This window comes from Mixophyes fleayi, chromosome 1, assembly GCF_038048845.1.
Source record: "Mixophyes fleayi isolate aMixFle1 chromosome 1, aMixFle1.hap1, whole genome shotgun sequence".
NCBI classification, from domain to species: domain Eukaryota; kingdom Metazoa; phylum Chordata; class Amphibia; order Anura; family Limnodynastidae; genus Mixophyes; species Mixophyes fleayi.
In genome coordinates this window covers 134539124-134611212 of record NC_134402.1, presented here as the reverse complement: position 1 = coordinate 134611212, position 72089 = coordinate 134539124, and positions in this window count along the sequence as shown.

Genomic DNA, 72089 nt, shown 5'->3' with positions numbered 1-72089 from the left:
CATTGCATAAAATGTGCATCTTCTTTCTTTGCCAATTATAAGGCAACACTGCAAAACTCTATTGTAGATTTCTATAGCAGTTGGAAACTGTAAAAAAAAATGTATTTTTTTCTCTCTGTCGTTAGCAATTAAACACATATTAGCAGTATGTTATGTACAGAAGCGTTAGATTATCTTCTAACACAGGAGCAGCGTGCTATTGAATTACCACGTAATACCTGTTTATATAAGCTGCATACTTCAGATAAGTATTCGGTGGAGGAAAAAGGTCATCATATTGAAATCAGATGCGGCTGTGCTCATAATTTCTTCCCGCACTTCTGTCCTGTTTTCCGAGGGCTAGAAATACGGCTGCTTTTCCACCTTTAGTTGACATGATCCAGTTAAATTATCTAACCATTCGAGATACTTTCATGAAAACATCAATGATTACTTATGATTACTTGACTTCACAGCAAATAAATCTAATCCAAGGAACAGTTGTACAGTAGAGAGCTGATACATGGTTACTTCTCAAAGACACCTAATCCAGCCTAACCTGCTGCTCACAAGATAAAGTCGGCTTCTTCAAGGCATGTTACTGATAGTGTTAGGGGAATTTGGCATGGTAAAAAGTTATAGTATAAAGTGTCAAATGGTAAAGGATTCATGCTTTCAATCTATTCCTTTGTTTCACTGCAAAAAAATTATTTGTATCCTCAATATTTAATTTATTCAGAATAGTGTATAGGCTTTTTTTTTGTAACATGTTATAACAATATTTTTTAAATGCAATTTTTTCATGACACTACTCTACGATTACACCCTTAGTTAAACAGCTCCAATTGGCTAGTTGTCTCAAGCATAGAGGTAACAAGTGTGCATGTTTCATTTGGCGGGTGTTAAAGGGCCCAAAAGCAAAGGTTTAGGTTAATATTTGATTGAGGAGTGACCTCAATGAGTCAAATGAGTCTCCCCTACTATATGCACTAATATTTTCAGTGTAAACCGAATCTAATAGCAGCTGATATGCCAGTTACTATTAGATCCAGTTTATTCAGATTTTATTAGTGGTAAGATGTCATGAAAAAGCGATCTGCAGTGAATTGCATGGGCAGCACGGTGGCTAAGTGGTTAGCACTTCTGCTTCACAGCACTGGGTTCATGAGTTCAATTCCCGACCATGGCCTTATCTGTGGGGAGTTTCTATATTCTCCCTGTGTTTGCGTGGGTTTCCTCCGGGTGCTCCGGTTTCCTCCCACACTCCAAAAACATACTGGTAGTTTAATTGGCTGCTATCAAAATTTACCCTAGTCTCTCTCTGTCTGTGTGTGTGTACGTTAGGGGATTTAGACTGTAAGCTCCAATGTGGCAGGGACTGATGTGAATGAGTCAGCTGCTGAATCAGTGGCGCTATATAAATAAATGATGATGATGATGATGAATCACATCATCACGGCTCCACCCTGCCCACTTCACAAGTAGACCAGGTGAGATCTTGGAGGGTTGTCTACTCTTCTGGGAGTACAGGAGGGCTCCCTGAAATTCATGAGTCTCTCAGACAATTTATAATGATAGTTAAGTATAATTAAAACACACAATAGTGCCACGGGTAGTAAAGGGCCTCATTTTAATGTTTTATATAAATCTTCAAACTGAAAAGTTTATTTAATGAAAGATGGGGTTGCTTATAAAGTGGTAGAAGGTTGGACTTTTGATGTGATGTTTAACTTTTGCCCAATGCACCTCTTTGGACTTCTAGTTTGCAAAGGTGTCTCCCAAGAACAGAGAGTAGTTGTGCATCTTGGGTGGACCATCTACGCACTGGTGCAAAACCAAGATATTTTGCTCTGTGCTTTCAGTATTATATATTGGAGATTGTGCCTATACATACAATATAAATATGATAATAAAAAAATTACAGGAATTTCATTGTGAAAAGGTACAACTTTATAAGGTAAAATGTATGAATAATAAAATATATAGTAATGTATTCTTATGTTAATAAAAACATATACAATATTTTTTTCAGAGCATTTTCATTACCATACATATATATTTGTGAATTTTACAAGTTACATTTTGTGCAGGAGAAACATGTAATTTGATTATTAAGTTAGATTTTTGAGATATTTTAACACATATACTCTCTGCACATGGCATGCAGAATCGTAGAATAATCTACAAGAGGAAATAGACTATTACCTAGATGTGAGCTATCAAATTTAGTATTCTTGATTTGATTGCCTTGAATATCGTCTTGACCAATGAGTCACTTCCCGTATGTTCTGGCAGTCCTCACATGCTCACTGAGCACTTCTCTCTCTTCCATCAGTTAAAACTCTCCTGCCATACCCTTTTAATGGCCACAGTGTATCCGACCTGATTATACAAGCTGGTGATCTATTGCGGAAGTGCGGGAAAGGCATTGTAGTGATGCCATCAGGAGGGGCTGCAGTGGATTACCAATTAAAAGTGGCACACATTTTAGATATTTGAAGGAAGACAGTTATTACAAAGGTAATAACTCAAATACAGATTTTAATATTTTGCACATAAAAAAATGGAACACTACAGGGTCATTTGTGATGAATAAGCTATGAACATGTTTTTATTCTTTTTCTTAATATCATTATTATCCATTATTTATAAGGCTCCACAAGATTTCCACAGTGCCGTACAGAATGCAAACAGTAGACCATACAGGGAAAAACAGTAGAGAAAAATAAACGAATAATACTAAGACTCCAAAAGCTTAGCTTTGGATCAGCCAAGTCTACATACTATTCTCATCGGACTTCTAGCTGTGTCAGTGGTTCACCTTCATCTGCTGTGTGTTTCGTGTGGGATCCAAGTGTTCTAATTACCATCTAGTGTTGAACTGTTATATTGTCTATTTCGCATGCTGTTGCCATTGGTTACCAACTGAAGTACATCTGTGATTACGATTGTATTTTATTATTACTGCTGTTGTATCTTCTATCAATATATCCAGTTGCAACACTACTATCATTGTTTGTGTTATTGTTCCCTGTGATGCTCTCAAGTTAAGAACTTCAATTCCACTGTGTCCTGTCTCCACCACCCTCTACTATCACCATCTAAGTAGAGGCTGGGGATCCATAATTATTCATAGCCGTGACAGGTAGGCTTTCAGGAACAGGTGAGTTTAAGTGCCTGTTTGAAGGTGCACAAATTAGTGGAAAGTCAGATAAAGCATTGAAGGTTGTTTCAGTGGAGGGGGGCAGCCCAGGAGAAATTTGGGATTCTAGAATAGGATGAGGAGATCAGAGTGGAGGAGAGGCGACAGTCATTGATAGATTGCAGGGAATGGGAGGGAGTGTGAATGGAGAGGAAGTTAGAGATATATGGGGCAGTGGAGTGGGAGAGGGCCTTGTAGGTGAGGGTGAGGAGTTTTAAAAGGATTGTATGCGATGACAACTCTAGCACCAATCTCCGTTCATGGGAGATACAACCGTGTCAACAAGTGACACCGCCTCCTCCAACAATATCTCCAGTTGCAAGCCCAAGTCACATCCCACACACAAACAGAAAACCCTGCACCTCCACACCTAACACCCACTCCACACCTGTAAAACCACAAAACTTACCGTATGGCACCCTCCCAGACTCCACAGGCAGCCTCCAATGCAGTCCGGAGTTGCCAAATCCCCCTGCTGCATGGAGACCAGACCATCCATGCCCTGATAGACACAGCAACACACACAAACCCGTGCCTGCAATAACTGCGTCCACAGCATGACCCCAGACCACCAAAATGCCACAGGTGTCAGTGCAACCGTCAACACCAAGCATTCCTAGAAAAATTAAAATAAAAGACATAGGGTGATCATCAAGTGAAGCAACAAAAGGGACAAGTGTTATTATGTACAACAAAGTAATGGATGGACAATGTCTTCAAGCTGAAAAATTTAAAAATCAAAAGAATACAATAGGCTCATAGCTAGTCATGCTGGAGAGCAGAGATCCATAACCGTCCAATCACATGCTACCCTCTGTGACATCAGAATCACTATGAAGAGAAAATTGAAATGACTCTGGTCAGAAGGTCTGTGTTTAATCCCCCCTCCCCAAGGGCTACTTATAAGTCATCTGAGGGCCACCAGTTGTTTGTCACTGCTTTAATCTCTTATAGTTAGACAATCTAGAGTTGTGAGGCACAAATAACCATTTCATTAAAATAGCTCAAATCAATTTAAAAAATAAACACTTAACTACAGAACATCAATATACAGGAATCAGCCCAAAGTTACAAAGAAGTTTACACTAGGTGTTTAGCATGTGTGGACAACATTGTGGTACATCATCCTACTTATGGTGGTAATAAAGACATTTTTACTTCTGATCAATGACTTTCAGGAAGTCAATGGCTTAATCCTCAAAGATAGACAAGACAATTCAGGAAATTGTTAAAAATCATTCATCCATGGATTTAAACGAATGTGTTGGAATGTGAGGGGTCAGGAAATCCTTCATTTATCAGAAACTAGCCCAGCATGCTGAAGATTAGGAAAGTCATTTACAAATACATTATTTTATATTTTAAAAAGAAACTGGGGTAAACAGCAGAGATAAGGTAGCACCCCTGGAATGGGACAGTGATATAATCACTGTTTTTTGGTGCTAACTGCAAAACAATTAAATAATCACAAAGTATGTTTTCCTGACAACTGCATTGCAAAATTAATTATTATGTTAACCTTTGTTATTGATTTTCTTGTGTTACCTGTGTTTTCTTGTGGTCTGCTGTATGAGAAACCTTGATTCATGTAAAGTGCTGGTCTGCAGTGCCTTCATTTGGTCATGCAGTTGAGATAATAACTGCAGGGCTGTAATGGAAATCAATCAGGTATTATTTAATTAGTTGTACTACTTGCAATGCATGATCAATAACCCCAAATGGCCTTTTAGGTGAGGCCAACAAGTTTAAAATGTATGGACAAATTTAGAGTTGGGAGAGGGAAGGAGAGGGGGGGGGGGGAGTACACTCATGGCCAAAAGTTTTGAGAATAATACAAGTATTGGTTTTCACAAAGTCTGCTGCTTCAGTGTTTGTAGACCTTTTTGTAAGATGATGGTATGGGATACTGAAGTAAAATTACAAGCATTTCATAAGTGTCAAACGCTTTTATTTATTTAAGGTTATGCAAAGAGTCAATATTTGCATTGTCAACTCTTCTCTTTGAAGTCCTCTGCAATTCGCCCCGGCATGCTGTCAATCAACTTCTGGGCCACATACTGACTGATGGATGCCCATTCTTGCCTAATCAATGCTTGGAGTTTGTCAGAATTTGTGGGTTTTTGCTTGTCCATGCATCTGTTGAGGATTGACCACAAGTTCTCAATGGTATTAAGGTCTGGGGAGTTTCCTGGCCATGGACCCAAAATTTAGATGTTTTGAGTCACTTAGTTATCACTTTTGCCTTATGGCAAGGTGCTCCATCATGCTGGAAAAGGCATTGTTCATCACCAAACTGTTCTTGGATGGTTGACAGAAGTTGCTCTTGGAGGATATTTTGGTACCATTCTTTATTCATGGCTGTGTTCTTAGGCAAAATTGTGACTGAGCCCACTCCCTTGGCTGAGATGCAACCCCACTCATGAATGGTCTCAGGATACTTTACTGTTGGCATGATACAGGACTGATGTTAGCACTTACCCTTCCTTCTCCGGACAAGTGTTTTTTCAGATGCACCAAACAATCTAAAAGGGGATTCAACAGAGAAAATGACTTTACCCCAGCCCTCAGAAGTCCAATCTCTGTTTCTTTTGCAGAATATCAGTCTGTCCCTGATGTTTTTCCTGGAGAGAAGTGGCTTCTTTGCTGGCCTTCTTGACACCAGGTCCAAAAGTCTTCACTCACTGTGAGTGTAGGTGCACTCACACCTGCCTGCTGCTGTTCCTAAGCAAGCTCTGCACTGCAGCTGAATCAAATTTAGGAGATGGTCCTGGCACTTGCTGGACGTTCTTGGGCGCCCTGAAGCCTTCTTCACAACTACTGAACCTCTCTCATTGAAGTTCTTGATGATCCAATAAATGGTTGATTTAGGTGCAATCTTACTAGCAGCAATATCCTTGAATGTGAAGACCTTTTTGTGCAAAGCAATGATGACTGCATGTGTTTCCTTGCAGATAACCCTGGTTAACAGAGGAAGAAAAATGATTTCAAGCACCACTCTCCTTTTAAAGTTTCTAGTCTGTTATTCTAACTCAATCAGCATGACAGAGTGATCTCCAGCCTTGTCCTCATCAATACCCTCACCTGTGTTAATGAGAGAATCACTGACCTGATATCAGCTGGTCCTTTTGTGGCAGGGCTGAAATGCAGTGAAAATGTTGTTTTTGGGATAAAGTTCATTGTCATGGCAAAGAGGGGCGTTGAAATTAATAGCAATTCATCTGATCACTCTTCATGACATTCTGGAGTATCTGCAAATTTGCATCATAAAAAAAATGAGGCAGCAGAAAAAATAAGATTTGTATCATTCTCAAAACTTTTGCCCATGACTGTACATTGTAGATCATCTCTAAATCGCTACAAATTGATACTGTTGATCACCCTCTCCTCCTACAAACCCTTTACTCCATCGGCCTTCGTGTCACAGTTCTTTCCTGTTTCACTTCCTGCCTATCGAACCGCTCCTTTAGTGTTTATACCTCTGGTACATTCTCAACTCCACTCCAACTATCTGTTGGGGTCCCATAAGGCTCTGTTCTTGACCCTTTACTTTCTTCATTATACATCTCTTGACTTGGGGCACTAATTCTCTCATTCAGCCTCCAGTACCACCTCTACGCTGATGACACCCAAATCTATATCTTTTCCCCTGACCTCTCACCCTTCTGTACCATTTTGTGCAACCAACTGTTTTACAGCTATCTCTACATGGATGTCCCAACCCTACCTTAAGCTCAACATATCCAAAACAGAGCTTATTATCTTCCCTCCTGCCAGAGTCACCACCTGCCCTCAAATCTCCCTCACTGTCAATAACACCACAATTTCCTCAGTTTCCCAAGCCCGCTTCCTTGGTGTCACACTTGACTCTACCCTCTTCTTTATTCCTCACATCCAGACTCTCTCCCAGTCCTGTCGATTCCACCTTAAAAGCATTCCAGAATACACCCTTTTCTTACTCAAAATGCTACCAAAACTTTTATCTATTCTCTCATCATTCCCTATCTTGACTACTGAAACCTTCTGCTATCTGGCATTCCTGAAACCCATATATCCACACTTCAATCCATAATAAATGCTGTTGCAAGACTGATCGTCCTCTCTTGCCAATCCACATCTGCTGCACCACTTGGCAAATCCCTACACTGAATCCCTGTGTCCTCCAGAATCCAATTTAAATTGCTCATCCTTACCTACAAAACCCTGAACAACACCACCCCTTCATACATCTCAAATATCATATTAGAATACTCTCCGTCCCGCCCTCTTAGATCTACTTCTAACCTGCGCCTCGTCTCGTCTCTGGTAACCACCTCTCACTTGCACCTACAATACTTCTCCTGTACTGCTCCCCATTTATGGAATTTTATACCACGCCCAATCAGGCCTTTCCACAGCCTTCCAATCTTTAGACATTCTCTAAAAACCCATCTCTTTTTAAAGCTTACCATATCCCTGTTGATACTATTCACACTAATACACCCTCACAGCTGTCCCTATCTCTACTCTAAGCCACACTCACTCCTCTTGTTTCAGCTGTGCCCTCTTCCACTTAGAATTAGAACTAAGCCCGAGGGAAATTTAAAGCTGAGGTTTGTGTATTAAGCCCCACTAAGGGTTAACAAACCAAGAAGGGGTGATGGCTATGTACAGGTCATGGTAAGGGCAGGATCAAGGGGACAGACTATATTAGGGGAAGTCATGTAATTCTCTTTGGATCCAGACAAGCAGCTCTCACCCATTCCCGACTGCTGGATCCGGTGTTATCGCTGTCCGAGTTTTAGTTCTGGGCTGAGGCTGTGTGCCTAGAGATGCATGCGTTTTGGTAACTAGTACAGGTGTGTTGGTCTAGAACTAGAAATAATGTTGAGCCACATGGTGCGCAGGCCGTTGTATGGTCCGTGTTTGCTGGTCTAGCCCCATAGGTCATGTTGGGCCACAAGGTGTGCAGCCCAGGTATGGTACAGGTGCTGGAGTCCCAGAGGTAACAGGCCACTTGGTGCGCAAGTCATGGTAGTTATGCGCAAGCCAGGTATGGTACGGGTGTGCTGGTCTAGCCTGGAATGTAATGGGCCACTTGGTGCGCATGCCAAGGTATTGTACGTGTGTGCTGTTCTAGCCCCGGTATTTGGAACAATCTGTTGCACAGGATCACTGCAGGGACTGGAGTCCTGAGGCTGGATCAACTTTTGAAATGGCAAGAGAAAACTGTTCAGGTGATAAGCAAAATTGGTAAAGCGCACATTGACGAGGCGTTTGTAACCCATTTCAATAAGTTGGCTTAGGTTCGGTGCAGGTACAACCCCTTTTGGCTGGTTTGTGGTGCAATACCACAATACCAGAGGTGTGCGGGTTCCAGAATACTTAGGGATTATTATCCAAGTTTAAGGGTACACTACAGTGGTGCGCTTAATTAAAATGGCTGTAATACAGATGTCCCGAGGATTGGTGACTAACGGTGGGACATCCTGATTAGTAGTGATCAATAGCCAAGGCTGAGTACAGTATTTCCATCCACCATATCAGTGCAAGGTTAATTTAATAAAGAGAGTTAATTGCCAACAAATCCGTGTGGTGTCTCTTATTACATAGCATAAGGATTAAGGTTAAGTTAAAGGTTTATGGTTATGTTATCAACTGCTAAGCATTTTATGTAAGCCCTCTAATGAGCAGGGTCCTATACCCTTTATTTTCATGTTTGTATTTATTTTGTCTGCCTTGTATGTCCTACTTTTATGCGTGTACTGTTTTCCCTACTGTATGGCACTGCAGAGCACTGTGGCATCTTATAAATCTACGACAATAATAATAATAATAATAATAATAGTAGATCACAGTGTAAAACTAAAGCTATCCAGTATTTGTTTGCAATATGCAAAAGCAGACAGCATTAAACTTGCACCATATGCATTGCTACATGGTTTGTTCGGGGGGAAATTTGCACCCTTTAGCTGGATTGTCTCATAACTGTAAATGAGGTCCAATATCTTCAGTGTTGTGTAGACGTTTCTCATTTTGGCAATAGGAGTCTAAGGAATGCCAGTGGGAGGCAATAGTCCATATGACTGCAGATAAATTAGGAAATATCAATTCCAGGCATATTTGGTAACTCCTCTAACCTGATCATTAAGTAAAGCATGTCAGGGCTCTTATATGGAATTTTGAAATAAGCATCTATATTTGGGGCAGGGTTGATTTCAATTTGAAATTATAAAGATATCCAATACATATCTTAATTAGAAAAGACTATATTAACAAACATACAAGATACGCCATACAAGGACCAATTTACTCAAAGAGTTTGGATAAAGAGGGTACAAAACAATTTGTATAAAACATTTTTCATGAGTTGCTATAGACACACCCCAGTTTACCAATACATTTTTATCACCATCCCCCACAAATCCAAACATAACTAGAACACCTGCATGGCCATTACACAGGATTCACGTTTTTTTTCATTAGTTGCTATAGACATATTGGAATGCCCACTTCAAAGGTGTCTGCATGAAAAGGTTCTAATCTCATTTGTATTTGCAAAGGTTTTAGGAGGAAAAGGGCAAGAACAAACAGTGTCAGTATTGTAATAAATAATCCTGATAACCTGTTAACCATATAGCATGTTTGGGGTATTCAAAATGTAAACATAATATATAAACCTTCTCTGGTTGTCATACTGTTAGCCACTATATGGCAAAATTACAGTCGATATCGGGCAACTGGCTCCTCTCTCTGGGGCATATTTATCATTGGATGAAATGCCTATGGCTGCTGAAAACATTTGCTGGTGACAGGGCATCGCCCTATACATAGAGGGATCACAATTTGCCGGCTTTTGTCGCTGATAGGTACTCCGTGCCTTGCATAGTATGCGGAAATATATTTAACAAGCATTGCGGTGGTACATGAAAACTAATGAAAAAAATGCTTTATTATTTAAATAAAGCATTTTTTTTCAATGGTCAATACATTCAAAATATATTTTATTTTTGTAATATTTAAATCTATATTAAAACTATTTTTTATTCTTTTTTTTTTAATTAGTGTAACTAAAGGCACAAGTCTGGGATTTCAGTTCCATTGTGCATGCATGAACCCTGGGTAGCCACGTCATGTATGTGTATATCCCCTTAGTCTGGCCTGACCAATCGGCCAGTTAACCGTTATCGCTCCCGAGTAGTATTGCCAATGCAGCTAAGTATCGCGTATCGCTCAGCTAGCTTGGGGAAATTTTATTGATAAATTGTAGCAATAACAGTTTTCTTTTATCACCACTTGTTCTTAAATAGCCCGCTATCTATCTTTCTCAGGTTCACGACTAGGTATAAGGGCCCTTAGATACCGTCTTTAAACAAGCATCAGCAAATCCGCTGTACCCTTATATCACCATAGCTATTCTACCCCTTTCACTGTCTCTCATCAGATTCCTGGAAAAGAACCAAGCCCTTCCTAGTTTATATCAAGGAAGGGAGATGAAGTGTGAGGACGGATGCAGCAAAACATGGCATTTTGACCGAGTCCACCGCACAACAATGACCCAAAATGGCCATATTACCATGGGGGTCGGGCAAAAATTACGTAATTCACCAGAAATTGTGTAATGGAAGCTCCCAATGTGCCCACTTCACTAGGAAGTGAGCAGGATAGAGGAGAATGACCTGCTCTTCCAGGAGACGTACCTGGAATTCTGGAGTCCCGGGAGAGTGGGAAAGTATGGTTTATATATTGGTCTAGGAAGCTAAATACTTTACACCTTTATTGGCTGTGGAATGACAGTTAATATATTATTCTCTCCTATGTCTATACATGCCTACATAAATAAAAAGCATAAAAGATTGCCTGTGTTTGGGCAACAAAATATACAGGACACTTGATGTGGATAAGTATTCTAGAGCATGTACATAAGTACATTTGATAGATTTCAGAGAGCTGAGCTGTTTTACTTGTTATACCTGCAGGATATTGCAAAAACCATTATCAATTTCATAAATCAAAGAATATCGTTATAGAACTATAGAGAATATAGTTATAACCATGTATGATTTAAATAGTTATATCTAAAGATGGTGACCATGGGGAATTTTCCTGTGCTTTATACTGTTAAAGAATGGTATTCTTCCTGATTTTGTAAGTGACTATCACATCTCTGAATTAAAGCAAGACTGTATTCATTTGCTGATCCCAAAGGGAATGAAATCATAAACTGTGCTTGAACAAATGTGAGCGTTGTTTAGTGAATCAGAGCCGGGATTGGGTGTACTGGGGTTTGTGGTTGGGCACATCAGGGGCAGGGCTTATTGGGTGGTAAGGACTATGTGCCTTCAACATTTTGTACCAGTAAAGAACAGCTGCCTTCTGTCTACCTGGAACCTTGTACTGTCATACAGCATCGGTTTTTTTTCAGAACATGTGTCCAGTCCTTATATAAATCTATTTATCCTCAGTGCTGTATGTTAAGTTCTGTCTTCTAATGTTTCCCAGATCATCTCTGCTTAATAAATATTTCCTCATACAACCAATGGAAGGTGATGAATGTAAAATGATATGTATCTTTATGATTAAATTTAGATTTCCTCTACCACTCATAATCTGGCTAAATCTTTTAATCTACTTTATCCTAACAGGTTGTGAACACAAGAAGAAATACACACAGTTTCTGCTGTCAGTTAATGTTACTAAGTATTTTTTGTACTGTTCTGGACAGATAAAGTCTGTAGGTCTATTGGATACAGACGGCAGTTTCCTGGATTGTAAACTGCAGGAAACTGATATGTGCAGAGATTTACAGTAACTAATTGCTTTCCATCTTTATATTTGGCAGTATTGTAGCTAATGTTAAATTATTTATATTTATAAGGACCATATGAGGATGGCATATTATGGCCATGTGAGGAGGTCTGATGGTATATTAGGGGCATGTATGGATGTCTGATGGCATGTATGAGGAATGTGGGTAAAGCTGGTGGCATGTGGGGGGCTGATGGGCATGTGAGGGACATATGGGGAGGTCTGATGGCATTTAAGGGGCATGTAAGGAGGTCTGGTGCCATGTGGAGAGATCTGGTGCCATGTGGAGAGATCTGGTGGCATGTGGAGAGGTCTGGTGCCATGTGGAGAGATCTGGTGGCACTTGGAGAGGTCTGGTGCCATTTGGAGAGATCTGGTGGCTTTTGAACAGGTCTGATGGGTATTTGAACAGGTCTGATGTGTATGTAGGGATATTTAATGTGCATTTCTGGGGCATGTGGGTCGATTTGTTAGCATGTGGAGAGGTCTGAATACATACGGGGATGCTGATGTATATGTATGTGGGGAAATCTGATCGCATATGAGGCGATCTGATGGCCATGTAAAGAGGTCTAAGGGTCATGTAAAGAGATCTGATTTGCATGTTGGCCATTCATGACTTTTTTTTTATCTCCACTTCAACAATTCCATCCACTGCAATTGTGGATACAGAAGCAGCTTGAGCTACTGTGAAAAGACTGTAAGTTGATTTTTGAACCCTCCTCTGTTGGACAAAGCAGTGTGTAAGATCTGTGCAGTGCAGACCTGTGTTGATGTTGGATATTTGTTTTTCACAAGATATTGTCTGATGTGAATGAGTTCTCTGTACAGCGCTGCGGAATCAGTGGCGCTATAAAAATAAATGGTGATGATGATGATGATGATTGTAAATTATGTTAAATTTTAAATGTATATGTATTTGTACTGTGTATATGTATATGCACATACATATAAAAGGTAAAGTTGACTATTTGCGGTATCTATAATTTTTGGCTCTTAGTCTTCGACTGGTTGGCCACCCCTAGCATAGCGGTACTTAAGATATGAACACTAGTACTTTTCATGTGTCTGTGAAACATTATACTTGTTCTGCATTCGCTGCTTGGTGAATGCAGCATAAAGGACACGTGTAATAGAAAATGCCTAAATGTAGAATGCATTATTATTAAATGCTTTTACCTCTTCTTTATCGGTTATCATAAATGTAGTTTACTGAGCAACTGACAGCCATGGGATATGGAGTGCAGAGATGGGTGATGAGTCTAACCACAAAATTATTCAGCAATAGGAATGACAAGCAGTGAGAAACAGATGATTGCTATGGATATCCAGCAAAGCTGAGCTTCTTACTGACCAGAGATGTTAAAACTGTCCAGCTGCTATAATAATAAATCCAAACAAAAACTATTAAACCCCAGGCCTAAAAGGATAGTCATGCTTAGCTGCCCCCTGGGCATTAGAGGGGTGGCAAAATAGATTGGCCCCAAACATAGCTTTATTAAATGACGCACCCAAGTCATTGGGATGGTCTCAGGGAATGAAGAATTATAAAATTACCCCCTATTCTTTTTTTGGAGGGGAGGGGCGTGTCTTCTCTGCTCAATCTAGAAAGGTGTGGGCCAGGACAAATGAATGTCCCACAGAGATGAGCTGGGTCCTTACCAATTGCACAAAAAGAGGGGGGAGACAATGATGAATAATGTCCAGATAAAAGGGGTCATGGGGCATTGACAGATTAATAGCCCCTCAGCCAAGTCCTGGGGGCCCCTAATGTCCATTTAAAAGTGGTGGGGATAGAACAAAGTAATGGCTTCCAGGCCAATGCTGGGGGTCTTGTCAGCCCTCCTCTGGTTCTGGATGGGGGACATAATTATGAACAATGGGTGTAGCCACCTCCCAATCATGGTGGATGTGTAGGTTTAGGCCACCAGTCCTTTTCCAGATGCTGGGATTTATAGTTCCACTGCTGCTGGAGAGTCACAAGTAGCCTATGTCTAAGTTAAAGTAAAACAAATAAATTAAACATATACCCCACTTTAAGAAAAAAAAAAAAACTCCCCCCCCCCCAAAATACAAACTGATCTGCCAATCACAGTTTACTAAAAATGTATTGTAGATGCATTCTTCACAGATTATTCCAAGTGTTATACTCTACTAATATAGACTATATTGTATTCAACACGTATGTGCAGCGAATGCAGCACAGGCAAACAGTACCATGAGCAGATAAGGAGCATCCACATGTTCATACCATAAATCAGCAATAATCAAAGAACATCATTTTCAGAAAATAGTATTAGTAGTATTTACTAGACACATTTTGTGCATTGTCATGTCATTCTGTTAAATCACAGGTTTTGTTTTTTTGCTTTTCAATAGTGCGCTACATAACATAGGAAAAATATGTAATATTTAAAAAAATAATATTATAAAATAATTATTCATCATAATATAGTGGTACAATTAGATAGAGCTCCTGTTACTTGGTGGGGCTGTGACTTAATACAAGAATACTTTGTGTCATGCATTGTGGCATCTATGCATGACATATATGGAGCACTTGGTGCAGACAAAAACAGTCATTTACAAACCACAAAGCTGCAGACCATGTGCCTATCACCTCCTGACACCTCGCCGTAAAATAAATCTCTACCAAGTTTTGCAGGTTGGGGAATGCTGAGAAATTCTGCAGATGTTCAAATGGGAGGTTAAAAATATTATAGGTATAATGTAAAGAACACTCAGGATACCATATCAGTACAGCAGGTCTCCGTGTGTATTCTAAGTTTCATCTGAATTACTGAGGTACGAGGCACAAAGCATAGGTACTTTACTATAAATGTCATTTTTATGCAGAAGAACAAATACTGAAAAGTATATTTAGCAAACATAATTTAAATAGTGCCAGTATGCGATTGGCCATTATTAAAAATTAGGGACATTATAAGGTGAATAATATGGATAAACCAGGTACATTTAGCAAGAAACACGGTCCATATGCCTATGGTATTGCTTTTTATACTATTCCTCATAAGTGTATTTTCAAAGCTTCTAAGAACAAGAATCACTCCATTTATTGTTAAGGGGGGACCATCTGTTAAACAAAGCAAGCACAAGCGTAACATGAAAATAAAATTTACTTTCCCATCTGGGTTGCCTGGCATCTGGGGGTACGTAAGCAGGGCCTTGAATCTGAGTTGAAATATTATTTTAGTCATTGGTCTGAAATATTTTAACATCCCTAACTCTGTATCTCAGTTTCATTGTTCCAGAAAGGGTTAAAAACGTGTGCATTTAGTTTTAATACATAAAAATGTTATTTGTTGCCATGTTCCCAGGAACTGGCTGACATAAGCTAAGAGTTCACCATCTGATACTTTTCAGTGTTCTTTTACAGTTCTCACTCTCATATTTTACAAGTTCAATGCCTACAACATTTACTAAACATACCTTCCATTGCAGAATAACTGTTACATTTTACACATGCCTAAGATAAACACCAGCAACATTTATTGCATGACCACTACATTTAGTGTGAGGAAGTCTGGAGAAATAGACATTTATAGCCAATGCTGTATGCCCTATTAAAATGTGCACTTGATTTATTGGTTTACCTAGCTTATTTTTTTTACTTAACTGTTTTTACTCTGTGATTTATTACACATCAGAAGTAAATACTTAAATGGCTAAACACAGATATTATATTTTACTGTACTTACAAAGTAGGCAGAATCAATTGAAGTTTCACTTGATATTATATAAAGCATGGACCTTGGACAACATTGTTTGGATATTTAATGTAAAAGGGCATGCACTCTAAGGAACTGTCCAGGTGAATTTATGATTCTTCCAAATATGTCTTTTGGAATGTGTGGCCACCATATGTATCGCACCTTGCTTTGAACATATCCTTAATGTGAACACATAGGGGGGTATTCAATTGTTAGCGTTAACGGGAAAAAACGAGCGCTCAAAAAATATTAGCGTTAATACGGTAATTACTCGCGGAATTTCAGCTCGCCGCGAGCGGCGAGCTGAAATTCCGCGAGTAAACTACCGTATTAACGCTTTTCTCTCGCAATATTACCGTATAAACGGTAATATTTTTGGAGCGCTCGTTTTTTCCCGTTAACGCTAACAATTGAATACCCCCCTAACAATTGAATACCCCCCCTATAGTGAGATCCTGGAGGTTGACATAAGTGTCCAGTGACAAGATCTGTGTGAAACAAGTGGGTAGCCCAATTTACAGACCTTCCTGCATTCAGGCCAAACAACTAGATCATATGGGGGCTATCAATCATACTTACTAACTTTTTACTCTTGTCCTCCGGAAGATCCCAGAGGGGAGGTGAAAAGTCAGAGGGAGCAGGATGCAGCAAATCTGAGTCATTTTGACCCACCCCATGTAATGCATTGACACAAAAGCTGCATTTTGCCATGGCGGCAGTGCCTAAATGACACAAATAATCGCAAATTGCGTCATCGAGGCTCCCATTCTGCTCACTTCACTAGGAAGTGGACAAGATGCAGGAGAATTGCCTGCTCCCACGGGAGTCCTACCCCAAATTCAGGAGTCTTATGGACATTCACCATTATTTATTCATTTGATAGCAGCCAATTAACTACTAGTATGTGTTTACAGTGTGGGAGGAAAACATAGCACCCAGAGGAAACCCACGCAAACACGGGGAGAACATACAAACTCCACACAGAGTTTGGCCAGATTTGGCCATGGTCGGGAATCAAACTCACAACCCCAGCACTGTGAGGCAGAGGTGCTAACCACTAAGCCACCGGGCTGCCCAACACTCTAGGACTGAGTTTTTCATGACCTCCAAGCCCTTTATGTAGATAAGAGTTTTAGTTCTTTTGAGAGCTTGTTCTCCTATATGTAGTGAGGGAAATGTTATGTACATTCAGAGTACTTTGCTGCTAAAAGAATGATCATTGATCCATAGTCTAATTTCCTTGCATTGTTCATAATGTAAAAATTGACATGTTCTGAGTAACATTACATTTTATTCTGAATAAAATAATTGAAATACATATGAGATATAAAACAGTCCTGTGCTATGTTTACTATTCCCAACACAAAGTTCAAAGGTAAAAACTAAGACTTGTTTTACTCAATCGCTATAAACATTAAGAGCATATCGATACTTCATAAAAGCAAAAGTTGTGATTCCAAAACAGCAGCAAAATAAAATAGCAGTAGAAATGTACTCATCCTACCAAACTAAGGAGAGAAACTTATCAGTGTCTGTGTGCTAACTAGCCTAATTAATCTTAATGCTAGATTAACTTGATAAAATGTTGACCTGATATGGGATTAAAAGATTACCAGTAACAGTTTGAAAATGAGAGCTACAACATGCCATCTGTCAACACAGTAATGATAACATTAACTCAGCAAGACCCTTACATGCAGCATTTAAGCTTGGTAAACTTGATTTGGGTTTACAACATATTAATGTCAAGAACATGTTCAAATGAACGACTTTCAGGTTGTCCTGGAAAAAGTGAAAGTTCAAAGCTAGAAACTCCTTAAGTTTAGTCATGGTCTTATTCTTTTCTATCTATTTACCTGTGATTGCATTTTAGAACATGTCCTTGAAAAATGAGGGGTGAGTGTGGCTGGATCACTTATAAATTAACTTATTGTAGATATTTATTTTAATTAGGGGTGCGGTGCTCCGCTGCATATCATTGCAAATGTGCTGATATTTTTTTTATATTTTGTCTATTTTGGTATAGGAAATATTTTGATTTCTAATGTATTGTGTTAGGTTAGAGGAAATCAGTTTTGCCTCCCAAGGGTGTTTTACACTGCCCAGGGGTGTAGAAAGAGCCCCATTGCTATCAGCATGGGTACCCTTAGGGGTGGTGCTTGCACTTTTATTTGTGAACTCCAACTCCCTAAGAAATCCAACCCCGTGCTGTTCAGCATGAAGCTGGTTGACATCATGGCAGCGGGACCACCTGCTGCGGCTTCCCCAGTTAATGTGTCAACAGCTCCAGCTGGCTTGCCTAGTGCTGGTTGGAGTAAAATTGGGGAGACCCCACTCTTTTTTTCTCCTGATTTTGCTCTGACCAGCATAGACTGATAGCACAAGGGTTAATATCATTCAGAGGGGGGGGGCGTGCTTTTTTTAAAATGTATTTTTACTTTTTATAGAGCAAGCGGCTGTTCTGCTGTCGGACACGCAGGCTGCTGCAAGATCTCTGTGGCTTCCTTGCGGCCAGCAGCTGCCACCACAACTTGTTTGAACTTGGGAACATGGCAAGTTTCTCTCAACAAGCACGGTGCCAAAGAAAAAAATTACCGGGCACACAGGTACTCCAAGCTGTCATTCCTTATTCCAACCATACCATACACTGGTAGCTGTACAAAAAGTTGCCAATGGCTGCCATAGAATTGGTGACTGATAATGCTTAAGATTTATGGTAATCACCCTCACTTTCCCCACCACTAGCTACAATTGTTGTTCTGCAGGGTCATCATTACCTTCTGTTTCATGTCATTGTATGTTATTTGTTCAATTATATTATGATCTCCTCAATGCACAGCACTTTATGAAGAAATAATAATAAAAATAATATTCAAAATGCTAAATTATTTAGTTATAGAAAGGAGCTGGACACAACATAACAAGTGTAACATATTTAAATGATTTACAATTATCTGAGAACAAACTTGAAAGTTTTTCCTGGTACAAAATTTTTGCATCTCATGAAAATTAAGAACACACACATCCTAATGTAATAAAATACAGGGGTGTACATGACAATAAAAATGTATTCTCTTTTGCCAAATCTAAACCAATCAGATTGTTTTGTTTTGTTTAATTCTTCTTTATTGAAGAAATATGCAATATAAGGAACAAGTCATATAGACCCAAAGGCCTGGAAAATCTGCATTTCTGACATTAACTTTTAATTTTCTATCTAAAAGTTGTATTCATAACATGGAAAGGAGGGCGGGTGATCAGGGTAAGGGATGTGTGGTGAAGAAAAGAAAGGGATGGGAGCAGGTGGGGAGGAGATCGTAGAAAGAGATTCGGGAAACTTCATCTTCTTCACAGTGAAGTTAGACTACATTAATACTCTACTTGATTACATATCACCACAAACTCACATTTTACATTAATAGTGCCCACATAATATGTATCACCCCCTCATACTCCCATATTAAATTAATATTTTCCACATTACATTAATAGTCCCACTACATGACCTTAATGGCCCCACTATATTACATTAATACCATCCACCAGACTTACCTGCTATGTTGCTCTGCTGGAGGCAGACTCTTTTATCTGCCTCCTGCACAGTATCTGGACTCTGTGGAGCCGGAATTAGTCATACATGTGCTGAAGAAAGGGAGGGGTCTGGCCCATTAGATAGGACAGAACAAGTGGAGCAGAAAAGAAATGTGGGAGACAGGATGACTGGGAAGGGCAAGCCTTCAAGGAGGAGGAATGGATAAGCCCACTTCACTGACTGACTGTGCACTTTCTCTGTAAACATAAGCATCCTAACATAGACTGACAGACAAGCCTGATCCCAACTGTTAATAGCATGACATTTAATATGGTGGCTGGTACCCAAGGAGGGACCAGCCTAGAGGAAGGACCCAAATGTCCCCTGTAGACAAGGACCAAACAAACCAGGACCCCACCCCCTGACAATAACAAAATAGCCAGGTTGGGCCCATAAGTCAAGGGGCTGGCATGGATCCCCTCTGACATGGGTGCCAGTGTACACTGCTCACCCTGTACCCATACTGGATATACCACTGGTACCAACGGTCCAAAGTGACCCTTAATATGTCCTAAAATAAGATGGTGATTTAATTACATTTCATATATGTGACTATGGGTGTCCATTTGTCATAGACCTGGTAAGTCCAAATATTTGTGTATACCAAAGCAACTCCAGTCGAAATGGTTGAAAAATATTATTGAATTGCTAATTCAATCTGACTTTTGAAATGTAAACTGTTTATAACACTTTCATATAAAAAGCGTAGACAAGAAACCCAGGAAATCTATCCCTGCCTATTCATAAAAGCATTTTGAAACAATAATATATTTACTTGGATTTTAGCAGTTATAGCTAGCAGATTTATTATAGTGCTCCAAATTTATTGCAATCTAGTTTAACTTGTCACACATTATAAAATATATATTATTGGAGAGTACAGTTTAATGCACTTAAAAACTTGCTTTCTTTCCCAATGTCCCATTTCACGGACTATATATTTATTTATTTTGGTTAAAATATGACATATAAACGATTTCAAATGCATTGTTGAGATCATCAGTGGGTTCAGAAGATCCTAGAAACAGACATTGGTGGTCTGATTTATGCAGTGTGGGAATCTCGGCAGATGTGAGGTAACCTGGGATGGAGATACCTCTTATTGCCAGTTATTTGTAGGGAAATTTGCTGTGCATCATAAACCAGTATTTTTGTTAATTTATATATGTAGACGTAGCACAGCTTCATTTTTCTGAATGTAGAAATCAATCCAGGAAGTGGTTCTAAAGTGATACTAGGTAGGACTATGAAGTTACAGTTTGGTAATTTCAACTAAGGTCCAGAATCACGCAAAGTATATGCCTGAAGGCACTTCCCAAACTGCGAATAAGGCAAACACTTATCTATGTGCTAGGTGGATAAATAGGGACATATGTGCAAAATTAAATGAGCTGCACATCCACATATTCTGCAGTCAGCAAATGAGCCTTTTTTTGCCTATCCTAAATAAAAATTCAATCAAAATTATTTGCTGTTTGGTTGCTGCTAAAGCCACCTGCTGAGCTGCAACAGACAGATGGCTGAAGATTGAAATACTCCTGTGTCACTACTATAGACATGTATAGCTGGTGCTTGGGAGAGTGAGGCGTTGGGAAGAATCACATCACATCACAGCAGTGTTTCTATACAACAGGCCTGGCCAACCTGTGGCTCTTCAGGTGTTGTGAAACTACAAGTCCCAGCATGCCCTGTCAGCTATCGAATGGCTCTCTACTGGCAAAGCATGCTGGGGCTTGTAGTTTCACAACATCTGGAGAGCCACAGATTGGCCAGGCCTGTTATACAACATAGGAATTGTCTGGTTCTGTTAGTTGCAGATTGAGGTAGAGGGTGAGGATACAGCAAAAATGCAAATGCAGGTAAACAACTGTTTTAATTATGCTAACTAATCTGTCTATCTTAAGTTGTATAGAGTTTAAATTGTAAACCGCGAAAAAAATGAAAAATATCAACATATTGAACAAATTTACATCATAATCACCTTTTACTGTCAAAATTTCTTTGTAGACAACTTTTTCAGTTTGAGCCAGGAATGAAATGAAATTCACAAATCTGTTCATTGAAAATAGAACATTTAGCTGGCATTACAATCAAACATACCCGCAGAAAGTTTGTTCACACCTAATTGTTATATCATGCAAATATTGAGCAGTTCGGTGGTCATCGTATTACAGATGACGACAATTCCCACATCCTTCATCCCTACAAAAAAAAATGATTGCACAAAAAAACGAAGTAAATACAAGCAGACTTGCTTGAAAGCCAAAGTTGCAGATGTCCGATGGCACCGCAGGCTGACAGGCAGTGATTCCGAATGGACAGGTCTCCGGCACTTGAGTGTGACGTGTGCGCGACTTAGATGAATGTTAATTTAAACCGGCAATGTCTGGACCCCACAGGCTAACTGTTAGGACCCTGCAGGTTAAGTGTTTCAACACTTAGCCTGCGGGGTCCAGACATTGCCGCTTTAAATTAACATTCATCTAAGTCGCGCACATGTCACACTAAAGTGTCGGATGAAGGATGTCGGAATTGTGGTCATCGATAATTTGTACCCAACCCGAGCAATGTACTGCTCCCATCTCTTTACTTACAGTATGACAATATTTCTATTAGAAAGTACCAAACTATTGAGCAGCATTGTTATGGCAATCAGCATTAGTGAAATCTAACAAAGACAATCTGGGCTTTATTTATGACGCACTGGATGCTCACCAGGCATCAATTTGATTTTGCAGTAGTGCCCCTTTTCAGCACTTGGCAGCAAGTGCCCTCACTCCACTCAACTCCTCCCATCAGCCGGTGCAATCTTTTATACCTCTGCAAATGGTGCGATCTTACCCTACAAACCCAATAGCTTTGACAGAACACACCTGACTAAATAGAATCATACATTGCATTGCACTGCACCTCTATTGTTCTGTGCAACATAAATGACCTCCTCGGAATGTAACTGACCCAGTCAGCTAGAAATTGACTAGCTGACTGGGTATCAAAAATGATTAAATGTAATCAAATATATGACATATCCTACTGCAATGCAGTTCCACATTAATACATATACAAAAAAAAAACCTAAAAATCTACATAAGAAATCTCTCAAATAACAATACACATAACTTTAGAAATATATTTGAGGGTTAGCACTGTGGAGGGCCTCTTCGTTAAAATATATACTTATCATATTTTAATAAAATTGGATGGAATGTAATAGGTGTGTTTTCCAGTTTGAAACACTGTTGCTGATCAACTGAGAATAATAATGAACAATAATGGAGTGAAAATCAAATATGTGTCAAAAATGTAATTATGAATGTTATAATAGATTATAGAGTCCATCCATACAGTGATCAGGTGCACCTGACATATCTCGTTTTTTCCCCTGGTTAGTATACTGTGAATGAGACTCTTTAGGAGGATAACACTGACCCTATCAAATGTATGCACTGTAGACTTTCTGTACAGTAATTACCAAAATGTTGGTAAAGTCGTCTTCAACCATCACAGAAATATGTAATCTGGCAAATATACAATGTTTTCAATTCATATAGCTCTAATTCAGAATTGGCTGAATGGATCCCTTGAATATTAAAAAAAAATAATCACCTTTTCATCACAAACCAATGTTCATTTAGATTTATTCATACACACACACACACACACACACACACACACACACATACACACACACACACACATGCGCACACACATACACACACACATACACACACACACACACCCACACACCCTCTCTCCCTTATAATTAATGTAACCAACCGGTTTGCTGTTTCTATAGACACACTTAATAAAAATGTACTCCCAGTGATCCATTATATGGTCAGTTTTATTAAAAAAAAGTAGTAAACGTCATACACAGTGAAAGCAGTCAGTGTAATGCTTGTCTAAAATACATATACAACACATAGTTAATAGTTATTTATTCAGAATATACAACTGTAAAACACTTCTTTAATGCAAATCAAATATAAATCTACAATTGAATACTTTGCTTTCTGCATTTATTTTCCCTTTCTCCTTGAAATGAATGGAAGTTTTTTTTATGATTTATCCTTTATCTTTTACTATATTAAATACATTTTTTCAGTTTAATCTTTCTAATTGTGCTGCACAACTTTATTAATGTATCCTATGTATGTCCGACTGCATGTGCAAACCATATGACTTTATTCCCTAGTCGTCCAGACCTCTACTGACTGAGCTATGTCTGGTGACATGAAGATTGAGAGGAGAAGGTGTTTTAAAAGTTTAGCACAGCTATTTGATGTCAGAATATAGTCACGGCAGAGCAGGCAAATGCCACAAGGCAATATAGATATAAAACAGTGGCATATTCATGCAAACAAAAACTGTATTGGGCTAACTTAAAGGGGAGGTGGGGGAATTAACGAAGATGGATTTACAAATCATTAATGATTTTTTGGGTGCAGTTTGTTGAGAAAGGAAAGCTATGCATGGTGAAACCTCCCCAAACAAAATGCATTTTATTCCTCTGCAGTTTGTCCATCAGGTTTTTCTCTGACAACATAATCCATTACTAATCCTCAGCATTCAGCTTTCCTTGTTGGCTCTCATGCAGGCTGCTTAGACAAATCCTGCTACCTGTCAGCCCTCCTGAATGTGCCAAACAGGCAGCCAGGTTAACCCCAGGGGAAGCCAGGAGACCTTCTGACTTAACCCCTGCTTTCCTCCTTAAATAATCCACTGTAAATACACGTTCAGACCAGGGATGTTCCACTTCAAATTTGTTTCATAGACAGCTCTTAAGAAGTGAGGATCTGTGGATCATTGCAGCTACTGTGGTGATATTTCAAAGCTCAGCTTCAAACAGTAGGCAATAGATGGATAGGACATATTGATAGGGCTAAATCCCTTGATGCAGTTTGTCACCTTGATGAGTTCTCTACATATCCCCCAAATCAGATAAACACTGCCAATGCAGTTCCAGTTCAATCAGTATGTCAAATGAACCTAATTCAAATATATTTATTGTGTGCATGCAACAAACACCAAGCATCACCAATAAATGTTAAGAAAAATAGTAATAAAAACACCAATGACAACAACAGCAAATCCTGAGAAAAACAAAAAAACAAAACACAGAAGAAAAAAAACGCTGAAACAAATCTCTTTAGAAAATACTCACTTTTTTCTAAGCCTTGTCCTCATTGGAATTCAAGTCACATCTTACTATGGGTTAGTAAAGCAACCAGAAATCCACAGCAGATAACTTGCAAAAGCACGGTGTACCAAAGAACACTTGAAAGCTCTGTTAAGCTACCCACAAGAGAAATGCAATAAAACATCACTCATCTTCTTTGATGTGTTCAAGGCATGTTGTCCAGGTAATATCCAAAAAGAGGATAGGAAAGTTAATGTAAGAGCAGTGATTCCTTAGTTTTGCCACTGGCAATGTCCATTGTGACTTGAGATAAGAACATTTATTTTACCACAATTAAATGTCAGACATTCTCTTAAAAGAAGAGAAGCTTTGGTGCCCTCCCCCCTCCTCACTTTCTGCCCCCTCCTTAGTTTCACACATCTAAAGACAAAACACACACTATATGTATCACTTGTCAGAAGTCATTTATCGGATGTTTACTTAAATACACATCAATGTATATATCAATTCTTTTTATTACTTAGTTGAAATTAATTATATCTTTTCTTCTAACATTTAGCATTCTTGCATTTTTTCTTCATATTTTCATTCATATTCAGTTCCATTAAAACTACATAATTTTTTTAAACATACCACCCGTTGTAGAATGGAGTTTCTAAATGTTATCTCATATTCAACTCATATTAATATAATGTTCTATATTGAGTCCGTGTTATATTTCTCTTTTCTGTTTTGTGAAAGAATCAGATATTTGTTTGAATATTAAAATAAAGTACTTATGCATGGAAATCACTTATCTACCTACAGAACATCTCTAATATATTATATAATGATAAGGAGACCTTGTTTTAGATGGTTTTCAAATGATTATTGGTCTGCATGTCACCTACACAGAACTGCATATGCACATTACACAAATATCTGGGCAGACAGCACATATGTTTCCATTTACTATATAATCACCTTTTACATGTCTGCAAAAAGTTAACCATCTTGTGGGTGTGAATATTCATGAGTACTAATCATAGTAAAAATAGCCGGGGCGTTTTATGAATTTAGTGGACCTATGTGCAGGAGTAGTGGTACCTCCCCTTCCACCCTCATATGTATCATGGGACCAATAGTGGGAGAACATATATGACAAGGGGACAGAGATGATGGTATATATGACATATGTCCTCCCCACCATTCCTCTCTACACACGTGGGCCCACCCTCCCCACACACAAATCTCCCAGGTTCCTACCTGCTGCAGTGTCTGGTGGAGGAGGACTCTGGCCCTCACAGCCTGCTGTCACCTCTGTTGCTTCATGTGGGAAGGAACTTTGTGCGTCAGTGACTTCCACTGATGATGTCATCGGCACTATACACAGCCCACCCACATCATGGAGCACCAGCGTGAGCTTTATTGTGCAATACAGCAGTCTGACCCCTCCTACACTGGACACCACAGCAGAATAGGATCTTCTGGCAGGGGCAAATTGACAGAGCAACATGGGATACTTCCCAAAAATTGGGACTGTACGGCCAGAATCAGGACAGATGGCAGATTGTCCTGCTCTCTCCTACCTATTCTTGCAGCTTTGACTACCTGCTGCTGGTGTGTTAAGCTTAATTTCTGCTTGGCCAGAAATTAGAATTGCGGAACCTTGTTTGAAAATGAGATTGATGCTATTCACGTCCTAGAATGCCACTCTAGGCCTCCCTCACCCAATCAGCTCCGATATTAAATCAATATCATCCACATTTAATAAATGAGCCTCCTTACATTAAACATTTGAACACCATCCTCAGTCTAGGGGGGAATTCAGTTGCTGACGATGTGGCGCACGGACAATGCGCCGTGCATATTGCCGGCAATTACGGTAGAAATCTCTGCTCATTTTTCCTTGTACCTCTATTAAGGGAAGGGAGGGAAAGGAAGGAGCAGAGTGAAGGGTTGGGGAGGAGCAGAGGTGGAGGGGAGCCAGCTGGACCATCAGAGATCACCCCCCTGCCCTGACTGGCTGTTCATCTGGTCCTGCACTAAATTGACAGCAAGGGAGCTGAGTTAGTCAGGGCAGGAGGCTGATCTCTGCTGTTAGCAGGACATCTAATATGGTGGCTTGTCCCTAGGGTGGGGCCAGACATCAGGAAAGACACCAATACCATGGCCAATGACCAGGGACCTCACTCTCTTAATGACAGCACAACTCTGGCTGCAGGGTGGGAGAGAGGGACCTCCCTCAAAGCATGCTCAGATTGCTTCTCAATAGAGATGCTTGAAACAGCTGCAAACTGTCTTGCGCTTGTGAAATTAGTACACAAATGTGGAATTTCTCCCAAAAAATAAAAATTCAGTGTTCAAACCGGTTCAACCAGTTTGAGCCTGTTTGACCATGTTCAAGCTAATTCGCACATTTTTTAACATGCACAAGTTCAAACACCACACAAACCCAGAGAGAACATACTATCCCCACACAAACCCAGGGAGAACATACAAACCCCCACACAAACCCAGAGAGAACATACAAACTCCACACAAACCCCGAGAGAACATACTATCCCCACACAAACCCAGAGAGAACATACAAAACCACAAAAACCCAGGGAGAACATACAAACTCCACACAAACCCAGGGAGAACATACAAACCCCCACACAAACCTAAGGAGAACATACAAACCCCCACACAAATCCACAGAGAGCATACAAACCCCCACACAAACCTAGGGAGAACATACAAATGCTACACAATAGTGGGAATCTTTTGGCTAAAATACAAAAGACTATTCTTACTATTTAAAAATATTATTCAAATAGTATTTAAAAATAAACATATTTTAAAAATACTGATTATAATGCTAGTGGCAAACATTAGTGAGCCTCAAATGCCAACAGCTTAAAATAGTACCTTAGACCAGGCCTGGCCAACCTGTGGCTCTCCAGGTGTTGTGAAACTACAAGTCCCAGCATGCCCTGTCAGCTATAGTCTGGCTTTCACCTGGCAATGCATGCTGGGGCTTGTAGTTTCACAACACCTGGATAGCCACAGGTTGACTAGGCCTGCCTTAGGCATTTAAAACAGAGCTGGAGGGGTACAGTTTAATAGTTCATTCCCCCCCCTGAATAATGTTGTGTGTCAATAACTGTAGATTGCAATTAGGGTGTTACTCAGGTTGTAGCATTCATTTGCAACATTGCGGATTTCTCTTCGCCCCCATAGAGGTGCAAGGAGAAATCCTCAATATTGCGGTACCATAGTGCCTGCAAATGTGCGCAGCCGGGATGTTCGGAGGAAGATCGCGACTAATTCAATATACCCCTTTGAAAAGATTTTGGTAGTGTTCTTCAATAGACTTTCTTACAGGAAGTCTGTTGGGCATGGGAAATAGAAATGCACCTGAAATTAGGGGTGTGCACCGGCCACTTTTAGTGTTTTGGGTTTTGGGTTCTGATTAGCTTGAGGTTTTGGGTTCTGATTTGTTTTGCCAAAACACCCCACTCAAGGTTTTGGTTCTGATTTAGGGTTTTGAGTTCTGATTATTTTTTAAAAAAGCATAAAAAGTGCTAAAAACCATTTTTTTTGGGTTTTTTTTCACTCCTATGCTATTATTAACCTCAATAACATTCAATAACAATCATTTCCACTAATTTCCAAGCTATTCACAACACCTCACACCTCACAATATTGTTTTTAGGCCAAAAGGTTGCACCGAGGTAGCTGGATGTCTAAGCTAAGCGACACAAGTGGGCGGCACAAACACGTGGCCCATCTAGTAGTGGCACTGCAGTGGCAGACAGGATGGCAGTTTGAAAAAATAGGCCCCAAAGAGTACATAATGCCAAAAAAAGAGGTGCAAGATGGAATTGTTCTTGGACCCTCCCACCCACCCTTATGTTGTTGAAATAGGACATGCACACTTTAACAAACCAATCATTTCAGCCACAGGGCCTACAAAACTGTGGCTAAAATGATTGCTTTGTTTGGACCCCCACAAAACGAGCTGGCAAAGAAAAAAAAGAGTTGCAAGATGGAATTGTCCTTGGGCCCTCCCACCCACCCTTATGTTGTTGAAATAGGACATGCACACTTTAACAAACCAATCATTTCAGCGACAGGGCCTACCAAACAACTGTGGCTGAAATGATTGGTTTGTTTGGGCCCCCACACAAAAAAAGCTATTCATTTCTCCCTGTACAAACTAAACTGGCTCTACTGTGGCAAGATGTCGTCCTCATCCTCATCCTCTGATTCCTCGCCCCCTTCAGTGTATACTTCCTCATCCTCACACATTATCAATTCGTCCCCGCTGGACTCCACAATCACAGGTCCCTCTGTAGTCTCTGGAGGCCAGTGCTGGTCTTGATTGAAGAATTGATAATTCATTTTTATGAACATTATCTTCTCAACGTTTTGCGGAAGCAACCTCCATAGCCGCTCACTGACCAAGTTCCCCGCTGCACTAAAAACTCTTTCGGATTACACACTGGAGGGGGGACAACTCAGGTAAAATAGAGCCAGTTTGTACAGGGGCTTCCAAACTGCCATTTTTTCCTGCCAGTAAAAATAAGGACTGTCTGACATGTCTACTTGGATGGTGTCAGCAAAGTAATTCTCCACCATTTTTTCAATGGTGACAGCATCCAATGCAGCGACAGTAGACATGTCTGCAATGGTTGGCAGGTCCTTCAGTCCGGACCAGATGTTCTCAGCATCCCCGCCAGCGGGTCGTTTATGAAATCTCAGCTGTTTCCTCGCAGCCACAGGTGTGGAAGAAAATGAAGGAGGAGCTGTTGGCATGTCACGGTCCTCTTCAGAGGACAATCTCCTGACCGCTGTAGACTTGTGTCCGCCAGAAACAGAGACACAACATATGCTTTAAACCGAGGATCGAGCACGGTGGCCAGAATGTATTCCTCTGACTTTAAAAGAGTGACCACCCTCGGATCCTGGCAAAGCGTACGAAGGGCTTCATCAACAAGAGCTACATGCTTTGTGGAATCGCAATGCTTTAACAGCTGCTCCCTCACTTTTTCCAGCTGCTTCTGCAACAGCCTGATCAGGGGAATGACCTGACTCAAGCTGGCAGTGTCGGAACTGTGTGGCAAGTTCAAACGGCTGGAGAACCTTGCACAATACGGAAATCAGTCTCCACTGTGCTTGATTCAGGCGCATCCCCACTCCTTTGCCTATGTCGTAGGTGGCTGTTTAGGCTTGAATGGCCTTTTGCTGCTCCTCCATCCTCTGCAGCATATAGAGGGTGGAGTTCCAGCGCATCACAACCTCTTGTTTGAGGTGATGGCAGGGCAGGTTCAGGCTTGTTTGATGTTGCTCGAGTCTGCGGTAGGCAGTGGCAGAATGCTGAAAGTGTCCAGCAATTTTGCGGGCCACTGCTAGCATATCCTGCACACCCCTGTCACTCTTCGGGTAATGCTGCACCACCAAATTTATTGTGTGAGCAAAACATGGCACGTGCTGGAAATTGCCCGTATGTAATGCCCGCACAATGTTACTGGTGTTGTCCGACACCACAAATCCCCCGGAGAGTGTAAGTGGGGTAAGCCACTGCGAGATTATTTCCCTCAGTTTCTCTGAAAGGTTGTCAGCATTGTGCCTCTTATTAAAACCGGTGATACACAACGTTGCCTGCCTTGGAACGAGCAGGCGTTTTGTAGATGCTGCTAGTGATGCTGCTGCTGCTGTTGCTGCAGAAGGCGATGCATCTACCCAGTGGGCTGTCACAGTCATATAGTCCTTAGTTTGCCCTGAACCACTTGTCCACATGTTCGTGGTTAAGTGGACAGTGGGTACAACCGCATTTTTCAGAGCACTGAGGACACTTTTTCGTACTTCTCTGTACATCCCGGGTATGGCCTGCCTAGTGAAGTGGAATCTCGACGGAATTTGGTACCGAGGGCACAATACCTCCATCAACCGTTTAAATCCCACTCCACTGATGGCGGACACTGGACGCACGTCTAACACCAACATAGCTGTTACGGCCGCAGTTATCCGCTTTGCCATAGGATGACTACTGTCGTTCTTCGCAGGGCCATCTTAACAACATTGTGGGCCCCCGGGCAAAGCAGTGCATCGGGGCCCCTAGATATAGATATAGATATATAGATGTATACAGATACAGATATATAGTAACATAGTAACATAGTAACATAGTTGATGAGGTTGAAAAAAGACACCAGTCCATCAACCAGGTCCATTTCAACCTATTTTGGATCTCCTGCGATCCTGCACTTATATTTGAAATTAATCCAGAGTAAGCAACCGCCAATCTGTTTCAATTGTGAAAATCCCCCCAGACTCAATATTGCAGTCCAATTTTTACCCTATATCCACTACTATCCTTCATTTTAAATTAACGGTCGTATCCCTGGATACACCTTTCCGTTAAAAATTTGTCTAACCCTTTCTTAAATATATCTATTGAATCTGCCATCACAACCTTCCCTGGCAATGAATTCCATATCTTGACTGCCCTTACTGTAAAGAACCCCTTCCTTTGCTGGTTGTGAAATTTCCTCTCCTTTAACCTTAGGGGATGACCACGTGTCCTGTGTAATATAGATATAGATATATAGAGATAGAGATAGATAGATTTACTTGCTCAGTGACCCTTGAAGGTTTTTTTCATTTGCAGGATTATTTATTCTCATTAAGAGCCGTGCCTATGGGGCCCCCTTGCCCGTGGGGCCCCCGAGCAGCTGCCCTTCGTGCCCAATGGAAAAGATGGCCCTGGTACTTCGTGCTCATGGCAAACGACTGTTGTACGGTCAACTGTTTAGTAAAAGACGTAGCGTTCTTACGACTTCCCCTCTGGGAAGATGACCGACTACCAGCAGCAACAGCAGCAGCGGCAGTAGTAGGCGTAGCACTGCAGGAACCTCCGGAAGAATCCCGGATTGAAGAGGACTCAGTCATGCCGGTGACATGGCCTGCAGGACTATCTACAATCGAGATCGAGGAGGAAATTGACGAGGAGGGTGTTGGTGGTGTGTATCCAACAGGACCAAGGGATTTAGGTGTCCCTGGACTGCTGACGGTCCTAGCCACAGTTCCTGAACTAAACACTGAAATATGAAGGTTATTCAGGTGACGTATAAGGGAGGATGTCCCTAGGTGGCCAAGATCCTTACCCCTGCTTATTTGAGCTTTACATAAGGTACATATGGCCATACATTTGTTGTCTGGATTGGGATAGAAATAATTCCAGACCAAAGAGGTGGATTTCTTGGTCTTCTGGCCAGGCATGATGATGGGCTTTTTCTTCCCATGGACAACAACTGTTTCCCCCCCTGGTGCCTCATTTAAGATAACCACATCAGCATCCTCCTCGTCAAGTTCCTCCTCAGCGCCAGCTACATCAATATCCTTCTCCCGGTGCACAACATTCACACCTTCATTAGCCAAATCTGTAACTTCGCAACCACCAACACCCTTGGACTCGCCTTGGGGATTTGTGGTGACATCTCTTTAGAAGGCAGAGTTGTTTGCTGTGTTGTTGATGACAGCTTAACTCTCTTAAATTTTTTAGACGGAGGAGGGCTTAGATCCTTGGGTGAAGCTGAACCACTAGTCATGAACACGGGCCAGGGCCTAAGCCGTTGCTTGCAACTCTGTGTCTTAAATGGCATATTGGCAAGTTTACGTTTCTCCTCAGATGATTTTAATTTTCTTTTTTTGCTAATTTTTGTGAACTTTGGGTTTTTGGATTTTACATGCCCTCTACTATGAGATTGGGCATCGGCCTTGGCAGACGACGATGATGGCATTTCATCGTCTATGTTATGACTAGTGGCTGCAGCTTCAGCATTAGGAGGAAGTGGTTCTTGATCTTTCCCTACTTTATCCTCCAAATTTTGGTACTCTATTATATGTAGCACAAGAGAGCGTACCCCTAAACCACACACACTCGGCAAAGTCTTTAAAAATTATATGCGGCACAGGAGAGTAACACTGGACTGGAGTTATACAGCAGAACCTATTTTTTGGTACAGCAGGAACAGTGAACGTAGTTTAATATTGCAGTAATAATATTTCTGTACTGCAGGAACAGTGAACGTAGTTTAATATTGAAGTAATAATATTTCTGGACTGCAGGAACAGTGAACGTAGTTTAATATCCAAGTAATAATATTTCTGTACTGCAGGAACAGTGAACGTAGTTTAATATTGAAGTAATAATATTTCTGGACTGCAGGAACAGTGAACGTAGTTTAATATTGAAGTAATAATATTTGTGGACTGCAGGAAGAGTGAACGTAGTTTAATATCCAAGTAATAATATTTCTGTACTGCAGGAACAGTGAACGTAGTTTAATATTGCAGTACTAATATTTCTGGACTGCAGGAACAGTGAACGTAGTTTAATATTGCAGTACTAATATTTCTGGACTGCAGGAACAGTGAACATAGTTTAATATTGCAGTAGAAATTCCTTTTTACTGCAGGTACAGTGAACGTAGTTAGATATTGCAGTAGAAATTTTTTTAGACTTTTTTTATAATTCTTTTATAATATTTTTTTATAATTTTTTTATAATTTTTTTATAACAATGGACTTAGCAGGACAGAGCACAGGACACAGCACCACTGGACTCAGCAGGACAGAGTACAGGACACAGCACCACTGGACAAAGCACCACTGGACTCAGCAGGACAGAGCACTGGACAAAGCACCACTGGACTCAGCAGGACAGAGCACAGGACAAAGCACCACTTGGCTCAACAGGACAGAGCACAGGACAAAGCACCACTGGACTCAGCAGGACAGAGTGACAGGACACAGCACCACTAAAAAACCCAACCTCCCGCTTCCCTAATCAATGCCCGACTGAAGATGGCGACGGCAAGCGGGGAATTTATACAATCCGAGTCTCGCGAGATCCGACGGCGGATTTGGAGTCAGAGCCTCGCTTTCAGTGTTTCTCCCCGCTGGAAATACCCGAACAGTGCTCGGATCACCCTCGGATCCGCACTGTTCGGGTGGGCTCGGATTATCGCAATCCGAGCCCACCCGAACAGTGCGGATCCGAGGGCTCATGTCTGCCTGAAATCATTGTGTATTTCAAATATCTTCAATTCTGATAATCTCCTGAAACTTTTGCATATCCATAGTTGTCAATATTTTAAAATATTTTCTAAGGGCACTTTGCTTTTGAGCTGATGAATCCGTGCAGTTTACACGCGATACTGTCTGTGCAGACTTTGCAGCACTGCAAGACTAGGCCAATAATATAAATTTGACAATAGGTTTTGTACTTTACTGATCTGCCCAGCAATGCTGGCGGCTGTAATACTAGCTGTGAGAGTAATCTTGCTGATTCACCGGGCCTGGCGGATCTGTGCATGTGTGCATTCAGTTTCGCTTGTGAAAAATAAAAAGTTAAAAAGTATATTTAAATAAAGTATGTTAAAAAAAATAAAAATATATATATATATATTTGGCTAGTGTTGCTAATGGTCCGCTTTAATGACCCTGCTTTAATGGCCCTGCTCAAAGGAGCCCTGCTCCTTTGAGCAGGGCTCTCCTACCTCCTGTTTCCATCACTTTTAACTGCGCTCTCCAGCTACTCTGCTCACCTCCTCTCGGTCCCTCTGCCCTCTGTCTCCTCTCGCTTCTCTCCGCTCCCCTCAGTGACTCTCAACCTGTCATCCGTGCCCACCCTCTTGGGCCATAGTTACCTGCCTATACTCACTTTTCCCCTCCCTCCCTCTCTTTCATGCTGTGCCTGAGCCCCCAGAGTTATAGTGCTTACTGTTATAGTGCTTACTGTTATAGTGCTTACTGTTACTTGTACTGTGCTGTTTCACCTTGTACTGTGCCATTGTTTGTCCTTGTACGGCGCTACAGATACTTTGTGGCGCCCTATAAATAAAAATTAATAATAATAATAAAATAATAAAAAACAAAACAAAAGCTTCATTTAAATAATGAAAGCATTTTTTCATTTCATATATCCTATTACCGCCATCCTGAGATAGAGATAGGAAAAATAGGATTGAGGGACTACATTTACCGCTGCAATCCTTGTAGAAGAAACTGCCCCATGAGATGGAGAGGGCACATTTTCAGAGGAATGACATGCTGTGCAGAAGGATGTATTACCAACTGCTCTCTGCAAAATAAGCTGGTGCAATACACCTTCCATACACAGTGCAGTGTACAAATAAATAAATGATAAAAAAATAGGGCAGTGTGCCCTCCAACCTCAAACAGCCTCAGTACTAGCCAAACTTGGGAGAAAACAAGCGTGAGGTCCCCTTGCTATATTGAAATTCCACTCAAGTCTGGTCACAAAACAGCACGCCCCCCTCCCAGAGGCTATGATATGTTCTGCTCTTTCCTGGAGTCTATAGAACATCAGGTAGTTCATTGGTGCAAGAGATAGTAAGTTGCCTCTTGGAAATGATTGATGTGCACATGAATAATAATACTTGTAATATTCATAACAAATTTGGGAAGTTTCTTGCAGTAGAATATTGTTTTTAAAAAAATGTATCAATTATTTCACTAATACAATGATATTGAGACTGACATATAAGCAATATTTTACCCACTAATGCTAATTACAGCTCTAGACAACCTATTAATTATTAACAGATAGTGAATTAATAGCAAATATCCAATCAGTGCTCTCAGCCGAAGAGAGCTGGAATGCAAAAGACTACAGCAGGAGACTGAACTGTTGACAAAGTTGCAGAGAAGTATCTCACAAGCTGTGACTGCTAGTTGGGAGGATGGAGGTGTTACTGCCTAATCTTACTGGTTACTGGTTGAAGCTGTTTTCAAAAGGGAAAAAGTGTTTTTTTTATTACTCCAGAACTTCAGTAAAATGCACTGGTCTATCTTCCACCAGAAATAAAATGAAATGTATGTAACTGTGTATTTAGATTATATGAAAGTGTTGTAGATAGTATATATTGAAATGTGATATATAGCAGGTGGTATAAAGGTAATAACATCATGGTTGCATAACTATTAGCTGTGATGTTCTGCATAATGATGTCCTATCTGCCAGGTTATAAGTTGCAGTCTACATGTGCAGGGCCTCAATTACTTTTACCCATACTTGCCCACTCTCCTGCAATGTCCGGGACACTCCCGAGTTTCAGGTAGGTCTCCAGGACTCCCGGGAGAGCACACAAGTCTCCCGCATCCTGCTCGTCGGGAGCCAAAATGACGGAATTCACGGTGGGCCGCTTCATTTTGGCATGTTTCCCGTAACAAAATGATGATTCCGTTGCAGGGCCAGCGTCGGACTGGCCCAGTGGGCTACCGGTGAAACCTGCGGTAGGCCCGGCTACTGTACGTCCACACCCCCTTTTACCAGTGGGCGGAGCTTACCTGGAGGCCCCTCACGAGGACCCGGCGTCCCCGCTGCTCAATTGAGATGAAACGCGTTCGGTCACCTTTCTGATCCAGTCCGGCATCCGTACACAGGAAGTGGAGAGCTCTGCGTTCCACCATGGAACGCAGTGTATCCGCGGATCTCCGTCTATACGAGCCTGAACGCTGCGACCATCCCGCCCGTTCTGGTTTCTCATTCTGAAGGAGGACACCCGACCCCGATTCTTCTCCTTTCAAGCTGCATTCTCACGCTGCCACGATTTCATTTAGCATGAGTTCATGTTCGGTCATTTCCACCCAGGATACGTTTTTTATTTCTGAGTGATTTTGTATGTGGTTTTATGGTTTTAATTTGTTGTCTTTGGTCTGCATGGCCATTTTTTAGACCTATTAAATATATAATATTTAGTTTTTTATTAATCACTGTTTTTCTTATTCCAGTTATTTGTGGGACAACCTGTTATTCCCCACTTCATGTTTCAATTCCAGTTCAATCGTGTCATATATTTCATTATTGTATCTTTCCTTTGAGATTTGGTTTACAATTTATACATCCACTGACTGCCACTCCTCTTCCCCCTCCCCCCCTTCCTTTTCTTTTTTTCCCCTTTCTTTTGAGGTTATTTATCCCAAGCACTTGTGGACATATTGAAACTTCCTGGATTGATCTTCATTTTACTTGCACACCATCATTCATCAATTAGAACTTCAACAGTCATCTTTAGAGACTTGCTCACATTCATACAATCTATCAGTTTATATGGTCTGTTGGTCTTCATTGTCATTCTGTTTTATGTTTTGTTCAATTCACATATTATTGGTTGTACTTTGTAAAACAGTACAAAGTACAAGGTTGACTGAATAGCTGAAGGCATGAGACAGGGGACAGAAAGGGTTCTGCGAGTGAGAGATTACAGTCTACGAAGGCAAATCACTTACCTGGGGAGTAGACAGGGTGCAACTTCAGACCACTGTCTGACATGATTATCTCTATGGGTGGGTGAGTGGGCGGCGTCACAGGCAGTCATGGATTGAGTCCACTCTGCCGCAATTCCCAACAGCTATATTCAATATTTAATTTGGTGTGGTATGTGAAGGATACTTTGGACATGGTAAACAATCGTACATGTGAACAATGAAACACAGCCTTATACCGAAATTTTACTCCAAATATTGTAATGCTTACAGTGAGCGGTGTGCACCCAGGGAAATCTAGAGAAGGATACTTTTTGTGCAGCCGTGGGGGTGTGTCTAGCATCGCCTAGGGGTGGTGGTATCTAGCTCCACCTAAGGGTGTGTATAGCATTATTTTAATGTTATCAGTCCTCCCTCTCATCATCATGTCTCCCCAATCTCCCCCATATTACCCTATACCCCATCAAACCCCTTAATTCCCTCACCTCACTTACCTATGACCTGTCCAGCAGGATCCTACTTTCTTCTTCTGTTCATGCTTCCGATGCGCACGCTCTGCAACTTCCTTCTCACATCACAGTTCCTATTATCTCTGAGCTGATTTGAATTTTGGGAACCTAGAACGCTGGCTTATCTGCATGGCATTCTGGGGATTAAAATTGTCAGCGTTATTGGTGGTCAGATAGCAGGGAGCTTATTTTCCACTTAAGCCGCTTGTAACACATTTCAAGATTATTAATTTTTAAGAGTAACATGTATTGAATACTCAGTCATAATGAATATTATTTATATTCAAACAAACTAAATAAACTACAATTTAAATTTCTTTAAATTAACAAATCAATTTTATTTTAAAAACTCAAACTTATACAATGAGACACAAAAAAACAACGTTTTTGCTGTAGGGTTAACCAGACAGTTTCTTCATCTTCCTGATCTAGAGAATGAGACGTCGCTCCCCTGGTGTTATGCACTGTAAATTGACTACTGGCAAACGCCCCTTCCCCGCCCTCACAATCGTAGACTGCAGTAAGTGTCCTTTGTGTCCGCTTATGCGGCGGACTTGGCGCCACTGACGGACGTATGTCCCGGTTCTGCGCATGCGCAGACTAATTTTACGTATGATGCGCTTAATGACTTAGGCCCTGCAAGTGAAATATTGGTGAGACAACCGAGTCCAGTATGGCAAGTAAGGCGCAAATGATAACGTAGGTCAATATAAGTATTGTTTGTCTTGCTTGCATATACAGATGTAACAGCAATATGGAAACAACACAGGAGTCAAGTTAAACACATGTGGAAGTGGAAATAACCATATAGGTTATAATATGAAACAGCACTGTCACTTCAGTAGGCCTGGCAATAAAATAGTTACGTTGCTTTTTATTTTCCCAGAGAGTAGATTTAACTCTTTCCTTGCAGGTCTGTGCACCGAATATATGGAGAGGCTCAGTTTTCCCAGCCTCAGTAATAGCCGTAGGAGCGGCCAACATGCAGCTAAGTTCATCTTTGTAGCTGGGTGGTTGTCTGAGACTTGTGGACTGAGATTATATATTGGTCTCAGAAGTGTGGAGTGAACAGCTACCATGACCCACCCACAGAACCTTCTCCAACTTCTTCAATGGATCAGTATACCTTTTAGCTGGTGCTATGGCATAGGTCAGTACAAACACAAGGAATATGATTTGATAAAATTTCCTTCACAACTTCCCCACAGGATGTGAGTACTGGATAATGCCAGACAGGAACTTACTCAAGACACGTTTGTCTATATGAGCCCTCAAACCACACCCCGATATACAATTGTTTAGATTGGTTCTTTAATTTGTTAACTTCTATTATTTTATATCAGTAATATCAGTGACAATGTTGAATAACACTAAACCAACAGCAAAGATTAGAGATAGTAGGTATGAGATAATAGTTATAAACAGTGAACAGGACAGTAGCAACTTTGGTCCATGCATGTAATGTTGTCTCAGATTTTGGGGTAATGGTGGAAGTTTGGGTTTACTGGACATTTCTATTAGTTGGTGGAAAGGAGAAAGTAAATAAATAATAGTTTGTGATATTTCCCCTACAAAGTTAATCTTTAGTTGCTGAATAATTTCACTCTCTGTCATGCTACTATGAAGCAACACCCGCCCCCCCCCCCCCCCCATACTTCTTTGGATGCCTTTATGTTCTGGGATTTGAATTGTGACCTAACAGTGCAGCTATACTTTGTAATGAATTGTTGATTCCACATTTGAGCAGCAAAAAATAAATTCTCATTAGTTTGAAAGGCTGCAATCCCCCTACTTGGCATTGCTGCACTGGTAATGAACGGGTTACTACTGAACAGTAGCCAATAATTAAAAACAGGCATTCCCAATATCAGGCCTTTAGCCTTTTCACCTAATAACTGCTGATGGAATGAACAACAACGGATGAACTCCTCTATGCCTGCAACAATTTTCCATAATATTAAAAATATATGAAATCCTCATGTGTATTTCTAATTAAAAAGATAAAAGGAAATTGAAATCAGATAAGTTTTGTCAAGTTAATACAGATTTGCCCGCTGGTCTTAGTTTAAGAAAAAAAGCAAAAATATTCTCTGAAAAAGAATACCATCTGCCAGCATTGTAAACGGCATGTCTGAAGTCTTACAAAATATATTAAAAGTGCATTTGTATACACTTTTTAGCTTTCAGCGAAAGAAAAATAAAATAGATGAAAAAGCATATTCTAGGGTGACTGTCCAAATACTGACTCTAACTACTGAATATATTTTCAGGGATTTGGAAACTATGTAAGGTTGTTACTGGATAAACAATGTTCTTTACTTATCTGAGTCCGTTGTGCTGGTGTATAGTGGGATATACCCAGAGGCGGAACTAGCGAGTTGTGGGCTCGGGTGCAGGAAGGCGGGGTGGAGGGAACCGGGGCCTCCGACCATCTGCCATGCAGTGGGCCCTATTATCTCCATGGGCCCCAGTGCAGGGAGGAGGGGTAGAGAGAACCGGCCGCACCAAGGGGAATACTAACATTGGCTGAATATAGTAAAGGCGTGTGTATGCAAATGCAGCTCAGGCAGACCTGCAAAAACATGCCTATATGTCAGGAGGCGTATCTTCTGCACCTGCTATAGAGGAGGTGCAAATACTCACTGATGATGATGACCTGTTATAAACCAGGTACATATGCTGGTGATGTGCACCGGTCTGTATAGAAGCGAAAATGCACTATTTTTTGGTGGTCATTTCTTTAAAGTAGTTTATTCCAAGCTTGCGACCAGGGACTAGCTGTTAAATTTTTGCCTGGAGGCGGCGTGACTTGGCTCATCAGCCTATTAGGAACATTTTGAAGGTAAATAAATGCAAATAGCCCAGAGATCCAGCTCAAGGTAGCCCACTATGTGACCGGTCCGGGGAGGATATACCCCCAGCCCCTGCTTGCGACCAACTCTGCCTCAGAACCTTTTTGCTTAACCCATAGCCTGCTGTCAAATTCTGTTTCTTAAGGCTCTAATTAACACCAAAGCCTGGCGTGTTCTAGTGCTGTAAGAACTCAGACTACTACCATTGGCAGAAAATTCAGTCAAGCATTCTTTCCGACTCTCCCAGAATGTCCAGGAGACTCGTAAATTCCGAGTGGGTCTTCCAGACTCCCGGGAAAGCAGGCCATTCTCCCACTTTCCAGCGAAGTGCAGGATGGTAGCCTCCATGACGTGAACTGCTGTGAATCGCGCAATTATGGACTCCGCCCCATAATGTAAAATGGCGTTTTTTGCCCATCTCCACCCCCCTGTGTCCTCACACTTTGCCTCCCTGTGATTTTATAAAAGGTAAATATAACCTAATCTATCTGTCTGTCCATATGAATTTAACAAACATTTTTATAAGTGTTTCATATTAGAAATATAGATTTGAAAGTTTCTAATTAACCAAATCTAGTTGTATGTTACAGTTCTCTTGAATCCATAGCAAAATAAAATGCCAGAGACACCGACATAATGTGAATTCTACATCAGCAATAATTACATTTTAAAACACCTGTTCTAATCTTTGGGCATACGGCTGTTTATATACCTTGAGGGACTTGATTCAAAGAGGCACACATCTGAGGGACGGTGCAGTGCAACTCCATCTGCACTCATTACAGATGGGATAAGTAATTCAGGTGATTCTGAACTTTGGCCGAATTCCACAGATTTGTGATCAGCAAATTAATTCTCAAATAATTCCTGATTCTATGGAAATAAGTCAGTGGTTGCTTTCTGTGACTTTCTGAGACTAAGTATTGCCAACCTGAATTAGCTTTTCTCTCTACAACACACTGATTGCCTCAAAACACAATTGTTGTCTGTATTTCTCATTAGTGGCATTATTTTATGCGATGTTATGATGATTGTTATAGGACTAAGGGTACACCTAAACAATATCCTGGATTGCAAAAATTGCTTAATTTTTAACTAGTTGTTCTGCATACAACTAATGATTGGAAACATAATTTTACAATGGCTAAAATATGGTTGTTCTTGGGGAAATACAACACATCCTGTTTCGCTGAAGTGCTTAACATAAGTGTACAAGACATTGAAAGCATACTGTTCCCATTCTTGCAGATAATATTGTGCAAGAGACAGGGCCGTAACTAAGGCGACCGCCCAGGGCGCAATGCTGAAGGGGGGTGCAGTTTATGAATATTTTAGGTTCATTTGGTTCAATTTGAGGGCTAGAGGGAGGCAGTTTTCCTTCTCGTCCCAGGCGCTAACATTTTAAGTTACAGCTCTGGCAAGAGATGCCCTACTTGCCTCACAAAGATGTAACAAGTGGCCACAACATCAGCTCATATGTGATTTTACAACTAGATGAAAGTCTACCTTGGCTATGCTTGAGATCCATTGCTTCCTATGTTACATCCAAAATTTGTGGGAAATATATTTTTCACACTAGGTAATCATTATATATTATGCAATAAGATAAGGATCATGATCAGAGCAATAAGCTACAGTCCTCTACAACCTAACAGACAAATACTTATACATCTTCAAGTCATGTGTGTGCTCATGTTGAACATTCCATGATATTAATGGTGTTGGTCACATAGGTATTGATTATTAAAGATAAATATTGATTATTGATTATTGATCAGGATGAAACACAGAGCGAAAATTAAATTTTAAATGGTGAAGAATTTGTGGCCTTGACACATGGTATGATGTTATGCATTCAAAATGACAAACGTGTTAAATATAAAAAAAATGAACATTATAAGGTATTTGTCACCAAAAAATCAATTTTGAAGGGAATGATGAAGACATTTTTTTTTTATAAAGAAGATGAAGAACCACTTTCAGGTCACTAATATATCACATTCTGAAACATCTGGACAGAAATCTACCTATAAGGCTTCCATCTAATAGTAATCCACTGAATATTGTCAACTTGATCAGTGACTAGAATTTACCAAATGTGTGTGGACGTGCTTTCCTGCTTTGTTACAAAACACAGGAATGTTTTCCTTGCTTCTGAATATTTCTCTTCCCATGCATTTGAACACTTTGATAAAGGACCATATACAATACCACGCTGACTACTTCATGTATATTCCCACAAATTTTGCTAAAAATACTTCTAGGCTATTGAACATTTTTAGCAAAGAACATCATTATTAAAACAAAATGACCTGACTTTTCCAGATTCCCATGTCTTAGCCTATATGTATGTTCTTATTATTTTCAGTTGTTCTCCTCAACTGAAAATAATATTATTAATAGTATTATATATTCAATCTCGGCAGTGTAGCACCTTGTGCAATTTAAAGTAATAGAACTTGTGAATTATTATAATTACATATACAATTTTGACTGTGTGATGGCACAGTGGATTGCATTCCTGCCTCACAGTGTTGTCATGGGTTCTATTCTGGGCAGGCCAATATCTGTCAGTAGCTGAGAGGGGGTACTGGCACTGAATTGCTGGGGTACCTCTTTGGTAAGTTGGCTCTCAATTTAAAAACACATATGTATGGCCCAAATATATGGGACTCTCATTGTTTAGAGTAGGACCATCCTATTAGCAAAAGCGCCTTGGTGTGGCGGATGGCTTAAACATACATTTGCAAATGTGTGCAACAAAGACTTTTAATTTTTATCTACAGTAGAAATGGCAGATCTGTTGTTGGCTATAGCAGTGTGCTGGGGGAAAAAATGTTGTGTGTATGTTCCTTGCAGGATAACCCCACCCTTTCAAGCACCTGTTATGGCCTATAAATTGATTTGAGCAGCTTCCACTTTTGTACAGGCCAATATCTGTGTAAGGATTGTGCATTCTCCCCATGTATGTGTGGTTTTCCTTAGCGTGCTCTGGCTTCCTCCCATGGTCTAAAAGCATGCTGGCAGGTTAATGTGTGTGTGGTTTTTATAGTGTAAGTTCCATTGTGGTAGGGAGTGATGTGGGCTACAATACTGTCTCTGTAAACCACTGCATAATGTGTTGGCACTATATAAATAAAGGTTAATAACAATAATAAAGAATGGACACATTGGCTTTCATCTGTCTCTATAATCTCCATACTTTATTTGCTTAATTCCTAGTTTATAATACAGATGCTTTCATCTTTGCCAAAGATGACCATTACTCCACATGTTATCATTTACTATTTCTAACCCAATACACTTTACCGTTATCTTCTGTAAATTAGGCATGATATTAGCGGCTTTTAGTTCTTCATTAAAAGGCAGCTGTTTACATTTTCCATTCCCCATCATTCGCTTTATGAGTGCGATGAACTTCTTCTAGTGGCTATAAAAAGAGTTCGTCCCCTTTGGCATTTTTGACGTTCTCTTTTCTTACTTCAAGAAATCAAAAGGAAATACTTATGTGATCAATTAGCCATTTCTTAACTTACAGTTATGAAAAAGGTTTAGAGTTTTGTTCTGTTTTAATTTTACATTTCAGAGTATTTTGTGCTGTAATGTAAACAAAATCCTGAATAAATGTATTTTAATTCAATGATGTAAGAAAAATAAAATGTGAAAAATGCCAAATGGGATGAATGCTATTTATACTGTGGATTTGTTTTCTTCTTTGGTTGTGCTTTTATTTTATATTTCCAGTTGTATTTGGGGCGTCCTTAAATGTGTTTACAGTCTTATATTGATTTTCTTTGCTGATGAAGTCAACTGATGTGCACTGCACCTCTGTACGTAGAATGGTTATATACACAACAAACCAAGTGCAAATAAATACCTCAAACTTTAATATAATTGTATTCTAATTGCAGTTTTATGTGTGCACAACTTTGTGTACTTTATTCCTATAGATATATTGGGCCTGAGTCATTAAGGAGAGCAAAGCAAAACAAAGGAGTAACTTTGCTCCTGGGCAAAACCATGTTGCTTTGGAGGAGGAGATACATTTTAAATGTGATGACAGATTTATAGTTGGGGTAGGACACATCCTAGATCAACTTTACATTTCAGTGCAAAAATAAAGCTATCAAATATTTGTGTGCTACATGATAAAAACAACCAGTATTTATCATATGTGCAATATAATATACTAATTTGCACCCCTGTCATTGTAACATGGTTTGTCCAGGAGAAAACTTTTTTTTACCTTACTTTCCTTAATCACTCAGCAAATTGTCTTTTTTATTGTGTGTAATGTGTGTAATTGACCCACATTACACACATTTTTCATATAGCTCAGCATAAGGTGTGCAGTATAAAATTATATATATATATATATATATATATATATATATATATATATATAAATTTCGTATTCTATATACCCATCTATTGATGCTTCTTAGTCTTGTTGTCTCTGTCATTTCCTATGGAATAGAAGTTCAAATTAGGCCAGAGGAGTGGAAACAAGTTGAATCTTAAATTTCAATGTTGTTGGTGGTTGTACGCTGCATAATGGAGTTCAATGTTAAATCATCATAATCTGACAAACATTGCAGTGGCAGATTATACTTATCTGTTAGTTTAGAAGAGGCTAATATGCAGTTTGCTTTTATAAGTGCTCTCCGGCATAACACTCCATACATCTCTCATGAAGAGTTCGGCTGGATTGCCTTACTTTTTAAACACCATATGTACTCCTGAATCAAGTCATCTGCCCAATGTCAATGGCTTTCAAATCCCCAGCACAAATAGATTTGTTTAAATATAAAGAGAGCAAGACTTTGCATACAAGGTAAGTGTAAGATGTAGTCTACTAGACCAATACTTGCAGCTAGACTCTCTGAGTCTCCTATCTCTTTACATCCATCTTTCTCCCCCACTCCTCTACCTCCAACATGTCGCTCTCTCCGACCTGCTCTTACACCCTGTGTAAAATTTGCACAAGTATATTTTTTAATGCCAAAAAAGTTAAAAACTATTACATTTATATTCATAAATAAACAGAAAATCAGTGAATTTGTTTTTAAAAGTTGATGACTTAAATGTATCTTGTAGACACATTTAATTTTCCAGTAGAAATACCAAAAGCAGTAAAATAGTGGGAATAACAGACTGTAACAATAGTGTGTTGAGCTATTTCTGTTTTTTGTGTACAAGTAAAACTCTATTTTTAAACTTTTCACAAAATTGAATAATTTTTTTTGTACATTTTTAAGTGAAAACCTCAAATTTTTTTTGTTTTAGCTATATCATTAAAAAAAACAAAAAACAATTGTAGAAATTGAGGAATGTAGGTATATAATATTTAATACAAACTTATTTTCATAATTGTAGACAATTTGCAGGCATGAATTCTAGCACATAGCGAGTCACTGATACTGAAAACTGGTGGAATGATACTATTTATTTTGCTGAATGTTTTTGGCAATTAAGGGATATAGTATTAACTATTATATACACACATAATATGACCCTGCTACAGACATCAGCAAATCTAGTTGGAAATGTTTTTTTTAAAAAATATTTTATAGATACTGAGCCCAAAATTAAATAGTTAACTGTGAACGCTCATACCTGTGTAGAAATACAGAATTACCTTTCCACATGGACAGCACTGAAATATGTGATGTGGATAAAAAAACGGCAAGAAAATGTGTCTTGTGATTGCATTGCTGTCTGTCTGGAAAGCCTTCATGACATGGTACAGGATTCCATAAAACCTTGTTGGTGGTACATTCCCACTTATATACTCACATCACATTTCCTTTGGAACTCAACATGAGTATGTAATTTATGTGGATGAGATGGCTTAACTGCCAGACACACTCCCAGACCTGGGAATAAACATGGAATTGGTGTTGGTATATTGCTGGGTTTTTTTTGCATACTTTTCAAATTATGCCCCCAGTTCCAACTCTTAGTTTCCCATCCTTTGAAGTCCAATCTGTCACAATGTTCTATCCTTTAGTTGCAGTTATCTACACTCCACCTGGCTCCACACATCAGTTCCTAGATCATTTCTCTGTCTGGCTCCCACATGTTCTATCTTGTGAAATATTCACTCTTATACTGGCGATTTCACTATTTGTATAGATGATCCCATTTTCTCTTCTGCTTCCAAACTCTTTTATACCACTACTTTTCATCCTTACCAATTGAATAATCTCTCACTCATGAAGATGATCATTCTCTTATCTCATCTTCACTAGATTCTGCTCTTTTGCTATTGTTACCAACAATGTCTTCTCTCTCTTATATCACTACTTTTAATCATACAACCTATTAATACAAACTGCTTTGCTAACACCTCAAAGATCACCCATATATGCTCTAATCCATTGACCTAAATAATTTCTCAGATTCTACCACCACCTCACAATCAAGCTCTTGAACTTGCCTTGGACCAAGAACTCCCCATTATCTGTTACTGTTTCCGTCACTGCTGACACGCTAAAGAGACAATCTATCTTGAAATTTGTTCCCATGCTACAGAACTCTGTTGGATGAAATCATTCTGTGCTGCAAACGTCTTTCACTACAAGTTTATTCTCTGTCCATGCCAAACAATCTTATTTCACAAACCTAATCTGTCCTAGGTGCACACATCCTAAACTCCTCTTTAGCAGATTCAACAATCTCCTCACTCCAGTAGTAAAAACTTCCACTACTGACCTCAGAGCTCAAAAACTTGCCAACTGATATGAGGACAAGTTAGATATAATTGTACCTGAAATATCATCCAAACATCCCTCCGGCACTCACACTCCCTACCGAGCACTCCAAACACCCAATCTTTCTCTAACCCTCTGACAAAAGATGCAGCTCTATTCTCCTCTTTACATCCTGCTACATGCCCTCTTGATTCTGTTCCTTCACACTCGATTGCCTTTCTCAAGTACTCATCTCTCACCTTTCCATTCTTTCTGGAATTTCCACTTCAGTACACAGTCATGTACTAGACACTCTCATCATAAAGAAACCATCTCTTGATCCATCCTCTCCAGCAAGCTACTACCCCACCTTTATCTTTTTCCCTTTGATTCCAACCTTCTTGAATGCTTAGTTTACACTTATACCTAATTCACTAACCTCCCTCTCCCTCTCCTTTATTCATTACTTTGTGAAGTTGACTTTTTTCATTGAAAATTGCTCTAAACAAGGTCTGCAATGGTTTTCTAGCTGCCAAAGCTAAATGTCATTATTGTTTATTAAATCCCCTATAGTTATTTTGGTATAACCTAGGTTGGTCCTCCTACCTCTCTAGTCATTCCTATAGAATGTCATGCTTCCTTCAGTTTGGGAGCCCCAGGGATCACAGCTCAGACTGTTGTATTCCTTATTTATATTTTTCCCATTGCAAAGCTAATCAGCAAATTTTGACTTTCAATACCCCCTTGTGCTGATGACACCTAACTTTTTTACTTCTATCAGGAACTGTCACCCTATTTCTCACTACTGTTACTGACTGTCTTTCTACTGTTACTTACATAACATCCACACTCTAAAACTCAACTTATCTAAACCTGTACTTAAGGTCTTCCTTTCTTCCGCTAATTTATTGCACCTAAAATCTCTAAATCCACTAAAAATAGTCATCACTCCTATGCTACAGTCCTCTTGTCTTGAGGTTAATTTTGACTCTGTCTTCTCCAAAATCATATCACTTACACTTTAGAAATCTCCTGAATTCAGCCTTGTTTTGCTAAAAGCACTGCTCTCATTATTTCACACCTTAATTACTGTAAACCTCTGTTTTACCCATCACTAAGCTGACAAAGTTGTAATCCATGTTGAATGCATTTACAATACTAATATTCCTTACCATCAATCCCGTGCTCACTCTATGGGGGAATTCAATTCCTTGCTTTGTTCTAAAGAACAACAAGGGGTGTGCACAATTACACTGATTTTTGCTCACTGAGCCGCGAGCAGAAATCCACATTGAAATTACAGTACTAACGGTAATAATGTGCAGCAATTACCATGCAAACAGTAATTGTATGCACCCCGCAGTGTTCTAAAGAATAACGCGGGGTGCGCACAATTGAATTCCCCCCTATCAGTCGCTACACGGGCTGCCTATTTCTGCCATGATCCATTTCAGAATTACGGTACTCACCTTCAAAGCACTCTACAATTCTTTCTCAACTATTTTTCCCTATGTAAGTTGTTATAACTACCAACTACTTTCATTATCAAAGTATCCCAACCTTCCATCGCCACCTGCAAATTGATGCCCCTAACTTCTGGAATGCTTGCCTCATTCTTTTAGGCTATCCCTTACCCTTCAAAGCTTTAAGTAGTCCCTGAAAACATATTTTCTACCTATATTTTTCACTATATTTTTCCCAATATAATGGCCACACTACTCTTTCTGTACTATAAAAAATCAAGCATAATCATTAAAGCATTAAATATTTTCAAAATGTATCTCGGATACGTTGCCTCTTTTTACAGTATTCTCAGAATAGCTAATTTTTTTCTACTTATTGGTTTCTATCATGTTTTGGTTGTGGAATGTTATATGAGTATATTACAAGCTGTGTGCACTACACCGGGTCTTCTGGAACTTGAAGAATATTCAGCACTCATCAATAAACACACATCACTCTTTATCAAGCTGTTTACCATAAATGCCACTTGACATTTACTAGGACTGGTTTAACCCAGGAAACATGACTTTTGCTTATATTACAGCCGTGATTGATGATGAGATTGATGCAGTGATAGGCAGCATCAGTCCTCCTGTGTTTACCCTTTTTGCCAAAGCTCCAACTGGACAATGTTAGTTTAATGTTTAGTTTTTGTATGAAGCATTTCTGTTGTCTTGGATGCTCACCCACCTGAAACCTTTCTTATAGTCAACTCAGATTTCCCAGTTTTCCCATGATGGCCATCATATACCGGATGTACTGTTAAATTTACTAAAGAAAATAAATTGTTATTCAATCAAATTAAACAGTAGAGATTAAAGCAGAAAACATGAAACTATTGTCAGATGTGTTATAAATAACTGATTGTGCATTGTCTCTCCCCTCCCTATTCATGAAAAGTTTTGATGTAATGTGTGAAAGGACTTGGGTATACATTATGGGCCTCATTTAGAGTCGGACGCAATTTACACTATCGTAAGTGTAAATTGCATCCCGTAATTTACACTGTATTTAGAGTGGCACTGATCTTTAGATCCGTGTGATTTAGAATACACGCCTCTTTATCTGCCTTATAGGCCAGCGTGCAAGTGTATCATGTACAGCGCCCTGTAAAGCAGATAATTAAAGAAAAAAAATTGTAAAATATAAATTAAAAATGTTCTCCCCCCCCAAACATCACAAGGGTTGGTTATGCTGTATGGCAGGGGGTACACACCTTTTTTTTAAAAAAAATGTAATTATTTTTTACTTTGTTTTTTAATACTTCAAGGTCTCTTGCACCAGCTGAAAGTACACTCAAAAGATACGTCTCCTAGAAACCTATCTGCATTTGCTTTTAACTCAAAATAGCATGTTAAGAGTGTGAACGCACCTTTTACTACATCCTCTGTTCCACCTCTCTAAGCTCAGGGAGGATCCGTCTCAGTAGGAGTGCAAACTGAAACGGATCTTTGGCCAAAGGTGCTTTTGTGCTCAACAGAAGGGACAGGTGTCTCTTGAATCCAGAGACTGGTAATAATGCTTTGGATGCTGAAGTGTGTTGATTGTAACTGTTTTGTTCCATTTACTACCTTCCTGCTCATCACTTTATAAGCAAAAGCAGACAGGACTTTTCTGGGTGTCTTTAAATATGCATGTTTTTCAAAGTATAACAGAGATGTATCAATCAATTCTATAGATACTTTTAAATAGTTCACTGATGCGGGGTGACAAAAATGTATCGTCGCTATTAATGTATATGAGTTTATGTGGCAGCTGGAAATAATAGTGTGGAAAATAATATATAGGTTTCACATATTCTACAATAATAATCAACTGCTACATTTCCCAAAACAATTTCGAATTTCTGAAAAGTTTTCGTTACACTTGTTATACATGTTCCGTACAATTGCTTACTAACCTAATATCCCACACCTTGCTTCCAATCCTTTCATGAGACATAAACTTATTAGATCAAAAAAACCTGTTTCTCTCCTCCCTTCCAACTCTACTGGCTCTGACTTTATCTGACTGTTTCCTACTCCACAGACTCCCTGAAAGCTGTCCGACTCCTAAGTAGAAAAGTCTTGCTATTCCCTCCCACGCATGTCACAGCCAACACATACAAACACTGAAACTTCCACAAATGTTTTCTCACTCTCAGCTATTACTAAAATAAATAAAGTGTTCATTCCTTACAGGTGGAGTAGAGTTCATTGCACCTTCTATGGTACACATCTCACAGCTAACCACGGTCACTTCAATGAAAAAATTAGTTACTGATGTGTCTAATTAGTGCTAACTGCTTGGCCAAGTGAGCTAAATGGCACATTAAAGTCATCTTCATCTGTATAAGCTTAATGCCCCCAAAATAATAACGTCTCTTCTGTTGCAGAGTTACTGTAGCATTTTGACACTTGTATACTCCTTTTTTCTAACATAACACTCTCTAGATCCTACAAAGTCTTAAACTCTTCTCAAGTTTCAGCCCGTTGCAGGTCTTGCAGTCATAATATGTCAAATTCAGTTAGGCAAAGTCTTTAACTTACAAAAGTGCAAAACTCCTAGCCTGCAGTACAAATTATGTTTAGTGATGCCATGTGCCTATTGTCACATGAATGAGCATGATTTTATGAGATGCACATGAAACTACCACATCAAAATTCCAGCGTCCAAGAGATAGAACGTTGCATGTTCTTATGGGAACAGCTGGGCTGATGGCTCCTTATTTATGCCCAAAGCAAATAGGAGATTTTGTTTTGCGGGACAAGATAATTAAATAATATGCAAGGGGTAGAGTGGGTGTTTTTGTAGTTCTCTGTTTTGGCAGCAGCTGTAGAGCCCTCTTTTTCCTCCTCCTTAAGTATTTGTTTTGTATATTTTCTTGGAGGTGGTGGGACCTAGGGCTCAATGTTCAAACTGGGAACTCTTCAGATGAAGCACCATGGTGACTTATTTGCTCACCGTTGTTTAAATGTATTACCTTATATTTTATATACTATAACTTCCAAGTATATAACATGAGCCCATTGGTTCATTACATTGATTCAGGCAGCACAGTGACCTAGTGGCTAGCACTTCTGCCTCACAGCGCTGGGGTCATGAGTTCGATTCCTGACCATAGCCTTATCTGTGTGGAGTTTGTATGTTCTCCCTGTGTTTGCGTGGGTTTCCTCCGGGTGCTCTGGTTTCCTCCCACACTCCAAAAACATACTGGTGGGTTAATTGGCTGCTATCAAAATTGACCCTAGTCTCTCCCTGTCTGTCTGTGTCTGTGTGTGAGTGTGTGTCTATATGGGGCAGGGACTGATGTGAGTGAGTTCTCTGTACAGCGCTGCGGAATTAGTGGCGCTATATAAATAAATGATGATGATGATTGATTGCATTGTTTGCTTTTGTTGCTAAAACAAACAGGTAATCTTAGCAAACAGTTGACCAATGCGGATATTTAGCGCTGCTTATGCCACTTCCTATTCCTCATTTTATTTTCCATTTTTCCCATTCTTGCTTATAAAATGAATCAAATTTCTAAACAAACTCTGAATTGGTAACCAGCAGTCCTGCCATTTTCACACAACAGTGGAAACAAACAAAATCAGTCCTGTCATCTTTAGACACAGTTATTGATTTCATTAACTTCTTATATATATGATTTTCATACCTCCTTGTTTTATATTGGCATGTACACTGTGTTTGTCGTTTTTTACAGCTAAAAAAATAAGTTGAATTGTAACTAATGGTTGGGCTGCTGTATCTCAGACGAAGACCACTCTTCAATATTGTTGTGATTTCCAATACTTGAAGCACTTTTGTTTCTTCCAGGAGGAGTAACCCAGTAAAATGTATAAGAAAGATTGATTTTCTCTTATCTGCGCTCTTTGAGTGTCCAGAAAATTCTTAACCAGCTAGAGTTCCCTGTGTCTCCTTATCACTACTGACACAATGATAAAAGCGGGTTGGTTAATGACAGATAAAATTCTTGCAGATGTTTATTGTTAAACTTAAATCATGTTATGTATGTGGCCTTACTAGACTGCTGTAACTTCGATTGGCAAACTGTTAGCCTACAAAGGATGATTTATCAAGTTGAAAATATCTATATTGCCATAAGAAATTCTATTTAATATTATCACTTATTTATATAGTGAATACTTCTTACACAGTGCTTTATAGAAATGATTTAATCATTCACATCAGACCCTGCCCCAATGAAGTTTACATTCAATATTCCTACCACACACACTAAGATTAATTTTGTCAGCAACCAATCAACCTACCAATATGTTTTTGGAGGAAACCTAAACACCTGAAAAAACCCCACGCAGACATAGGAAAAACATACAAACTCCACACAGATTGGGTCCAGTTAGAATTGAATTCATGACCCCTGCACTGTGAGTCAGTAGTACTAACCATGCCATCCTCTTCATCTGTCAGATGTAACATTCCTGTTATATATGTGGCTAGCTATCAGCTATCATATAAGAGGAAGAAAATATGCCTTAACATTTTACAGAATGCACTACTTAAATACTCCAATGCACTACTTTAAAACGACTTCAGGGTTGGATTTACATAATAGGTAATCTTAGACAAAGCAGCATTTGCCCATCCATAATGCCCCAAAAAGTACAGGTTTCAAAAACAGTATTAGCAATTAAATAATATATTTATTCACAAAACATCTTTAGTGTGAATAAAAACAGCTACATTAGCAGTGGCGCACACAGGGGGGGTTTCTGGGTCTCCAGAAACCCCTCCCCTCCGATAAAGAAGTGCCCCTGTACTATCCAGTAGCCGTGGCGATGTCAAAGAAGCGTTCGCGGACGCTTCTTTGACAGTGCCGCGGCTGCTGGATAGTACAGAGCTGCCGAAACGGAGCTGCTTTCGTTTTTTTCATTTTTTGGGGGGGGAGGGAAACCCCCCTTAAAAATCCTGCGTGCGCCCCTGATTATTAAGCATAATTAACAAATTCATGTGTAATTAAGTTTTGAGAACCAATTGCATAGGAACAGTGTATAGCAAATGTCCCCCTGCCAGACAGCATATCAATTTGGTTTATTTTTAAAAAAATGTTCATTGAAGTGCAGACAGTGACATCATTGGGCCTGGTGACATCAGGACATTTGACTCAACAGGGTGGCAGTCATAGGAAGAAAAATACGACTGTAGTCAGGAAAACATTGTGGGACACTCCTGCCCTGGGACACAAGAGCAGGTACCACAGGCAGGCTATGTATCGTTGACTCCTTATGCCTGGATCTTGTGGTTGCAGAAGGGCTGATATAAATATATGCAATGATGGTGATGGCTATCAGCAGCACAATTTAGCTTCTGATTGAAATAGTACTTAATTCATTAGTGTAGCAGCTATATTATATAAAGCCGGTGACATCTATTTGCATTATTTAATTAACATTTCTATTTGGTCTACTGCAGAAAAGTGAAAAAAACAGATATTTTTTTATATAATTTTATTTAATTTGTGTTTGTATTTGATTACGTTTTATATGGAAATGTTGGTCTTATTAATATTTTAATAATCTATTAATCATTTTCAAGACACTATTCTCTCTTGTGTAGATATCACTTATAGCATTTACCACATCTTTCTGTTATCTCTACGCTTTCTCTATTCCTATCATGGAGCATAAGTATAAACACTTGCAATGCTTGACGTACATGCAAATGCTATGGTTTTGACCTGTACATCTTGTGGTCTGTCCAACTGAACAAATGCACGCAGAGTCATCATCATCATCATCACTTAAATAGCTCCATCGATTCTGCAGTGCTGTACAGAGAATATTTCTCATTCACACCCAGGCAAACACGGAGAGAATATATAAGCGCTGCACAGAAAAGACCTTGACCAGGAATCAAACTCATGACCCCAGTGCTGTGAGGCAGACGTATGTTTTTTTGCGTGTTTTCCCACATACGCTCTTAGCGCAAATGTGCCCAACCATTGGTGAGTAATTGTATGGAATACTGTGAAGACCCGTCTACAATCTGACCTTAGTAAAAGCCCCAGTATGGTCAGTTCAGCAGTTAACGGAGGCAATCTAAACAGGAAATACTGCTATAATACACCCACTTAATTTTAATATATATATATATATATATATATATATATATATATATATATATATATATATAAAATTTTACTAAAGAGACCACGCTGGTGCATCCGCATATTTAGAGGGGCCCTGGAATTTCCATTGAGGAGCTCTTGTTCTGCAGGCACCTATTGAAGTGTTCCTTATAAACTACTTTAGAAATCCAACCAGGGGAATGTTTAAATAAATGCGTAAATTTACCTAAGAATGCTGTATCTGTGATTGTGTCAAACACAGATCCACCAAGCTGATGTAAAACACATCATCATCCTAGGTCTGCACCAGAAATTATACACGGTGCTCATAATATATTTATATATTATACTTACAAGGAAGGACAGTGGTTTGTTTGAAAGGTTGAGCGCTTGCAATGAATAAAATGGTTTCTGCCCACCAAGAACTTCCTTGTAGTCTGGAGCTACGGAACTCTCATCACTTCCTACTTTAAAACTGTCAATTGCACTAATTGCTCTTATCATCGTCATCGTCATCAGCAGCAGCAGCTATTTATATAGCGCCACTAATTCTGCAGCACTCTACAGAGACCTCATTCACATCAATCCCTGCCCCGTTGCCCATTGGAGCTTACAGTCTAAATTCCCATAAAAGGCTATCAGGTTGAGTTTGAAAAAGAAAAAAACATTGTATCCAAGTTGAGCAGGGAACTCAGTTAGCCAGTTCCTAATTCACAACAAAAACTGATCTATGGAGGCACAATGCATAAAAGAATAAACCAATAAATAAATAAAAACCTAATGTGTGTATGAAAGAGGCTTCTCAATTTCTAAAGGATCAGAATTGTAAATCCTGTATATACTGGCATTGCTATATTTTAAATTATAAATATAAACAAAGCACTTATAAATTGTTAGTGCTTTATAGATATATCATTGCTAAAATTCCACATATACGAAATGTATCAGGTCAGATGGAGGTCGCAGCTGTATAATCTGGGACATATCAGTTCAAATCTGTTTTTTTTGTAAACACCATGGTCCTTATGTACCAATTACAAAGCTCTGTTACTTCCTGTTGCCGTAAACTATGTGATTCATCAAACATGCAGCATTCACTCACAGCCATGCACTAACAGGATGACTCTACACAGTCTGAAAAAAAATGACACTATTTATCTACAATGAGTTAAGTGTATAAGTGTGTAAAGTTAGAAAACATTGTACATTGTACATATACATTGTTTGCAATTTCATTTTGTATTTAACAAAAAAATCAGTTTACTATGCATAAAGTCACCTATTGCATAATAATAAAAATATAATTAGCAAGTAGGACAACTGTTGCCATTGTAAAATACATATATATACGTGATGCTGTGCTATGCATGCTATGAATGTGAAGCGCTCCATATTATTAGCTTAATGTTTCTGTAACTCCTTATGTTTCTCACTACACCCCCCCACCACCACCATCCCCACCTCTCAAACATGTAAGCTCTCATGGTCAGAGTCCTCTACTATATGTATAATGTCTATCCACTCTGCATACCTCCCAATAGTCCTGATTTTAGAGGGACTTCCTGCTTCATGGACTGTAAAGGGGACGGGGCTTATCGGGAAATTGGGTGGAGTTTTTTCCAAAATTCCCCATTTATGAGCGGAGATGGGGAGGAATGGGGCGGGGTTTATTTTGTCTTGCTTTCGTGACTCTTGTTTGTTTCTGTTGTGTCTCTCATGCTGAGTTGTTTCTGTATGCTATGCGATTTGTTCTGTTAATTACATCCATGCATTTATTATTCTGCAAAGTACCCATGTACAAGATACCATGCCTATTGTTTTCATGTTTGCCATATCTGTATGACTATGTCAGACGCTACGGAACCTGTGGAGCCATATAAATAAAATATCATGATGATGATACTGTTTTTTTGATCTAACATAAATATAATCAATTAGAAAATCAGCTATAATAAACCCAGTTAATTTTACACTCTCTCTCTCTTGTGTATATATATATATATCATACTTGTCAACTCTCCCTGAATGTCAGGGAGACTCCCTGATATAGGGGTGATCTCCCTCACTCCCTGAAGAGTCTGGCATTCTCCCTGATGCTGAGCCAGTACAAGACGTGGTTGGCTTCCCCATCTGTGGCATGATGACACAGTTCAGAAATTGTGTCCTATGTCCATGTATTGATGCCTATGGAGGTGGCCATGTTCATGGAGACCAAGATTTAATCAAAGACTGACAGGTAAGACAACATTACTTCAGTAATGAAGACAGAAATGTAAAAGAAACTTCTTTAGCTGCTTTTCTTTAACGCATAGTTGCCTACTGTCCCGGAAGACTCCCATATTTCTGGGAGACCTCCCAGGAGAGCAGGGCATTCTCCCGGTTCTCGCCCCTGCAATAGATAAGTGGCAGGGGAGGTTGGCTTAATGATGCAAATATAGCGTCATCATAGCCCCCTGCTGTAATTGGACAAAATTGTGACAATCATTTAGGGGGGCAGGGCCACACGCCCACTTCCCCAGAATCTCCCTGAAGCCAACAAGGAAAAGTTGGCAAGTATGATATATATTTATGCACACACACACGCACACACGCACACACGCACACGCACTCACAGTCATTACACACTGTTAACATTTACACCAAATGACAGGCTTAGCAATGAGAACAAATAACACCAGTCTGTCAGCAGGGTGGGATACAGTCTTTAAATAGCGCTTACTATGGCTATTCTCACATTAACTGTGGGAACCATGGTGCAAATTCATTTAGACACTTGAAGAGAATAAGTTCTCAGATAATGTTGGATGATATTGTGTACAACTTGCCTGAGAGGTAAATTGCAGACAGAAAGGATACATGACAGGCCTAGATAAAGCACTTATTATGATTTATGCCAGAAGTATAGCTTGCACCAACTCCAGGAAACCTCTTTTTATCAGATAATGCTGGCAACCTCTTGTACAGAAAGTGCACACATGTTTTATTTCTTCAGCTATTCAACTGCGAGGAGTTTTGTGGTCTGAATTATATTAACTAATATACTGCAGTTACATGGTGCATGTAGATAATATACTTTTGTCTCATTATTATTGTTCTTTAATTATTGATGTTACTTTAGTATTGTTATATTTCTTTTGTTGGCTTGTGTTTTGGGAACAAGTGACACCAATGTTTAAAATATTGTAAATTCTAATCTTATAACACACAAGTGATTCTAGTTTATTCTAATTTATGTATATATTTCTGTAAATAATGTCTTCTTAGATGGTGAGTTCTGATGTCATTATTGATAATCCATTAGCTCTGATGTCATTATTTCGGTGTTCATTAGGGAAACTATATCCATGACCTGTATAAAACATTCAACCCGAATAATACTATTTTTCAATGTAACTGATATTACAATTGTTCTTCATATTTTAAATCTTTATGATTAGAATACATTTCAACATAGGACCGGTATCAGTTTAGTGTATTATTATCATTATTATGTTGATTTTTATTTTTCTTATTATGTTGATTTGTAATAAGCCACAGCTCTTCACAGTGCCGGACAGTGGGAAAAACAGGGCATACATAATATAAGGACATTCATAAATTTTGACATGAAAAAAGAGGGTAAGTACATCTTGCATTAATGGATTTTTTGTATGCATAGATTTTTTATGCTTGAACAATAAATAGATGACAGAGGAATGTCTTGGGGTTTTCTTTAACAATAAGGTAAACTTTTCCATGTTTGTTGCAGTGCCTGCTAAGTCTTGGATCCACTAATATATAGCCTGGCATTAAAATGACAATTCTGTGCCTGTCCCTTTTTAAATTACAAAATCATTGACATAAGCATAAAAACTAATGCAGAAAGTTCCAGTTCAAACTTTAATTATACGACAACCCTGTGTTGTTATATAGCAAGTGGTGGATCATAACAGTGGTGTTTGGGTAGGTGTCTGGGTCCCAGGCCATGCATAGTTAACATTTGGCTGAAGGTAGTTCCTTGACAAATGACTAAGTGAGCATGGGGTGAGGGACTTGGTGAATTTGCCCAAAAAAAATTGAGAAAACAGAAAGTTTTGATCCGTACTTGGACCAGTGCGTTTTAATATCTCTATTGGTGACATTGCAAATGGTATTGAAGGGAAAGTATGGCTTTTTGCAGATGACACAAAGATATGCAACAGAGTAGACCCTCTAGGAGGGGTAAAACAAATGGTCAATGATCTAGGAAGACTTAAGGAATGGTCAAGAGCGTGCCAACTACAGTTTAATGCCCAAAAAATGCAAAATCATGCACTTAGGTCTCCAAAACCCAAAGGCTAAATACAATATTAATGGCACTATAATGGAAACTATTGAGGAGGAAAGGGATTTAGGAGTCAGTATTTTAGATGACTTAAAGGCAGGTAAGCGATGTAACAAAGCAATGAGAAATGCAAGTCAGATGCTTGGTTGCATAGGGAGAGGAATGAGTAACAGAAAGAAGGAAGTAATAATGTCACTGTATAGGTCATTGGTACGGCCTCATCTAGAATACTGTGTTCAATTCTGAAGGCCATTAAAGACTGCTCAAAGAAGGGCAACTAAAATGGTGCATGGCCTACAGCACAAAACTTATCTGTAGAGACTAAAATATCTTAATATGTATAGTTTGGAACAGAGATGCGAAAGGGGGGGACATCATAGAAACGTTCAAATATATGAAGGGTTTTAACAAGGTACCGGAGGGAAACATTCTTCAAAGGAAGAGAAATATTAGAACACAAGGACATGCACTGAAACTGGAGGGAAGTAAGTTCAGAGGAAACTTGAGGAAAAACTGCTTTACAGAAAGGGTAGTTCATAAGTGAAATAGCCTCCCATCACAGATGGTAGAGGCTAATATGGTAGAGAAATTTAAATGTGCTTGGGATAGACATAAGGATAGCCTTACAAAGAATAAAGGATCAAATAGGGTTTGAGGTTACCATAGGTTAAAAAATGTGCAGACTAGATGGACCAAGTGGTTCTTATCTGTTGTCATGTTTTTATGTGAATCTGAGGAGATGTTTTTTGAGTTTATTGCATATTTTAAAGACTTGGGGGTATATTTATCAAGTGTCGGTTACGTAAAACCGCAGATTCTCTACTTCTCATTTTTAAAACGGTAATTTTATTAAAGACGAAACCTGATGGACTTTGCCTTTAATAAAATTACCGGTTTAAAAAAATGACAGCAATCCTCAAGGCATCAGCGGTTTTTAAATAACTGGTGCTTGATAAATATACTGATCGGAGTGAAAGGTTTTCTATATGCTCTAGTGATGGTAAATTGGATAATAAAATATCACTGGTTTAAAAGGTGATCAGGTGATAAAACTGTCCAGGAGCCAACAAGGTTTGCATGAATGACATTGTTCTTAAAGATGAAGGTTCATATATGTTCATACGTCCCAACTGTCCCGATTTCAGCAGGTCAGTCCCGAATTTAGGGCTATGTCCTGCTGTCCCGCCAGGGAACAGATACGTCTGGGGGGGTGGGAATGTTGGGGGAAGGGCGAGAGCTAAAAGGTAACTTAGCACTTTATAGTGGCGGTCCTCTGGGGGTGTGGCCATGCCCCTCATGGCATGGCCACACCCGTGTCACGCCCCCATGTACCGCTGCTGGGGACTTGCCTGTTGGGAGGTATGTATGTTGAATAAGGTCTGGCTAATATATTTTAAGTGACATAACTCTATCAGCTTTCCTTGGAAAAACAGCTTACTCATGCAAGGGCTTCATATATGATTAGTTTGCAAAAGTTAAAATGCTTTGCAAAGTGTGTACAAATTCAGCCTAAAAAAAAAAAGAAGCATCAGGCCATAAATGCTGTACAGTACAGACTATTAACAGGTCAATTAATTACATGTCTGCAGAACAACTTTGGGCACATATTCAATCAGATGTCTGCAGCTACATTCTATGTGCATCAGGACACAATCTAGGAAGTGTCTGAACTGCTCGCTTTAAACAAACAAGACATTGCCTAAATGTTCAGCATTTGTGATAATATGGTAAGAATGTACTTTAGCCAAGTCTCCTGCAGACTAGTTTCCTGCATATTGCAGCACTTGCCTCAAGTACATATTGACAGTCTATAAAACAAGTTTATTTAGTAAAGAAACACTGAGCTACTTTTACATTGCAAATTAGAGTTGAGGTAGGACCAGGGTCAGACTGGCCCGTTGGGGAGCCAGAGTGTTCCCCAGTGGGCCCCTGACGCCGATGGCTCCGCCCTCTTCATTGGTGGGAAAGGGTACTAAATAAAACAACAAAAAACAAACAACTTACCAGAGCGCAGTGCCGGCGCCCCTCCTTCTTCCTCCCTACTTCGTTCATACTGAATGTCAGGAATGATGTCATGACGCTCGATATTCAGTGAGGAGCGATGCAGAGAGGAGCCTGCAAGTAAGAAGTCAGAAGAGAACGAGAGAAGAAAAGAGAAGAAAGAATCCAATAAAGGTAAGTAAAAGAACAGAGGCATGGGGGGGGGGGGAGCAGAATAGCACAGAGTGATGAAAGGGGGGAGCAGGTTGGCACAGGGTTATGAAGGGGGAGCAGAATGGCACAGAATGAAGAAAGGGGGGAACAGAATGGCTCAGAGTGATGACAGGGGTGAGCAGAATGGCTTAGGGTGATGAAGGGGGGGAGCAGAATGGCACAGAGTGATGAAGGGGGAGCAGAATGGCACATGGTGATGAAGGGGGGGAGCAGAATGACACAGAGAGATGAAGGGGGCAGGATGGCACAAAGAGATGAAGAGGGTGGATCAGGATGCCAGAGAGATGTGAAGGGGAGAGCAGGATGGCACATAGTGATGAAGGGGGGTGCAGGATGGCACAGAGTGATGAAGGGGGGGTAGAATGGCACAGTGATGAAGGGGAGGGGCAGGATGGCACAGAGTGATGAAGGGGGGAGCAGGATGACACAGAGTGATGAAGGGGGCAGGATGACACAGAGTGATGAAGAGGGTGGAGCAGGATGGCACAGAGTGATGAAGGAGGGGAGCAGGGGCACAGAGTGATGAAGGGTGGAGCAGGATGTCACAGAGTGAGGAAGGGGGGAAGCAGCATGGCACAGAGATGAAGGGGGAGCAAAGGCAGCATGGCTCAGGATGATGAAAGGGGGCCATAAGAAAGAGGGAGCAAAAGCAGCATGGCACAGTGTGAGGAAGGGGGGCCAGGAGAAGGGGAGAGCAAAAGTAGCATGACACAGTATGAGGAAGGGGGGCCAGGAGAAGGGGGAAGCAAAAGAAGCATGGCACAGTGTGAGGAAGGGGGGCCAGGTGAAGGGGGGAGCAAAAGCAGCATGGAGGGCGCTGTGTGATCATAAGGGGGCACAGTGTGTTGATGAACAAGCACAGTAATGTGTGTGTGATGACACAGGGGGCTTGTGGAAATATAATGTGTGATGGCACAGGGGGCTTGTGGAAATGTATTGTGTGTGTGTGTAATGGAACAGGGGGCTTGTGGAAATGTATTGTGTGTGTGTGTGTGTGTGTGTGTAATGGAACAGGGGGCTTGTGGCAATGTATTGTGTGTGTGTGTGATGGAACAGGGGGCTTGTGGCAATGTAGTGTGTGTGAGGTAAATGATGGCTAATTAATGGGTACTATTTTCTTTGTGGGGTGATGGTGGGGCAATTTAATTTAATAGTGGGGACTATTAATTTAAAATGGGGTGGTTTGGGTGGTATTAATTGAATGTGGGGGTAAATTTGGGGAGAATGAGGTCTTTATTTATTAAATGTGAATATGAATTATTTAATGGCAGTGGCGGTTGCGGGAAATAGGTATATTTATTAAATGTAAATACTATAAATTTTTTGCTGGTGCTGTTTGGAGGGAGGGAAATAGGTTTATTTATTAAATGGAATTACTATTACTTTAATGTTGGGGTTGGTTGGAGTGATATATATCTATTTATTAAATGAGAATACTATTATTTTAATGTTGGGCTGAAGGAAGGCCTACTTATTAATCATGGGTGCTACTGACTTAACGCTGGGGCTGGTTGGAATTTTCAATATGTACCCATTTTTTCTCCAAATAGGGCCCCCAACATTCCAGGATCCAGACAAGCCTCAACTAAAGAAACCAGCAGCCACAGGTGGTGAAAGTGACACGAACAGGTAGGCGAGAGCAGAACAGTCTGTCAAATGTTCTGATTCTAGTGGGACAATCCTGGTTTTTGGTGACTGTTCTGCCCAATCTAAGGGGCAGGTTAAGACTGTGTACTCTTTATTTACACACTGCATTTTTTTATATACTACACTATGGTGCTAGCTGTCCTTCGTGGGCTTACCATACCCCCTCTAGTGGTTTGGTTACTTCTCTCTAGTGGCTGGCCACACACCCCTGGTGGGCCTCTACCATTGTATTCCCACTGTGGGCATTTCATGCCCCAGTCTGACACTGGGTAGGACACTAAATCTGTATGCAACATGGTTTTACCAAGGTGCACAATTACACCTTCTAACTGGATTTACTCCGAACTCTAAATCATGTTGGTGGTGTGGCTTACTGAATCGCATTGTTTAGCCCATGCCCCCTAAATGTACATAATTAATTCTAGCCTTTGAAAGCAGGGGCAGGGCTACGATGACGCGTGAATCGTGTTATAAGCTCTGCCCCACCACTTAACTAAACAGTGTCTGGGAGCCGGGAGGTTATTATTATTATCGTAGATTTGTAAGGCGCCACAATGCCTCGCATCGCTGTACAGAAGGGAAAACAGTACATACATTAAAACAGGGACATACAAGGTAGACAAAAAAATTCAGACATGAAAGCAAATTTTATGGAGGACCCTGTTCATTAGAGAGCTTACATTCTAAATGGAAGAGGGCACAGCTGAAACAAGAGGAGCTAGTTTGGCTTAGAGTGGAGATTGGGATAGTTGTAAGGGCGCGAATAGTGTTATCAAGGATAAGGTCACCTCTAAAAAAGAGATGGGTTTTCAAAGAGCTTCTAAAGATTTGAAGGCTTTGAGAGAGTCTGATTGAGCGTGGTAGGGAATTCCATAAGTGGGGGAGCAGCACAGAAGAAGTATTGTAGGTGTGAGTGAGAGGTAAATACCAGAGACGAGATGAGTAGATCTAAGAGGGTGTTAGGTAGAGTATTTTGATATGATATTTGAGATGTATGAAGGGGTGGTGTTGTTTAGGGCTTTGAGAACCTTGATTGACTATCTATATGATTACTGTTATCTTTAGTGAATAGGTGCACCTTATATATTTATATTCTTTGTGGTTCTCTATATATTCAGGGATATAGTGTTATAATAATCCAATGTATAGTTGTGGATCCACAGTATTTTTGAGGTTTTTTATTGTTATGTTTTTATAGATAAAATAAATATATATTTTGCACTATCCGCGGTGCAGATTTAATTGATTTGGTAGCGCGAGTGACCATTGCTATTATTTTCTTTACTTCATGTGCTTTTGAGGGCACAGACCTTGTGCATTGGTATCTCGCATCTTCTATCATAACAAGCATCAAAAGGATTATTTTTTTGGCATAATTACCAAACATGACCTCCGGGGCTAGACCAGCACACCCGGACCATACAACGGCATGCACACCATGTGGATCATCATTATTTCTAGTTCTAGACCAGCACACCTGTACTAGTTACCAGAACCCGTGCACCTCCAGGTACACATTCTCGGGCCAGAACTAAAACTTGGGCAACGATAACACCGTATCCAGAAGTCTAGAATGGGTTGGAGGGCTGCTTGTCTGGATTCAAAGAGAATCACATGACTTCCCCTAATATAGTCTGTCCCCTTGATCCTGACCTCACCATGACCTGTACATAGTCAGCACCCATCCTTGGTTTGTTAACCCTTAGTGGGGCCAAATAGTTATGTACACAAACCTTAACTTTCAATTTCCCTCAGGCTTAATTCATCCCTCAGTTCTAATACTAAGTGGAAGAGGGCACAGCTGAAACAAGAGGAGTAATTGTGGCTTAGAGTGGAGATTGGGATAGCTGTGAGGGTATATTATTGTGTATAGTATCATCAGGGATAATGTAAGCTTTAAAAAGAGATTTTTAGATATTCTTAAAAAAAGGTTTTTAGAGAATGTCTAAAGATTGAGAGGCTGTGGAAAGACCTGATTGGGCGTGGTAGAAAATTCCATAATTGGGGATCAGCACAGGAGAAGTCTTGTAGGCGGGAGTGAGAGGATGTTACAAGAGAGGAGACGAGGCGAAGGTCAGAGGTAGATCTAAGAGGGCGGGAGGGTTAGTATTTTAATATGAGATGTATGCAGGGATAGTGTTGTTGAGGACTTTGTAGGTAAGGGTGAGTAATTTGAATTTGATGCCATTGAGATTTGCAAAGTGGTGCAGCAGATGTGGAGCGGTGAGAGAGGAAGATCAGTCTTGCAGCAACATTTAGGAGGGATTGAAGTGTGGATATATGGGTGTCAGGAATGCAAGATAGCAGGAGGTTGCAGTAGTCAAGATGGGAGATGATGAGAGAATGGATAAGAGTTTTGGTAGCATATTGAGTAAGAAAAGGGCGTATTCTGGCAATGTTTTTAAGGTGGAGTCGACAGGACTGGGAGAGAGTCTGGATGTGAGGAATAACGCAAAGGGTGGAGTCAAGTGTGACACCAAGGCAGCGGGCTTGAGAGACCGAGGAAATTGTGGTGTTATTGACTTTGACAGAGATCTGGTGACTTTGAGAGGAGGGAAGATAATAAGCTCAGTTTTGGACATGTTAAGATTTAGGTACCATTGGGACATCCATGTAGAGATAGCAGAAAGACAGTTGGTTACATGAGATAGTACAGAAGGAGAGAGTTAATTTTTGGTCACTTTTGTGAGAGCAGTTTCAGTGGATTGTTTGGAGTGGAAGCCTGATTGCAGAGAGTCAAAAATGGAACGAAAGGAGAGAATGTGAGACAGGCGTTTGTGCATAGGGGAGGAGAGAAATAGGGTGGTAGTTGGAGAAAGAAGCTGGATCGAGAGATCGTTTCTTTAGAATAGGTGAGATGAGCGCATGTTTAAAGGAGGATGGAAATGTGCTAGTGGAGGAGAGGGAGCAGAGAAGTTGGGAGGGAATAGAGTCGAGTTGACAGGTTGTAGGGGGAGATGATAAAATGAGGGCAGAGACTTCGTCTTCAGTTACTGGAGAAAATTAATTAAGGGTGAAGCAGGGGGTGCTGCTATGGGGCCTAAAATTGGGCGTTCCGCTTCCCCTGCCAAAGCCCCATGTTCCTTTTTTTTGTACCTATGAGCGGGGGGCAAAATCTTTCTATGGGTCCACAAATATCTAGATATGCCCCTTACACATGTGTAGGGACACAGACAACACTATGTCATGTAAAACCAAATTAAGTGCCTCATAAAACTGGACTGAAAATTCCCAGCAACAATTAGACTGGCTTGACTGTATTCATTCTTCCCAACTCATCCATAGTGTGCAGAACAGAAGTAGAGATGAGTGAAGTTGTGACAACATTTCATGCAGGTTGAGTTTCTTAGGTAAACAGGCTGTGTCGCAGTGGTGAAAAGTTGCTATGCCGTTCAGTGGAATTTAATTTCACACTGTATTTATAAATTACCATTTTGATAAATTTATAGTTTATGAATGGAGCTGGGATGATGAAGGTCAATTCAATCTGCTCTGAAGTGTGTTCAGGTAGAACTGGGAACACCAATCAAATCCCACCTAAAACACATCCAAAATGTTATTGTCATATGAGGAATGAGGCAAATATTTTGTGAAACAGTTTTAAACATTTTTTTATCTTTAAATAAAATCTTAAATTAAATCAGCTCAAATTAAAAACACATCAATGCACACCAAATACATAGTTGTGAAGGTTTGCAGGCACTGCTGGTTGCTGTGGCCATAGGCCATAGCTTTAAACGGCACGACCCCAGACCAGACCTTCATACAATATGAGCTCATGTACTCTAGTTTTAGTTTTCATAGGGCAAATTGAATGCAAGTGTTTTCATAAGCTCTAAAAGCATCAAATTGCTCTCTATGTAAAATGATAGCAAAATGTAAAATGAGGAGGAAAGTATCAGTAGACAGTAAATTAATTTCCACAGATGTGTAAGATTTTTGTGTGGGTGTAGTTCAAAGCTTTCTGTTTTGCTGCAGGTTTGATTTATGATTACTTACGCATCAATAAAATCCGTCTACAATTTATCTTCAATCAGATGTTGTTAGTGGGCACAAATTAAGTTTGAAATTTATTCTGACCTTTTATCAAGAATAAGAATACTTCAGGTTATTTTTCCCACAGGTTTAATAGATGTAGGAAATTGTTTCAGCAAGAAATGAGAGAAAATGTCTTGCTTATTGAAGAACTGACCTGCCAACTCTAGAAACTTTCTATTGCTTTGCACAAAATATACATAATTAATAGACAAGACCAGCCCTGCGATAGTCATTACATGACCCCCTTTTCCCCTGGAGCGGTTGTAGCTATTGCTATCAGAGGTGTTAGGTTTGCAGAGGGGAGCATATTGTTGGCAACCGGGGCTGCTAACAGGAATTTTGGGCTTCGGTAGAGCAACTTATTGGGCCTCCTTCCATAGCTGCCAAAGGAGGCTTGGTACAACCATGCTAGTGGCTCCTCCCATTGCATAGACAGGCCAGGGTCCCGATACTTTGTACCTGCTTCCCCCTCCCTCTCGGTACACCTGGTGGAACTCCAAAAGCTGACCCTGGATAAAGTTATATGGCTAGTGAATGAGACAGAATTATATCCTATCCTGAGTATAAACATGAGTTTTACATATAACTTAATAAACAGTATAAATATTGTTAGCATTTTACAGAATGAATTTGAAAAGAGGTCAAGCAGAATAAATGATTTTGCAAGAATTCTAGCTAAACTCTTATAGGTGTAATAAACTATTCTACATATTGAAATTATACCATTTAATGTAATGATGTCCTTAAAGGAGATGGATATCCCTAGCTGTATAAGTAATGTGTATAACCACAAGCTGTGAAGATTGGCAGCAGTGTGGCACAGAGAGTGTATTATGCGAGGCTGGCATCTAAGCCTGGGGCTTCCTCTTTACACCACCCTGCTGGAGAGAATACTGGGCAAATTGTGATAAATGTTGCAATGCAGAAGGAGGTATAGAGCCCTTTAAACTGCTAGTGCCTGAGTCATTAAGGAGAGCAAAGCAAAAAGAAGAATAAATTTGATCCTGGACAAACCATGTTACAATATAAGGGGTACAAATTAGTTTATTTACATTGAATGTAAGGAAAACACTGGCTGCTTTTTCATGTAGCACACAAATATTTGATAGCTTTATTTTTACATTGAAATTTAAAGCTGATCTAGTACATGCCATATCCCAACTATAAATCTATCCTCACATTTTAAATTTACCTCCCCCTCCAATGCAACATGGTTTTGTCAAGGTGCAAAGGTACCCTAATGTCCTTCCTTCACAGATCCCTCACTCCTGTATTAAAGTCACTGAGATCTGCTCCAGCTTTAGTTTTCATTATACTGTTGCATGCTGGGATGTCCAAACTTATATCATCCTGAAGACCATTAACCTTTCTGCTGCACAACCAATATTAGAGACTGCCTGATATTTGTACTTTGTGGCTACCTATCTACGTAACTTGGAGAGTTGCTGCTACATAGAATGGAGAACAGTGGAGTAAACTGGATCAGGATATCCATACTGAAAAACAAAAAAGTCAATCATTAGCTCAATATTTTTCTTTATTTACACAAGGTCTATACAATCTGTAATTGGGTGACTGACGTGCAGATTAGGTAAAGTAGATGCAGGCAGAATCAGTGCACTTTGCACACATTCATGCTGAGAAAACAAACTCAATAAGAAAAAAAAGATTTGCTTTGCTTTCATACTAATCTAAAGTGGACAAATAAGAACACTTCTTTACACAACCCTATTCTGCTCTTAACCTGCCCCCTCTCCAACCAAAACAAACAAGTATTGATACCTGGTTTCCAATACTAATATTTTATTATGTATCTTGGATCTCCAATATAAGGCTAATATTGCAAGTCCTAACGGATGTAAAACCATCAGTAAAGGCAGGAGTAGTCTTTTACAATGACCTGGAGACACTTGGAATATGCGTGACATTCTGGATCAAAGTAAGCAGTGTGTGATCAGTTAGCCAATCCAAATAACGTACTGTACTTTTTTGCCTAAAATTTCTTTCCTCACCCTTTTAGTGGTTTTCAGCCAAATACTTTGAATTCAACCGGCCAAGGTGTGTCCCATCCCCTTTAAAACTTTCTTCAGATGTACAAGAGCTATGGATAGAACAATACATCACTGGGCCCACAGCAAAATTAGAAAGTGTTGAAGGTGGGTCCCGCCGATGTAATTAATCCTCCTGCAACCTAACTCTGTTCTCTTGAGCATGTGCAGGGTACTGCACATTTTCAGTGAAGCCCTCTTTCAGATTCACTTGCTCTGATATGGTAGTGGGAGGTAACACCACCAATACAAAGAGTGGAGTCGGCTAATTGCCCTCACTCATCTCCAGGCCCCGTAGCCTCTGCATCACTTGCAACGGCAGCAGTTCCATAGTCAATTCTCTAAACAGAAAGGCTCATCAATGAGGAACAAAACTTACACACAAGTATTCATATCATTCTTAATTTTGGCAAATTTATGTTTCGGCACATACTTATGTTCATATCCACCCGGAGCATTGTCATATTTGCATTTCATGTGCACATTGTAGCTTTGGTATGCCATAGAGCATGTCTTGCACAAATGAATATATCACCAAAGTACATGGTCTACTAATACATGTGACCTTCTGTCCTGCCCTGTTATTGAAGCCTTTCCATGTCATGCTTGTTGCCTTAATATATTGCTTGTTTGACCCTCATTTATTGTTTCGTCTCATTCCTGTCATTAAGGGGACACTAAGGTTGCCTTTATTTTATGTCTAAGAAGTTTAATTAAATAGTTTATTCACTTTTGGTCAACTCCCCTTAATCTGTCTGCATTACTTGAAGCTGGTGGCCGGATCTCTCTTCAGACATAATATCCACATTTAAATGTATTGCACAAGATGTGATTCCATTTAGCAGATTTTGTGCAAAGTTAGATGCCTCAAATTATCTATATCAGAACAGGGAGGTATATCCCTGTTCCATCAAGACCTTCAAAATTTTCGTTCTCAACATACATTAATGGTAATTCTGCATAAATAGGTGCATACTATGCACTGTTCCACCCTTGTTTGCACCTACATTACTAGATTATCCATGTCATCTTTAGAAGAAACATTATAGACCTGATTCACCAAGGAACACAAAAGGAACGTAATGTGCGTTCTTTTTTAAATGCCCATATATCGGGTATATGCACACCTGTATTAAACAAGGAGCGGATATAGAGGTACTGCTGTTGAATACACGTCTAGGTCCACTCTGCTCTAACAGACAGGACACTGCAGGATACACCCAATACATATGTGGAATGTCAAGTGACGCAACGAACAGACAAAAAACAAAACAACTATTTAATGATTGTCACCTGTAAATAAAAATATTTTTTTTAATTGCCCCCACCCCATAAAATACTTTTATTAGGATGTTATTAATGTCTGTGTGTGCATAAAATACAGTTTTACATTTGCTCCTGATTGCAAAACATGTTCTAGCATGCAGACACATCCGTCATCACTAGACCTGTAGCTGGTGCAAGTGTTACGACTGAAAATCATGTACTTTTGAGATGCCCAAAGCTTGAATTGGACACTGTTGTATGAACTTGAGCTTGGCATGTCCTTACTGTACATTGACAACGTACATTCGCCCAGTCCCCTCCTTGTTCCACCCATGAGATCGTAGGCTGTAGTAAAGGTCCTTTGTGCCAGAAGGTGAATAGGACATTGCTGCATTCTCTCGTCTATACTCCGGTTCTGGGCACTAACGTGCTATTTCTTTCAGTCTATCTCAACCACACAACACTATCTTTTACAGCAGATTATTGCGTACATTTCCATTTGTTACACAAAATGTAATGGAAAAAAATAGGAAACGTGTCCCTTATACATTGTTGTACTGAAAGCATATGAATCTGGATGCAAGTGTCTTTATACTTAAGGCGATTAATGGCTTACTTACCCTTTAACATTATTACTTAAAAACAAGTGTTTAATTCCGTGGGATGTACCATAACATGACTCCTAGATTTATAGTTACAATGTGTGCTGGGCAATCTCATCTAAACGCTCCTGTTTTATATCATTAATTATCAAAGTCGTTTATGATTACGAAAGATCTCTATGCCAAGAATGTGAATTTGCTCATGGGCTTGAAATGTTTTATCTCTTACCATTGTAATAATTTTTTTGTTAAGACATGAGAACAATAATAAACTAGAAGACAGATAAATAATGACTTTGGAGGACAATATATCAACCATTACAGAATGGTTATTTTTAGCACTGTTTGTATTAAATAATATATAAAGCTATATTGTACTGCTCTATACATCACGGTAACCATCAATGTTCAACATGGAATCGAGAATATACAGAACACAGCATGAAATATAATACATTGCTGTTACTTGAATTATTCTTCCCTTTACTAGAGACAATCTTGGAAGGTATGTTTGAAGTAAACATAGGTGATAAATTTGTTTACAGTTTCCTTATTATCTGCTTGATTGAACGGTTTGAGCTTTGAATTTAATTGTTCTGGGTAAGTACGGATATAGCATTATTTCTGTGCATTATTGTTAGAGATCCTCGGGCTCAGTTTTCTGAAAACCGAACCCACCCGAACTGAGGGGATCTGAGTAGGCTCACGAGCCGGCTCAGTACTTTCGCACGTCCTCAGATCTAAATCGAGGCAAAATGTCATAGCTGCGTTGTTGGATCTTGCGGGTTTTGGATTCCATAAGTACCTCCCTCCCCAGGAGATCCAGCGCCATTACTCACACAGAAACAGGAGTAGCAGTGCTCTGGTCGCTCTCCATTCTCCAGTGAGATTGCTCAGTGCCATTGCTCACACAGAAACAGGGGTAGCAGTGTTCTTGTCACTCTCCAGTCTCTAGTGACATTGCTCAGTGCCATTGCTCACACAGAAACATGGGTAGCAGTGTTGTTGTCACTCTCCAGTCTCCAGTGCCATTGCTCATACAGAAACAGAAGGGGTAGCAGTGTTCTTGTCACTTGACAAAAAATGACTGTAAATGACTGGAAATTAAAGTTATTGAGGTTAACAATAATGTAAGAACAAAAAGAACCAAATTATGTGATTTTAGCAAAAAAAATATGGATTTTAGAAAAAAAGGGATCCTAAACCAAAACACGCGAGGGCAGTTTTGCCAAAACCAAAACCCAAACACGAAGTTAATCCAGATCCAAAATCAAAACCAAAACACTGGGGTCAGTTAACATCTCTAATTATTGTATGTAAGAATGCGTCATATAAAGTGGCATTTTATAAATAACAAACTTTAAGTGTTGCAGGTTTTTGGACAATGGCCTTTGAATGTTCAGACGATGCTGCCCTCTGAATTCTTCTGTTTTCAAGCTTAGCATGTAGAGCTCTCCTCCCATTGTTTACTTATATAGCACCAACAGATTACGCAGCGCTTTACAGAGAATATTTTAGTCATTCACATCAGTTCCTGCCCCATTGGAGCTTACAGGCTCCATTCTCTGTCACACAAACACATTTCTAAAAGGATAAAAATGTATAAAACTTTGCTTATTTATGCTTATTTTTTGTTGTACATATGCAGACTTG